Below are 72089 nucleotides of genomic sequence, written 5' to 3' on the forward strand. Positions count from 1 at the left end.
AATCGCAACCTTAGCCAAACACCCCCACACTTTAAGATATTTCAAATTAGGCATTGTGCCTTTCCATTTCTCATAAGGAGTTCGTTATGTCTTTTTGTGAGGTACTCTATTTAAGATAAAATTCACCGTCAAAACAGCTTCCCCCCACAAATTTTGTGGTAAACCGGAACTATTCAACAATGCATTCATTGTTTCCTTTAAGGACTGATTTTTCCTTTCCGCCACTCCATTTGCTTGTGGCGCATAAGGAGGGGTGATTTGGTGAATGATATCGGACTCATAATAGATTTCCTCAAAAGGAAACATATTCAACTCCTCTATCACTTTTGATCATTTTAATTTTCTTATTTTCTTGAGTTTCAACTTCAGACTTATAAGTTCTAAAAGCATTTCTGGTCTCATCTTTGCTACTAAGCAAATAAACATAACAATACCTCAAACAGTCATCTATAAATGTGATAAAATATTTCTTACCATCCCTTGACGGTATTGCTTTCATATCACATATGTTAGTATGTATTAAATCTAAAGGTTACGTGATTCTATTATCTACGGAATGAAAGTAAGGCTCGGAAAAGTTAGATTCAACACACACTTGGCACTTTTTACTTGGACAGTCAAACTTTAGCAATAACCCCATATTCATTAATTTTTTTATTGAATTATAATTAACATGTCCTAATCTAGCACGTCACATATTAGGAGACTTAAGCACATAAACAGAAACAACTTTATTAATATCATCATTAGATACAACGGTCATTACATTCATCTCGAAAAGACCATCACTAAGATAACCCTTTCCTACATACATCTCATTTTTTGAGAGTACGAACTTATCGGATACAAACACCAACTTGAAACCATTTTTGCTAAGGAGAGATCCGGACACTAAATTCTTGCGTATGTCCGGCACATGTAGCACATTGTTTAGTGTCACTATTTTTCCAAATGTCATTTTCAGAGCAATCTTTCCAACACCTTCAACCTTAGAGGTTGATGAATTACCCATGTAGAGTTTTCCATCACCTCCCACAAGCGTGTAAGATGAGAACATCGACTTGTTGGCGCAGATATGGCGAGTTGCTCCAGTATCAATCCACCATTCCTTGGGGTTTCCCACCATGTTGCATTTAGATATCATAGCAGTAAGATTGATATCATCAATGCTATTGGAAATTTGTTCCACTACATTTGCACGAGTCTTTTGTCTTTTCTTGGCTCTATAATCTTTGGCACGATGTCCAGACTTTTCACAATTGTAGCATTTGCCAAAGAACATTTTTAGGCCTTGGGTGGGTCCCTCTCCGTACTTTTTCCTCTTCTTGTTGGGTTTTGAACCTCCTTCAACAACGGTGGCCTTTGAGACCTCTAGGTTTTTGCCAACTTTCTTTTCAAAAAGTCTATTGTCTTCCTCTATCCTCAATCGAACAATTAAGTTTTCAAGTGATAACTTTTTTCTCTCATATTTGAGATAATTCTTGAAATCTTTTCAAGACGGTGGTAACTTTTCAATGAAAGCAGCCATCTTGAAGACGGTGGTAACATTAGCATGAATGTCATGCATGATCACTTGAAGTTCCTGAACTTGACTTAAAAGGGTTTTATGATCTACCATCTTGAAGTCCAAAAATTTGTCGACAATGAATTTCTTCAACCCAGCATCTTTTGTTTTGTACTTCTTGTCAAGACTTTTCCATAGTTCCTCAGCCATTTTCAGTGGACTATAAACATTGTAGAGGGAATTGTCGAGACCGTTAAGGATATAGTTGCGAAACAGGAAGTCGGAATGCTTCTATGCATTTCTTGCAGCAAACCTTTCCTTGTCTACCCCTCCTTCATCCAACTTAGGAGCATCCTCGTTGAGGAACCTTGCCAGATTCAAAGTCGTGAGATAGAACAACATCTTCTGTTGCCATCTCTTGAAATAAGTTCCATTGAACTTTTCTGGCTTTTCTCCATAAGTCGGAACCGACGGAATAGGCATAGGCATTATCGATGTTGATGCCATTTCTAATACGAAAGCAGAATTTATTCAAAAGAAAGCAACTATACGAACGAAGCAACTAATACCGAGAATAGAAACGAAATTTGTCTTAAGATTGTTGTTGCCTATAGATGTTCGTATATGCAGAATAACGTTAATTAACAAACTTGAATCCAAACACAAATGAGTAATCTGAATGTAGAGGAATGATCTGAGCCCAACGAAATGACGTTGTGTCCTTAAGACAAATTTATCCCCTCAATCGGTATCCAAGGTTCTTGGATAATTGCCTATCAAGATAGAACCGATCACCTTTTCCTCTGAAGCGGTACTTCTTCAAAGGAAACCTTCGAACGCACTTTGTAGAATAATCGCACAATTGATGAATAATGAAGTATGAATGACGAAAATGGCAGTTATTTCTAATGCGATGGTCAATGCTCTATTTATAGACAATGATGCGAAGAGTCACGAACGAAAGGTTAAGAATGAAGAGTCACTAATCCGAATAGTTCTCTTTCAAACGAATGAAGAGTTACGAAACCGAATGGACATCTTCCAATAGAATGAAGAGTCACGAAATCGAAAAAACATCTTCCAATAAAATGAATAGTCACGAAATCGAATAGACATCTTCTAATAGAACATGTTTGTTCAAAGAAAAAATCAGACAAACATGTTTGTTCGGATTTTGCTTCATCCTTCACTTCTCATTTATCTTCTTATGGGATTTGGAGACCAAAGTCCCAACATGTTTTCTGCGGTAAAGCTTATTGCAGCATTTCCATGTCGGTAAGAATCCATATCAGTACGGCGACGTGAAAAATTATCTCCAAAACGAAATAATTCTTTGATATGAAAATTAGGGAAATTTTTTCGTTGTTCAAAACAATCACCAACTTATAATCTAGTGTTCTTTACCCAAAAAAAAAAAAGACTTATAATCTAGTGTGAAATCTGTCTTCGTTTCTTCTGCATCTAAAAAGTGCTATTAGTTGTTCGACGTGAAAAATTATCTCTCAAAAGGAAACCGTTCTTTGATATAAGCATAGGACATTAGGGACAACTAATGACAATTTTTGGATAGAGAGTCAACGGATATTTGGGACTAATCATAAAGTTGGTTTTTTTAGACAAAAAAGAAGTTCAGAAAAAATTCAGGACTAGACCTAGAGTTTTGATCTTCTATAAAATAATAGAAGTCCGGAACAAATTTGGACCTAGACCTAAAATTGGGCTTGTGGTAAGAAAAATAAATCGTGTCAAATTTGGGATTGAACTTAAAGTTGAGGATTTGTTTTGGGAATTAGGTTATTCATATAAGAGGTTAAAAATGGCAACCCAACTAAAAAAAAAAAAAGAACTTCAATTTTGTTAGTTAATTAGTATGAATAAGTCCACGACATATGAATTTTATTGTTGGCTTTGGCATTCACATGCCAAACAAACGTAACCAAACGCCAATTTCCAAATTACGCTTTCCAATTATTGTTCAGCATTAAGGCAACAGCATGGATACACGGCATATTTCATTGGTACTTAAATGCTCCCGGGGGAGCAATAGCGCGCACATAGAAAGTAATCAATTTCCTTATTCCTCTCCTCTCCTCTCCTCTCCCTAGCCTCGTCTTTGCCGCGGCAACACAACCTCGCCGCCCCCACGAACCCACCTTGCCGCCAGTTGCTGGGCCTTGAGCACAGTCGCTCCTTTCTCTGCCCAGACAACTAGGCGCTCCATCGACAATTTGAGAAAAGAGTTTCAAATGATTCTTAATCATTTGTTGATGACCTTATGGCCAAGCACCAAGAAGTGGCATGTGAGAGCTAAATTTGGTTAAAATTGGCGCATAAAGCTGAAAAAAGGAGGGGGCGAAAATTTGATAGTTTCCCTTGGCCTTATTATTTTATCTTATTTTTTGCTCTGCTAGTTATGTAGCACGGACACTCCTCTCACAGCATTTTTTGCATGTCTGACACGTGCCGGATACGTCCCGACATGCTCGGACACATGGTCAACACATGTCCGAGCTTCGACACGCAGTCAACAGAACGGACACGCGAGGGACTCGCGTGTCCCGAGATAAGGTGGGAAACTTCTAATTTTTTAAGAGCAAAAACGTCACCGACCTTCTGTCTATCTCTCGTCGCCACCTCTCCTCTTTGTAATGTGGAGCAATGGGTCGGTACACGTTGAGGTGATGGTCAGGGTGGGCGGACGGGAACCTGGGGCTAGGATTGAAAAAGGGAGACGAAGGGAAGAATGGGAAATATTGGACACAGCAAACAGGGCAGATGTTACCTTGACCTGGTACGGGACGGAGCAAACGAGGCAGATCCTGATCCATCGTCGCGGTAGAGTGTGGGTATTTGCCTAGACTTCTTCTTCTTGAGAGAGAGAGACCGCGCTTAGTGTTTCTGAGAGAAGCCGAAGAGCGAAGAAGACCGGGCTTTCTGGCCTGGCGAGGACGACGAAGGAGCACTTCGGCTGTTGAGAGAAAAAGAAAACTGCCGTAACGCGTCAGTTCTTGAACACTCTTCCCGTCCACTTCGGTCCTCGCACACGCGCGCGCACGCCTTTCCTCCACACTTTCCCATCCCTCCTTTTGTCCTCATTAGTTGCCCACTTTCCGAGCAATACTTCCGTGGATAGAATTCACGCGAGCCCAACAAATCTCGACCGGGAGATGACGTGGGTCCCATTAGCTGGTCAACGGATGAGATCGGGGTGGGCTCGCGTGTGAATGAAGCACGGTACAATCTCTTTCCCACTCTCTTGCCTCCCTCTATCCGAATTCAAGTCACGTGGAAAAACATCATCTGAGTAAGACAGAAGGGAGAAGAAACAGAGCATTGACCCAATCCCACCGTGGAAATTGGCAACCAGAGGCCGACAGATCTTGACCGTCGAATGACATTACTTTTGGCAAGACAACACTTAAATGTCTATTCGAAATGCAGTTGGTGTTTTAAAATTCGAAATGTTGATATTAATAAATAGTGAATCATTATTTTCAGTGTAAATTCATTCGAGAGCTCTTTTTTATTATTTACTTATCTATAAAATCATAAAAATAATAATTTATCATGAATATATAAAAATATATATTTAATATGCAACGTATCCCATCGTATCGAAATTTTCTATTTTTTGAGAAATCACGTGTCAACGTGTTGTGTCGTGTCGAGTCCCGTGTCTTGTATTGTGTCGGTGCTACACAGCCCACCAGTTTGACCAGTTGAACCTGGTGAACTATAGGTTTGACCACTTCTGGACCTCCAATGCTAAAGAGCACTGGACCGGAGGGCCCTTGCTTTTCTTTGAAAAGCTCTCGATCCCTTAATCATAGGCAGCAACTAGGGAAGAACCACAAATTCGAGAAATTGTTAACGAGATTAAAAAAAATTGTTTTTAAACTTCGCCGCCCTTTTTACCGACAAAAGAATTGAAATTATTGTCTAGGACACCATTTATTTTGCAAAAAATAAACAATTTAAAAATTATTTTCTTAAAAATGATCGATTATATCCCTTATAAAAATTATTATGTCCAATAAAAATATTTTCGTTGGCTAATTATTTAAGCGAAAACTAATGATCATTTTGAGCAAAATGTTGTCCAATTGACTTCTTTTTTTTTTTTTTTCGAAACAAGCAGAGCCTAGCTACCTATTTCTAATTACATAGACCTATAAAACTTGCTCTAATTCTCTCAATTAGTGACAGGAGACTAAAGTCTCTTTTCGAGCGAGCTAGCCCTAAATGCTATTAGCACGTAAGTACAAAGAAATGTAGTAAGGCTTTGTTTGTTTCGTGAAAAGTAAATAATTTAAACAATATCTTATTATAGTCATCGTTTATATTGCTTAAAAAAAATAAATGAACGAAAAATATTTGCATCGTTCAGGAAAATGTTAGGACATATATTGCTGACGGTAAAATAATATTTCAAGCAATAGAAGTGATCATTTCTAAAAAAATATTTTTCAAATCATTTATTTTTTGCGAAATAAATGGAGCTTAAACATATATTCTCATAATCCTAAATATTAAAACTTTCAAACTCTTCAACTTTTTATTAGTCAACATCAATACTTAAGTTTACAGTTAAAAAAAATAATAATTAACCTATAACTATTCAATAATAATAATTAATTACTAATGACCCAGCTTTTATTATCTTACATGAATCAGTTTAAGTATACCTTTTTTAGAAACATAATTTTTTGCTCAATTAATGCGAAACAAGCTTTTTCAACTATGGCAGGCTGAGAGGTCATCATGATTTTGTGCTACTTCTCCTGGGAGATTACCTTCCGAACAACATTCAATGTTGCAGTACTTCAGCTTCTTCAAATTGGATAGATCAGGTGAGCCTTGCCAGGAACTGCAGCCTCCAATGTTGATTGATTGCAGTGATTCCAGTCTGTCGAGACCTTGAATCTCGACCAGTTTCCGACAGCTCCACAGGAAAAGGTCCTTCAGACATTTTAAGTCAGATAAGTTGGGCAACGTATGGAGGAGGGGGCAACAATCAATCGACAACACCTGTAGCTTCTCTAGCCTTTCAAGCCCACCGAGCTCGCTCAACTCACAGCAGGACAGTTTCAGGCACTGTAATGATCTTAAACCTTCAAGCCCTTGAATATTAGAAATCCCAAAACTGAGACTTAACTCCAGCAATTTCTGCAAGTTGGAAAGATCTATACTTTGTAGAACATTGCAGTGGGAAACTGTAAGTTTCCTCAAACTAGAGGGAAGCAGTCCAATGTGCTGCAGATTCCTACAGCGGACGAGTAGAAGTTCTTTCAGGCAACAAAGGTGATCCAAATTTGATGGTATGCTGGTGATGCTTGGAAGTTCCAATCTTAAGTACTCCAGTCTCAATAGTTTCCCAATCCACCATAGGTTGTAAGTTATATCCATTTCCAAACCTGAGGTGCAGGTTGAGGTTGGAAAGCTCAATTTGAAATTTCTGACATTCGACATGTCCGGAACTTCTGCTGTTGAAGAGAGATGTAGACTTATCAAACTTGAGGGAAGCTCTGGTACTTTCTTCACACGAGTTCCTGTTAATTTTAGTATTTTCAAGAAAGAGAGTCCTGCAACATCACTGGGCATCATCTGTAATGCCGAACAATCCTCTCCGTGAATCTCTTCCAGTTCCTCCCACATCCCAATTGCTGCTGGTAGCTCTGTTATGCAACTTCTGTCCATCTTCAAGACTTTCAACTTCTTTAGGTGAACAATCGAGCTAGGAAACTCTGTAATTCCTGTGTCTGAGATATTCAATTCGACTAAAGACTTCAGCAACCCAATTGATTCTGGAAGTCCTGTTAGCCTTGAAGCTCCACAAATGGACAAGCACTTGAGATTCACAAGTGCTCCGATTGAGCTTGACAGCCTAATGCCTTTTTTTTTTCGTTCATGCCACATGCTATTTTGTCCTACAGGTGACCAATTGCTTCCGACACTTTTTCGTAACAACACTCTATCCATGAGCAGCTCAGTCAAAGCTTTTAGAGAACCTAAGTAAGGAAATTTCCGGAGAGAACAACATCCATTTAGATTCAAGTGCTTCAGACACCTTAGTTTACATATGGATGGATCAATCAGCAGCAAATTCTCGCACTCCTCAAGAATTAGTATTTCTAAGAATAAATGTGCTGACAGATCTCCAATTTCGGTCAACATGTGGCAATATGAGAGATTAAGGACCTTCAATCTCGAAGGCATCTGTCAAAACATAATTTTTAAGAAGTCACATTAGTAGAAATTTGCAGGACGTAACCAAATATAAACTTACTCCATCAATGTAACCATAATCATACTTTACATTTTTTCCTTGGGTTATGTCTCTTTATGCGACAAAATTTAATGAATTTTACAATGGAGTTGAGCCGATCGATATTGTTACTCCTTATATTCTCCATTTAGTAAAAGAAATTGCCAAAGCACATCGATTGGATTCTATCCGTAGTAATTGGTTTGTTAATCCCCCCAAAACTCTTTGTTAGCCACTAATTGTGATAAATACAAGAAAAATTGCTTCAAAAGTGTTAAATTTTCTCTATTTGGATGTTTAGCAAATGATTTTAGAGCACTCATTAACAAAAACCTTTTAGATTTTCTTAAGATAGCATATAAGGAAGAGGAGGAAAATATTTTCTTGAGAGTTCAAAAAAGTTACTATGATTAGTATAAAAGATGTTAAATTAGATGATTATCCTCCTTTATGTGTCATTTAAGACGTAATTAACGTACTTAAGGGGAGGAGAGAAAATGTCACTGAAAAATAGAAACCTCCCTTCTCATCTTTTTATACAAGAATTTGTGCACGTGTAAAACTGCCCGTCATTCCAATTTTGGATATACTGCGTACAATTGATTCTGAGAGTGTTTAATTATACATAAATATTTAGTAATAACACGAAAGGGAACTGAGAATGCAGAGTTGTTAAAAAGGAAAAATAGTGAAGAGGGAAGTAGGAAGGTGGCATCAATGAAGTACAATAGATTTGTCAAACTTTACACGTGACTATTTTATTTCATCTTATTTAAACGTACGCATTTGTCGTCAGAAACTATTTCCTATTTTTACACACACATCAGTGTGCTTTGCTTTTCTTTGATATACTAGAATTCATCCACACACGTTGTGTCAAGAAAAATGAAACTTTAAGAAAATATCTCATTTATACTAGAATTCATCCTCTTGAATATCTATTTTGTAACGCGAAAAAGACTGTCAATGAAAATTAAGAGTAGATTAATTTAGATGTCATTTGCTTGGACTATATTTTTGCAATATATAACAAAAGGGTTCATAAATGATAATTAATTTTGTCTTTGTAAGATATAGTTTCTAAGAGCACATGAGAAAAACTAAATGATTAAATTGTAAGAAATAGGAGGAGCTCTTCCCATTATCAAACAAATATCATATTCTAATCTCCAATGACATTGCTAATTTTGTAAGGGAGATCACAATCAAAAGTATTTCTATTACCGCCCAATGCAGCCAATTACAATATAACACATGAAAATAAAGCTAATCTCCATACTGCAATATTCATTGGTATAAGGAAGTTAAGTTTGAGTCTTTGTAATAGTACAGAATAATGATATTAAATTTTAGAGAACACCTCTTTTATTGAAATGATATTAACGATTTAAAATTTAAGATAATCATAATTTTGAAGATTGCCGATCATCAAAAAATTTACATGGGGGACAATTTCATCACAATTTTTAAAAAAAAAAAAATTAACAGAAATAGTCAATGCACATTATGACATTATATGTTATGAGCTTTTATGACTTCCTTTAGTATGAGATTAGCACGCACAATCAAGTTTAAAAACGGATTGATTCAAAAGTCGAAACACTGCAAATTAAATATGGATTACCATCTTAGACATTCTTCAAGTGCTATATTTATTCTTTCAGTTGAGTCACTAAAAATTAAATAGAAATTAAAAAAAAATCAGTAAATGACAATCTACAACCGTGCGACACTCGAACTGGTATTACTGCAAGAAAATATAACATGTTGCTCCTTAAAATTGTCTCATACCTTAGGTCGAGACAAGTCACCACCAAAAAAGCTTATTCGGCTCCATGATAGGTCGAGGATGACTAGATTTTTTGGGCAAGAGCTGGTTGCAAGCCAATTTGAAGGACCATAGTTCCATGATAGCCATCTCAATTCTGGAAAGAGATTCCCACAGTATCCAGAGAGGTCTGCGCCAACCATTTTAAGAAATCTAATGCTTGGCATTTTCATAAATTCATCTGATGTCAAAACAGGGGCTGGTATAATCCCGTAAAAGTTCATGCAGATTGCCGCAACAGTTTCGGTCCCCTAAAATGAGGAAAACAGTTAGTTAAATGTGAGTTCCAAGGCAGATTTCTGCAATGAGCAAAGTAGAGGAGGGTGCACTTAGACTTATACCTTCTTTCTCTCGAATATATCAAGAGCTTCTTCGTGGTTCCACACCCGTGAACGTTTTCCTGGGTCTTCGCAATTTTCTTGGAACACAATGCTTCGGCCTAAGTCTTTAGCTTGATCATGCATACATAATTGATTCCTTTCTCCAATTTTCATTAAGGACATTGAAAGTAGTACTTCAATCCCCTCTTCTGGAAAATATCCACACGCATCCCACATGTAACTTGCATGACTCTTATTTTCTCCGACTAGAAAGCAAGCAATATCAAGAAATATTTGTCGTTGCTGATGATCTAACGCCTCATAACTTAACATTAATGTTTCCTTCACATCCTTATAAGGATAATGCTCCATCTTTTTCAATGTATCTTCCCACACCGCTTTCCCCTTTCCGCATAAAAATGAGCCCATCACTTCGATGGCCAAAGGAAGCCCTCCGGTTTTTGCAATAACTTTCTCAAATAGACTCATCAATGCATTTGGAGGAGAGATGCTTCTAAAGGCATGCTTGCTAAAAAGTTGAAGAGCTTCAAGATTGTTGAGTTCCTTAGCTTCATAAATCAAACAATGCTCCAATTGATCTTGGAATCCACATAAAACACTTCTGTCTCTTGTTGTAACAATTATTCTACTTCCTAGACCAAACCATTCTTTCTTTGCAGCTAATGCGATAAGTTGGCTCCTATGATTTACATCATCAAGGAAAATAAGAACTTTCTTTCTACTAAATCGTTCTTTAATCAGATTTTTTCCTTGATCGACGCTAGAAACCTCAATTGTTTTATCCCCAAGGATATCATGCACTAGTTGCCTTTGCAGATTTAGAAAACCAGAATTTTTTGATGCTTGTCGAATATCCGGCAGAAAGCAACAACTTTCAAAATTAGCAGACAGTTTTTGGTAAATGAGCTTGGCAAGAGTTGTCTTGCCTATACCACCTATTCCACATATTCCAACGAGCCTTACGTCCTTAGATTCAACACTCAACAAATCTATTACTTCATCCACTGATTGGTCGATCCCGACCAAATAATCGGGTAGATATACTGAAGACACTTTAAGCTTAACCAAGACTTTACGAGCTATTAGCCGTGTGAGTTCTCCATGGCTGTATGTCAGTAGAGAGAGTATAATGAAGTTACTATCCGTTTGATTATAAACATGTATATACAAGATCATTTACTGATATGAGTTACCCACAAAATGCGGGAAGTATAGAGGAAAAATATGCATGACTTTCCGAATTGACTCAATCATATAATAGGATACAATAGATGTTTAATGAAGGTGATGACCAAGATCATGAAGTGCAAGATGTTTCCTTCCAATATATATCACACAGACTACTAGAAGTGAGCATGGTTTGACTGGTCCAATTCAAAACTCGAAACTAGTAGGTGAACCAGGGAACTGTTCCAGGTTTTTTGGAATTGGTAACCGAACTAGTCCACCCTACAACAGGTTTGAAACCGATCCGGACCCCGATTTTTTTGTTTTGTATTTTTTGTTCAATTCCTTATTTAAATAAACTTGTAATTTACAATTTACAGTGTGTTAAAGTGAAAAGTTCAAATAAAAAAAAATCTGGCTCGTAAAAGAAACGGAGAAAAGGGAAGAAGGAGTGGAGTGAGTTAACACACCCAGCGTTCTTGGTGTCCCATCCCTTGATTTTAGTAACTTCCTTTAGCGCCTCCTCCCAGCCCTGCACAGTCTCAGGCCCGCGTTCTTTTCTATGCTGAGTTAGCGCATCCCTATATACTTCGGTTTCAAGCTTCACATCAGAAGGTTCCACGTCATAAAAGATGGGCATAACCTCCAGTTCCTCGGTTTTCCTACGCTCCATCATGTATTCCAGCTCGCGCAGGCACCAGCTACTGGAGGCATAGCCTCTGGAGAAGATCGGAATGCAGATTTTCGAGTCATCAATGGCCTGGTAAATCTCAGGGCCAATCTCTTCACCCACGTCAATCCCCTTCTTGTCTATGAAAACATGAATACCCTTATCTAGCAAGGCGTGATAGAGGAAATCTGTGAAGTTAGTGCGAGTATCTGGTCCTCGAAAGCTCAAGAACACATCGTACAGAGCTCCTGATGAGCCATGCCTCGTGCGTCGAGTTTCTGGTGAACAGCTCCATTTCCTTTTCATCTTTGCTTCGTCTGCTAAAATTCTGAAGGCAAATCACAAAACATTTGACTTGCTTTTCTCGTCAAAGTACATGTTGAAACCGCACAACATTTTATAGCGATTTTTCTAAGACTTGGAAGATGGAAAACGCGGTGTTACGCAATTCAAGAAAATTGCAAGGACTCCGTTTGGAACAGGGGTGGAAAAATAATGATTATAGAAGTGGTCTTCATTGGAGGAGATGGGAGGTGCTCAAAACTAGAAAAGATAAAAGGGGAAATGGGCGAAAATGCTCTTCCTACAGCAGAAAATTCATATCGGCGAAAAATCCTACCTCGGCCGGCATGCCAAATCTGTGATCAAGAGGTGGAATCAATGGAACATCTATTCTTGCTTTGCCTATGGACTAACTCAGTTTGGTCAGATCCTGAAGTACAAATCCCAGTCCTCCTGTGGTTCATTTGGAAAGCAAGGAATGATTTTGCATTCCGAAGGTCGCCCCCAAATTCGAAAACCATAATCTACTCGGCAAGAGCATCACTCAGGAATTTCAGCATGTGAAACCGGCAAAGTTTGAAACTTGGCCTTTGATCGAAGCTCTGAAATTTTTTCGGTCGAAGAGACGGAGGGAACGATGCAGGTCGAGTCCGCCTGCCTTACACACCCCACCCCCCAAACAAAATCAGACGGTGGCGACAAAGAGCTTCGACCGTCGGATGCCTTACACACACCCCCCTCAAACAAAATCAGACGGTCCAAGACGCCGTGCTGCGCGGGAAGGACGGTTATTGCACGCGTAATTTTCCGCGGCATTATGCGGAAAGCGCGTGGTCGTCTTCTTCTTGACTTGACTTTGCTTTTCCTATTACTAGAAACGCCGACCGACATCTACTCCGTTGCTCCGAGTCGCCAACTAATGTGATAAAAAAGCAGATTGATATAACGCCTTCTCTCTCTCTCTCTCTCTCTCTCTGCAGGGTCAATGCCCGATCCGTCACGCATTTTAGCGCCTGACGAGCGCGGCCCGGGTGGTTGTTGGTGGGTGGGTTGGGGTGGGGGGCTGCTGTCTTTAACGGAAAAGGCCAGAAAACTGTTGGCCCATTATAAGCACACTTCCTTGGATTGCAAAGGCCCAACAGAGGAATACCTGTCCTCATCTTGGGTGGCCCGTCCCTCTCGTCCCTTATGGGAACAGCCATGTTTGGATGCCGGTTATCAGATTTTACCCTAACGACCACTCTTTTTGTTTGGAAAAAAGAAGTGGAGGGTTGGAATCTCCATCTTCGAGGGGAAGTGGGGTGGGAACTCGTGAGGAAGGAGCACATTTCCCAACCTTCAGTGTATAGTAGTATAGAATAAAATAGAACCGGACACAAAAAAAAATTATACTAACGTTGCTTTCTCGACCAAAAGAAAAATCAATATTTATTTGATTTTCTCAATTTATTAACTTTTCCATTGAGCTAGTCAATATGTAAAAAAATGGGGAAGTCACCAACTATTTTTTTTTTTTTTTGGGTAATTTTCTATATAATTGGTAATGTTGATAACTAAAACTAAAATTTGCCAACTACTAAGAAAATTGGTTTATCAATCATAAAAGAATTGATAACTAAGGGTCCATTTGTTTGGCGAAAAATGTAGCATTTTTGAAAATTATTTTTCAAAAAGTCATTTTCCTAGAAAATATTCAGATTCGGATCTCGCCGGATCTAAGATTGACAGGACAAGCACTTCCGGAACTTGTCAACTTATAGGAAATATGCTTATTTCACAGTATTCCAAAAAGCAAAGCACGGTTGCTCTCGATGCAGTAGAAGCAGAATATGTATCTCTAGGAAGTTATTATGCTTAGATTTTATGGTTAAAACAACAAGCGAGAGATTATGGAGTTAAAGATTCTAATGTGGAGATCATATGCAACAACACAAGCGCTATTAATCTAACCAAGAATCCCATTATGCATTTAAGGGCGAAACACGTCGAGATTAAACATCATTTCATTCGTGAACATGTCCAGAATGGAGATGTCCACATTTAGTATATTGATTCGAAAAATCAACTCGTACATATATTTACTAAACCTCTTGATAAAAAGACTTTTAATTTTATTCGAAACAAATTAGCTATTACTAATCTTTTATCTTGAGAAATATTAAGAGCAGGTTCTCTGCCAAAGTTTAGAAGCAAAGTTCAGATGCAAATTGCAGAACATTTGTTCAAAAGCACAGCTCATAGAATGTTGATCAGAAGCAGAGGTCATTTATTTCATTATTGTCTATGAATTGATATTGATGATTTAAGGTAAGTTCTCTCACAATCTTATCATATATTGCTGATTGGTATCAAATATGCGAATTTTTTTTATATCTTTTGAATTTTATTTGAAATTGATTTTATTTCCATAATTAACCACCTTACAGTTTTCTTTTCAAATTTCATGGACCATATCCTTCCATGAAAAATCGCTATTTATGTCTGAAACCCTCTCTATCACTTTTACGAGCCCTAAAACACTCAAATCATCTAATTTCAGAACACTCACCTTCTCTCAAATCTCTTCTTCGTTCTTCTCAAAGAAACAAACCTTTTCTTCCATGCCTCTGAAATCATCCTCCTTTGTGAAGAAAGTTGCAAAGGAAAGTGTTGGACAACGAAGAAAATCGTCAAGGTTAACGAAGGGTAACAAAACTCGCAACACTGATCTAATCGATGTCTCCGGATCGAAACTCAAAGACGAGAGAGAGATTGCTCAAAGGAAATCATGTTTGTCTGAGATCGAATTTAATGAAAGAGTAGCTCTGGCTCTCTCAATCAAACCCTTATATCATTCTCTTAAAGATCAAGGGCCAAGTGATGATATGGTCAAGTTGTTGACGGATATACATAAATTCGCCAATGAGGAAGATTTTCTTGCAATCCTAGAACTAGCATTACAAATTGTGACACCTATTGCTATGGTTGTACCTGAAAGTGTGTCTAGAAGGGGAAAAAAGTTGTGTTATTTGGTGCAACGAGACCTAAGAAGACCCCAACTAAGGGAATTGTCATTGAGGAAAGGGTATAAGAGGAAAGTGAAATCGAGACCAAAGGAAGAACTGAGGATGGTGATGCTGAAAGATTTTAAGAGGATTAGAGGTGCTGTCAAGGACAAGAGCTTTAAGGATAAACTGCTTCTTAGTCAGAAACATCTTGACAAGTATGAGACAATGAAGAAAAGAGGTGTTATGCCTCACAGGGTATTTGACATGAAGTACTTTGATAGGGTTAGTATCCCTATAAGGAAACATCTAGAGCAGATGAAGTTAAGAGACTTTGCAACTGCCAAAAGGACAATCTTTCATGATTTGATGGTATACTTTTATTTAACTCTGGGTTTTAATGATTCAATTCTATGTATTAACATATTAGAGATGATAGATATCATTTGCATGATGTTGAACTTGCCAACTTGATGGGTGTCAATAAAAGGGACTTTGTGCCCATTGATATACAACCTGATGTCGCCTATAGTTTCCTAATAAAAAAGAAAGTTATTCTAGATATTCAAAGACACATAGTGCTTACAATGACTTCCCATTGAAGTACATTATAATGCACAAGGTTGTAATCGAATGTCTGTGACCAAAGACTGCATCAAAGACAGACATTTCCAAGTATGAAGCTAAGTTGATGTGGGGTCTACTAACTTGGCATAAATTCTCTCTAGCTCACACTATCCTTCTCCAAATGTATAGAACTATACAGAAATCAAAGGGACAATTGCCTTACATAGGGTTAGCTTCTTGGATTCTGTTCTTTCACAATGTCACTATCCCAAATGAGCTTGGCAAAAAAAGAGTCAAGTCATGCTTACCATAGAATCTATGATTTAGAAAATGGGATTTAAACTAACTGCTGGAGGACGGCTGAACAAAAACGAAGAAGTTGTTCAGGTTGAACTAAAAGAGAAGAATGATGAGGCAGAAAGATCTGCAAAGAGAAGAAAGACTGCTGCAAGCATGGGAAAGAAAGTTGTTGAATCCTCAAAGGAAGAGGATCCAGAGGGAGAAGAAGAAAAGGCTGAAGAATTTGACATTGAAAGCACTCCATCAATTTCATCTATAGATATCCATGATGCTCATACGAATGATGCTAATCTTACTAATAAGAGAGAAGCAGATGTTACTGGAGATACTGAGAAAACACATGAGCAGGAGGATCCTGATGACAAAGAAGAAGACCTTCATAAGACTCATGTTAGTGAAGAAGACAAGGAGATAGCAGAAAGAGCAACTTCTGCAGAGAAAAGATAGGAAGAGCATGATCGAGGACAGCATGATGAGTTATGGGATGCTCAGAGAAATGAGTTTGAACATGCAACAAGTGTTGATGAGCCTATCCCAAGTCCAAAGCATATGAAGATGACATGTAGGTTGACAAAGCTGATGAGTTTTTGATTGTTGACATAGAAATTGCTACTATGATTCCTGTTCAATTAGTAGAGATTCAATGAGAGAAGAAAGATGAATTTGAAGCCTCGATTTCTATTCAGAGGTAGACTAAATCTATTGCTCAGCTGGAGCAAACTGCTGATCAAAGTATGCAACCTAGTGAAGGTAATGCAAATATTCGGGGGGAGCAAACTTTACTGAAGGAATTTGTTGTCAATGCTGGAGAAGAAATTTCAAAGGAGAAAGAATCTGTTGTAGAAGAACCTGGAAAAGAGCCTTTAGATGCAGACACTACTCAGATTCAAGGGGAGATTGATCTACAAAGAATTCTGGATTTCTTTGCCAAAGGCAAGGCACTAGCAGTGGAAAAAGGCACAAATACAACTCCCAGAAGAAAATTGATACCAGGAGAAACTTTGGATGCTTTTATCAGAGAACTATTAAACACAAGATCTTCTCAGATTGTGGTTCAGAAGGATACAGAGAAACTTCAGACAGAAGTGCTGCAGTGAATGGATGCATTCGAGAGCATGGTATTAAAGAAGATGAACACATTCCAGAATATGCTCGATCAATATTTCCGCTTCTTCTGCTTAGAGATGGCAAGCCTGAGAACTTATGTGTTGATTCGAGATGATATGATCACTCAAAAGTTCTCATATCTGCAGGCCCTTCGAGATTATATTCTTACAGTTGCCAAGGATCATGAAGATTGGCCTAAAGAAGGTGCCTAGGAGGGTAATAAAGAGCAATGGATGTTCCTTCTTCTTCAACTAAACAACCTCCACCATCGTCTGTTTGAAGCTGCTTTTCAAAAAGCTTGTGTTTGATTTGTTTTTGTTTTGTATTGAACATCTCTTGCTGATCGTTATGACTGACTCTATTACGTCCTTACTATGGGCTGATAGTTCTACTTAAATAAAGTTTGGTTTGTATGCTATTCCTTCGTTTATCCCTCCTGCTGATGATAAAAAGGGGGAGAAGTAGCTAGCCTCCTTAATTTTATTGCAGCATTGTAGGTTCATACCGTTCATATGAAATCCTTTATTACCATTTTGAAGAAGCTTACGCAATGGTGAAGTGGTGAAGTATCTTACACAAATTCACTCGAAGAATTGTCATTGATACTCACAAATATGGATAGATGTAAACCTATCCCAATGCATGTTGTATCTCAAAAACTTGGCCAAAGTGATGGACCTCCACTATCGTATCCCACTCTTTATCAGATCCTTGTTGGAACACTGTTACATTGACATGATCTAACATTTCTTTTTCCGTCAATCAAGTGTGCCAGTTCCTAAAGTCTCCCGTGCGACTATGCAATACCGACACGATACGCGACACATGACGAGATGACATGCCAATACGTGATTTCTAAAAAAAAATATAGAATTCTGACATGTCGGGACACGTTATATATTAAGTGTGTGTGTGTGTGTGTGTGTGTGTATATGTTAAATTAACATGTATATATAAAAATATCGGCAATGAGTTTCTTCTTTTTCTATTAGGTTCACGATTAGGTTTGTTTTTTGAGTTGGCTAGGTATATTAATTTTGGGGTGGCTAGGTGTATGACGTAAATGCATATGTTTTTGATGGATTTATATTTTGACTCTTAATTTATTGAAAGTGCTCAAAATTGACATCATAATTGTCGAAAAGGTGTGTCGGAATGCTAGATTCACGTGTCGCTAGCGTGTACGTGTTGAAGCGTGTCCGAGTGTGTCGGAGTATCAAAAAGTGTCGGACACGATACAGAGACCTCCGGAGAGTGTCGGTGCTACATAGCCCACCGAGGATCATTTGGTGGCGGTTAAATGAATTTTGCATTATTTGAAAGGTATAATCACTCACAATCTTCACTTTCGTCCAGGCTAATACCAGCTCACTGCCTACAATGACGCTAACTGGACAGGCTACCCCTTTAATCGAAGCTCTAATCGTGGATTATGTGCTTTCTTCGGTGCCAACCCCATTTCTTAGAGTGCTAAGAAATAGGCCATGGTGGCACATTCTTCATCTGAAGTTGGGTACCGGTGTCTAGCTCTCATTGCAAGCTAAATTAATTTGGCTTTGCTCCCTATAACGTGAACTACATTGCCCACTCCTTACACCACCCACCTTCTAGTGTGATAATGTTTTTGCAATCTCTCTCGCCTACAATCCAGTTTTTCATTCAAGAACGAAACATGTCGCAATTGATGTTCATTATGTCAAGGAATTAGTTGGGCGTAAGATTCTCATTGTTCAAATTATTCCCAGCAAAGATCAAATTGCAGATCTGTTCAAAAAAGGTCTATGTTCTAATTGCATCATATTTTTGCAGAACAAGCTTCACCTTCAATCAACCGTGCTAGTTTGCGAGGAATGATAATATATCGTCACAAAACCAATCTTAAGGATACTTCCCTCAATTTGAAGTTTTTGTATTTAAAAGTCTTTCCTCGATTTGAGTAAATCCCTCGATTTGAGGAATTATTCTTTCCTTTATTTGAGGAATCACTTTCGTCCTCATCTATAACTATGTACCTATTTAAACTCATTCTGTACGTTAATAAAAAGATAAGGAAAATCAAATTTCAATGTTTCTTTTACTTTCTTTAAAAATTGAATCGCTCAATACTTTTGTGAATGTGTTTTCCCTTTTAATGTCGTCATAAATCGGCACTGTTCTGCCAAAATAAGGTGATTTCGACCGATGACAATTTACTTCTTGGTGTCAGTGTTTAGTATGAAAATCTTGTGCATACTCGTAGCCGCAATCATACTCAGTGACCTTGAGTGATGTATACGGATGAGGCAAAAGAAAACAGGAGACTGAGAACGTTAAAGCCCAGCCCCAATAACAAGATGATCAAACTCATTCCAAATCCCCATCACCAAAAAAGAACACGATTAAAGTACTTTCAGTGATTGGACCAAAAAAAAAAAAAAGTACTTTCAGTGCAAACCCTAGAGCTGACAATGTAAAATCCAACTTACGTCGAATAGCTTAGTGCAATCAATAAAGAAATGAACTGTCTTATAAGAAATTGCACGGGTTTAACAATTTGAAACTACCTAATTTATAACTCATCATATTTTCAATTTCAACTATAAAATCTTTTAGAAATATTTATTCTTGATTTTACAGTCCATGTATTTACTGTTACTTTTGAAATTCATTGATCTTAGGCTTCTAATGTTTATTTAAACACCGGAAATATCAAGATAGCGTTGAGATTTAGCTTAACCGTTGAAAAAGATTAAACAAATTACTTTTAAAGATTATAGCCCTAAACTTTAAAAAAAATAGTGGTAATAGCTTTCGAAGTTCTATTTTCTAGTTTTTGTCTCAGAGATTCATTTGAATTTTTTACAATCTTTTTCTACTTTATGCACTCGATGGATAACAACACCAAATAACACACACACACACACAAACACAACTGTGACTGACAAAAAATCAGGGGCACACCGACATGCACTCACAAAGCACAGGCTATGTAACTAGTAGTCAAAGAATGTTCATTTTGTCTTTCCTATCTCTAACTTGTAAAGCTGGGTAAAATTTACATTTGTCTTTCCTATCTCTAAAACTCAAGTTTACCGACATATGTACCCGCAAAGCTAGGTAATGCTAAGACGGAAAGTCTCGCAGAGCACAGGCTATGCAAAGCACGGTTTTGAGTTTTATCATTTCCGGAATGTTAATGCTTGTTTTCCTTGTAACTTTGTCATCGGTAAACTTGCCAATTTTACCATAACTATTTTCGATCCACGCGGCGTCGCTGGCAAGCCCATATCTGACCATCAGGGAGCTGACCTGGACGTCTCGCACTCTCCCATGGAGCGCGATCGTTGAATCCGATTCCTGGAAAAATGGAGATGTTAGCGGAAATTGGAAAGTGAACTTTTGACTAACCAGAGGAGAGTAAAAATTGAAGAGGGAGCTCCTCGTTATTTTTTGTTTGCTATAAGAAGAGAGTGAGGCACTCGCGAGCAACTCAAGTTATAAACTATATGCACAAACAAAAAAACAAAAAAAAAGATTTACAAACTAATTCGTATATGTTCGATTTTTATTGAAGTTTGACATATAATTGAACTCTCGAATTATTCTTTAGTAAGCACGTTTAATCAATTTCTCATAGGCACTCGTTAACAGGAATCATATTAACATATAGAGAAAAGAGAAGAATAATTAAAATTAACAAATTAACATCATCACCTTATATGAGAAAAAGAGGAAGACTAGTTCCGGACATAAAGCATATCGGAACTGGTAATCTCAAAGAGGCAACATATATATAAATCTTCAACATTTGGTAAGAATTTATATTTTTTTTCCTAAATAAATCAAGACACACTTTCTCCTGTTTAAATTTTTTTACCCATTACTTATTATGAGCCTTTATTTTTCTACTAAAGACAATGATAACCTTTATAATATACTACCTTCTCTTATTGATTCTTTTATCTTTTCCATCATATTTTATATTCATTTTTTAATTGAAAATTTTTTCATTGCATAAGAGTCCATCCGATTCCACTTGATTTTTTTTTAATTGTATTGAATATTGTATTCAATCAGGGGAAAAAAAGGTGTAGAAACAAAACCTCTATTTGTATCTCGGTTCCTTTGATTGTTCGTATGCACCAACTAATTATGAAATTGTATTGGTTGCCTCGACTCTAAAAAGTAATACCTAAATCTTCATCATCTTGCAACAATTTCAATTCATAGAAATTGTCCAATCAGCCATAACCTATTTTATGGATGTCAACTCAATCGTAAACTTTTCAAATTTGCCAATTTAGTCTTCAAACTTTTCTCGAAATTCTAATATAGTTATTTTGGTCAATTTTTCACTGGGAATTGTTGACGTGGCGGCATGCCACGTAATATGGTCGAGGATGACTAAACCGTCACGTCAACGATTTTCTAGGAGAATTGACCATAATTACTATTAAAGATCTAGGGCTAAATGTCACGCCCCGAACCCGTCGAGCTCGTGAACATCCCATCTAGCCGTTTCGTTTCGGATTGGCTTCCGAGGATCGATCGGCCCACAATTTCACAAATCCATAAAACAGGTGGAAGCGGGTAAACATCTCCATACATCAATTCAAATGAATGACTTAGGACAAAAGTGGTATACATCATATATCTGTATATTACACTTCAATCGATAGAGCGGTCAAATACCAATGGTTCAATCTTAATCCATAAAATCCAACATAATCCATAAGGTCACAAAATATCTTATATTCATTCGACCCACATATTTCTCGAATGTTAATCCTTAGTAGACTTGATGTTCCATCGCTCGATACCTGAAAAATAGGTCCCACGACGGGATGAGATTTACATCTCACCAAGCTCACCCTAAACCTAGACTAGGCCGTTAGTACCTCCAAACAACTTCTCAAATCAAAGACGTCCGAAGACGTCCATAAAACCAGTGTAAACGGGATGCAGGCGCAAGCATAGGCATTGGCAATCAAACAATTACAACAACCAGGCATTCAATATTTCAAACCAAGCTCCACATACTAGCACAATAATCTCATTTCTCGATACGAGGCCCGCGTAATAACGCATCAGGCTATATTATAACATTCCACGTTACTCCACCGGCATCATACAAGTTCATAACAATGAGCCTCGGACCTTTATAGAATACGGCTCTATATATATACCGGGGTCTCAGACACAAAGGAATACGACCCACAAATCTCGGTCTCGGACACATAGGAACACGACCGGATTAAGTCTCGGACAATTAGTCGAACACGACTCACTTTGGTCTCGGACGACTTAATTGAACACGACTTTCATACTTCTCGGTCTCGGACAATCAGACGAATACGGCTCACTTTGGCATCGGACGACTTGATTGAATACGACCCATAAATCTCGGTCTCGGACACATAGGAACATGACCGGATTAAGTCTCGGACAATTAGTCGAACACGACTCACTTTGGTCTCGGACGACTTAATTGAACACGACTTTCATACTTCTCGGTCTCGGACAATCGGACGAATACAGCTCACTTTGGCCTCGGACGACTTGATTGAATACGACCCTCATACCGAACCCCGCGTAATAACGCCTCGGGGTATAACACAGTCTCTTATACACATTGACCCCGCGTCATAACGCTTCAGGGTATAATTGCCATTCTCGGACCCGCGTTAATACGCCTCGGGTCATTTAAAATCACATGGCACTCTAGCCATTCAAAATCACATGACACAACATGGCAGATTATCAAGTCAGTCAATCTCGTGCCAATACAAGTATAAATCATGCACAATGGCTAATCGAGACCCACACAATCACATAGTCAATCGAGGCTACATATACGTCGAATATCCATACCACAATTGCAGCCACATAAGTCATAAATTCATCTCAATTCAGCCAAGCATAAACTCGATTCCTACGATCACAATCGACGTTACTTCATATAAACACGATTTGACTAGCAAAAATCATCATTTGAAGCTTAAACTTGTCTCTTAGTACCCTAACTTCCTAGTAAAGGTTTAGAGGTCACTTACCTATCCAAACAAGCTAGCCACAACCTTCAATTCAAGCGTCCAAGTTTCGAATCAAATCTGTCCAAAACAGGGCAGATTACCATTTAGGCTCAATCACGCCGTTTAGCCACAAAATTACCTCTAATCATCAATCCATTTCACACACTCCTCCATAACACATCAATATATGTCATAGCATGTCTAAAAGGCAAATTCAAGACAAGGCGACACCCAATTCAGCCTTGAACAGAGCAGGTCAGTGTAGTCCACAAGCAGGGCAAAATCGGTTCTGCTCTATTCCATACCAATCAGTCCATAGCTTTACTCTAAGATTCAATTTAATGCAAAACCAACTGCCACAGCCTTATTCTATATGTCTAATATGTTCACCGAAAATTTGAAGCCAATATAACACCTCTAAGACCCCCAATCAATCCAATTCCCTCAGGTGCACAGGCGGTCAGAATCTGCCTCCCTGAATCACCTCAAATCAGCCATGAATACTCCTCTAATTTCATATAAAATTACAACCCTAACTCATCCATCTCAAGTACTATGAGTCAAGAGAGTCTCACCAAAATTTTGGAGCCATTTGAAGTCTTGAAGCCCACGAAACAGCTCCTCCCCCAAAACCGGTCAGATTCTGCCTCAATCTGACCTTTTCCCATTCAAACAGACCTACCGAAAAATATACCTGGCCAAATCGAGCTTATAATATGTTCCTGGAAAGCTAAGACAATAAGCTTTTATATGGAGGTGACCTTACCTCAAAGAGACGTCGGACGAAGGAGATATGGCCGGAACAGTGAAGGGCATCGGGCTGGTCGGGCGAGCAGGTTCTGTTCGTGAAGAAAAAGGAAGAAGGGGAAGAAGGAAACGTGGAGAGGGAGAGAGAAAGTGGTCAGCTGATCCAAGGAGAGAGAGAGACTTGTCCTCCAATTTTGCTTGGTCAAGAAGTGAATAGTGGTCAAATGGGTCAAAGATGATAATTATCCAAAAATTAATATTGGCCTTATCTCCAAAAATATCTTCTAAATCATTGACCTCCATTGACCAACTTCTCCTCACATTTTCAGCAGCCATGGAGGAGAGCTAAATGACCAAAATCCCCTTTTAAATAACTTAAGGTAAGGTTAAGGCTTGAGGGGCAAAATGGTAATTTTACATTTTTTGTTCGAAATTTCGATTTTCTTTCCAAATCAAATTACCATTGATGAGACGACGTCCAATTCATATCCAATGTTAGAATTTTTCATTTCCATGCTTCTAATTTCGAGATTCCATTGCAAGTCAATAATCTCAGGGGGTCGGAATTCAGAATATCACACTAAATTAGCAAAATTAAAAATTTTATGGATTGAATTGACGTTCATACAATAAATTTAGAACTGATTGGTTAATTTTCCCAATTAAATTCATTTCAAACAACACTTTCTCTTTCTTTATTGATCTATTAAGGATACCCAAATTGCTTATATTTGCAAGAAATCAACGAAGATACCCAGAATAAGTTGTTGTCCTGGATCCATGACAACAACTTATTCTGGGTATCTTCATTGATTTCTTGCAAATACAGGTAATTTGCCCTGACGAATATATAGTTGCAAATCCACGTAATTTTTCTTATCCATAGTAGCTCAATAATGATGAGTCAATATGGCATGCTCTAACAGTCAAAACACCTCAATAATTCATCATTTCTTGCCTGAATTGCATACCCCATAATTTCCTAAAGCACAAAATGACAATGGCTAATGGATATATCGCCTAACACAGAGAGGCACGAACGACTATATAACCTCATAATCACTACCAGCCCTGCATGTATCAACTGCACGTACTGAAGATTGCACGGCTTCCGCAGAATATTTTTCAGAAGATCCAGAAGATGAAGAGCTTCAGCATGTCTTTCCTGGTCTTGTTCCTCTTATTAAGCTTTGGTAAATCAAGTTCACTCAGAAGAAAGTGTGTTTTTTCTTTTTTTCTTCATGTCGTGTCTCTTAAATTTCACTACATTGGTAACATATTTTTTTTGTATAATTCTGTGGAGATATAACATATTTTTTTGTTTTCGAGTGGTGTCTCTGAAATTTGACTTCTGCGGTCTCTCTTTTTTTTTTTTTTAATTGGATGCAGGCAATGAGGTGACGATGGTCAGAGCAAACTTTTGCATATATTCGGATCAGTTGGGGCATGCGTGCGATTTGATGCAGTGCGTTGTTATGTGCAAGCGGATGTTTGGACCAGAGGCAACTGGACACTGCATAGGTCTGACATATTGTAATTGTACTTACCCTTGTTAATACGACGCCGGCATCGTTATGCCCAAAATAATGTGATTTCGTCCCCGATGACGATTTGCTTCTTGGTGTCCTCACTGATTGTATGAAAGTCTCGTGCGAAAGAAGATATAGGGGATCAGCGACAGCAAAGCCCCGCCCCAAGAACAAAATGATCAAACCCATTCCGGATTCCTATTATTAAGAGGCGGTCAATTTTGCCGCAAATCTTTCAATTATATTAATTTAGTTCTAAATCATTTGGAAAATTATCAATTAGGTCTTAAACCTTTCAATTGTGTTAGTCTAGCCGTATAACTTAACAAGATTTGCCAATCTAGTCCTTAACATTTTGAAGATTTGCCAATTTATTCCTTCAAGCTAATTTTGGTCAAGAATCGGCGATGTAGCAAGACAACCAACATTGAGCATCCTTCATCGGACGATTGGTGCTGACATGGAAATTTTTTGTGATTTTTTAGAAATTTCTTGATTTTTTCCTTTCCTTTTTATTTCTTTTTTTATTTTCTTTTTATTTTTTTCTTTCCTTTCTTTTTTTTTTTTAAATTTTTTCCTTATTTCTCTTTGTCGGTCGATGACCTTAGCGATGGCTAGCAGAGGTTGCCAACCACCGGCAAGGGAACCCTCACATTGCTGGCCTTTGGCAATAGCGAGGGGGCAGCCATCGCCGAGGGCGACGACAACCAATGGAGGAAAATAAGAAAAAATAGATATAAAAAAAAGGGAAGAAAAAAAGAAAAAGGAAAGGAAAAAAGGAAAAAAATCAAAATTTTAAAAGAATTTACAAAAAAATCGTTAACATTAGCATCAATCATATCACATAGGACAACCGATCCCGACTAGATCGCCATGTCCACAATTTTCGGCCAAAATTTACCGATAAATTGACAAATTATCAAAAAATTTAGGACTAAATTGACAAATTGTGTAAAGTTTTAGAACTAAATTGGCACCATTTAATGGTTTAGGACTGAATCGATTGCCGTATAATAAGTTTAAGCCCTTTTTTTTTTTTTAAATTTTCTCCCAAATAATCCACAAAAACGAAATCATGACAAGCGAAAGAGACGTGGTTTTAATAAATAATATGTTGACAATGTAAAATGTAACTTCTAGCGAATAGCTTAATACAATCAATAAAGAAATAGACTATCTCAAAACAAATCGCAAGATTTGACAAATTGAAACTTCTTAATTTATAACTCATACTATTTCCGATTTCTATTATCAATATAAACTCATACTATTTCCGATTTCTATTATCAATATACTTACACAATATTACCTTTAAATAAATTTATACATTTCATTCTACAGTCCATGTGTCCGCTGTTACTTTTGAAACTCATTGATGTTAAGCTTGTAGTTTTTATTCAAATACCAGAAAGATCAAGATAACATTGAGATTTAGCTTAACCATTGAAAAAGTTGAAGGAAATTACTTTAAACGAATATAGCACTAAACCAAATAAAATAGTGGTAATAGCTTTCAAACTTCTATTTTTCTAATTTTTCTATCATAGGTTCGTTGGAACTTGCAAAGCGCGGACTATGTAACTAGTAGTTAATGAAAGTTGACTCGGCACTCATTAATTAAGGCGATAATGAGAGGATTGTTATCTTTTTTTTTTTTTTGTGCACACCTTACAATCAGCCAAATTACCATTGCTAATGAGCAAATTCTCGTATGGATGTACATCTGTTATTTTCAAAGATAAATACAGCGTTACACTTAAAAGAACCGCCAACTAGTCACTATGATACATCCTACATATCTCAACTAGCCTTCTTTTCCACTATATACGATCAAGTTTGTGCCAATTCTGCCGAGCTTTGGCCTGAAGAAAGAGTTTCCCAAGCCGACTAGGAAAGACTTAAATCAACATGACATGCACGAAGATCTTTGTCACTTGGGTTTTTACATTTAGAAACCGACGGTTAATAAATTGTTCGAAGCATTACATGTCCAAATAAGGATTGAGACCTAACTACTGATCAAAGGGATTGGTTTGGCGGTAGGTGAAGTTCAATTGTACCTACAATGTGCGGTTTCATCTTTGTTTTCGCGTGTGTAGGCGATGAAGGAGCTGCGAGAGATGGGAGTAGAGAGCATGATCGTGGGAGTGACTTCGAGGGACGCTGAGGCCAACAAGGAAGCCTCGCCATGACCATTGCCAGCAGCCGCGGGCAAGGCCGCCTTTGCCCAAGGTTGGCTAGGCCATGGCAAGGCTGGGTGAGCTCCGGTGACCCTCGTTGGCCACGGTGGAAAAAAAAAAAAAAAGAAGGAAAAGAGAAGAAAAGAAAATTTAAAAAAAATCAAAAACGATATTTAAAAAAAAATAATTGCCCATATCATCAGCAGTCATGCCACGTAAGACGGCTGGTATTCACATCAGCAACTTCAGGCCTAAATTGGCCGAATGGATTCAATTGATATCAATGCAAATATGTTTTACCTTAAATTGATCCAATTTAAAGGTTTAGACTGAATTAATATCAATACAATAGGTCTAGGACTTTTTCAATACTTTTCCCTGCAAAATACAGAGTTATAGGGACCATGTAGTTAATTCGAGCTTATAGATCTATGAGTGAGCACGGTAACACAAGTTCTGTAATCATGCAAGTCGTGCTGATTATTTCTAGTGCTTATTAATTAAAGGGAAGTCATGAAAATTTGGCTGACGAAAAATATCAACGTGACTTTTTTTATCGTAGTAAGAAAAGCAAACCAATTCACTTCAGCGAGCCGATCCATAAAGTCCTCAATATTCAAACTTCGATCACAGATAGGAATGTCTATATTCAATTCTAGTATGCGGCACATTTCATATAGCTTTCTCATTCTTATGTACATGCTCTCGAGGGTATTGGGTCACGAACTGAATGAAAGATAGATCAATGAAAAACAAACGCTACCAAGGAGGTGGCTCAAAAGGTCATACATTCAATCATTGTTATGACAGGTAACTCGTAAATGTCATAAACCATTCCCGTCCACATTGAGTTATTTTCCTTAGGCCTTCTGCGTCACAGTCTGTAAATAAGGTAAATCCAAAGAATACTTTTTGAATCTTAAAAAGTTTCTACTGCAAAGTTTCAATAGAACCCAACCTGATATAAGAAGAATATACGGTATGTCGACACATTACTAAGGCTCAGTTAGTTTCGCAAAAAATAAATAATTTTGGAAAATATTTTTTTAAAAATAATGGTGTGTGTCACTTGAAATAATTAATTAAGAAAAATATTTTCATTACCAACAACAATTTGTGACTAAATATTTGCATAGACGATAAAAATATTATCCATTAATTCATTTTTGTAAGCTATATAAGAGACCATTTTCTACAAAAATGTTTTCCTATTACTCACTTTCCACGAAATAAACGAACCATAAAGCATATCCAAAGTGGTAATCTAAAAGAGGCAATATAATGCATATATGCGCATATATCTTTTACACATTGTTGTCTTAAATTAAATCTTCATCGTTTGCAGGAATTTCATTTTTTTTTTCTCCTAATTAACTCGAGAGACTTTCTCTCTTTTTTTCCAAAAATAAAAAAAACTTTTTTCTGCATAAACCTGGTATATTTTTCGCATTTTATTTTCTATTAATAACAATGACAAGTAAATCTTCATCATCTTGGCAACAAATCCAGTTCATTTCGAGCAACACTTTCTCTTTCTTTATGGAATTTCCTTTTCTTGTTTTGATTTCTTGCAATTATAAGCAACATGACATGACCAATATAAAGTTGCGAAATACAAATACCTTCTTGTATATAGCAACTCAGTAATAATGACTTGAAACGAAATGCGATAACGTTGTAAAACATCTAAAGTAAGGAATGACCACTAATTCAAGATTTGCTTACCTAAGTTGCACAACCCATGATTTCCTAAATCACAAATTGACAATGCCTAATAGATATATTGCCTTACATAGTGAGAATGAATTGTCTATATAAACTCAGAAAAGCCCACTAGCCGATCATGTATCGCTGCACTGCACAGGCTTGAAACTTGCGGCATCCACAGTACCCATCAGAAGATCCAAACGATGAAGAGCTTCAGCATATCTTTCCTCTTCATCTTCCTCTTAATTAGCTTTGGTAAATCAGAATCGCTCAAAAAGAAAAAATTTTCTTCTGTCAGATCTCTTGATTTCCCCTAGATGAAGTTTGACTTGTGTGTCTTCTCCATCTGTTTCTTGGGATGCAGGCAATGAGGTGACGATGGTGAGGGCAAAATCATGCACAAAAGAGGTTGGTCTTGGTCCTGTGCAGCCGGAGTGCACCCAGTTAGAGTGCAACTACCAGTGCACTCAGAAGTACGGCAAAAGTGCCACTGGATACTGCAAAAGTCTGGCGATTTGCAATTGCATTTTCCCGTGTTAATTTCGTCTTTTGCGTCGGCATCATTCTACCTGAAATAATGTGATTTCGTCCCCCGATGACGATTCGCTTCTCAGTGTCGTTTTATCAATAAGAAAATCTTACAAATACTCACGGCCTTATCAGTGATTATGTGCTATGTTAGACTTAATGAGGCAAAAGAAAAGCGGGGATCAAAGATGTCAAAGACCAGCCCCAATTACAAGATCATCAAACCAATTCCAAATCACTATATTACTATGAAGTTGTGTCTGTGTAGAAGAATGAACTGTTTGATAACCAGCCCACACAAGCCATACTCACCACCAAGAACACAATCATAATACTTCCAGTGCAAACTCCAGAGTCTGGATGAAATAGGACAGTTCTTTGTGATGTTGATTAGCAAGCTTCTCAAAGCACTTGACTAATCCTGTCCATTCACAGCAGTCATTCCCATCCCAACGGAATAGAGTAATTATAGGGGTGACCCTGTGATATCGTTTCCGTACAGGTTCTTAACCAATTAGGCGTCCCTTGAAGTTCAAGCCTGTCGCACGGCAAAAAGAGCCATTGAAACCAGAATGTCAATGGACTTTTTCCCTATTGAAAATGGACTTGACTACAATTATTCTAGATCTAGAATATATATTACGAGACATTCTGATATCCATATGAACTCTCAAAGAGTAAACCTGCAGTACCTGGATCAAAAGGCAGATGCTAAACAGATCGACAAGCTCTTTCAAGATACATATTACGGTCAGAAGGGCATAAAATCGCTTTCAGCAAACAGCGATAAGAACTAATCACGTATAACATTTTTGCAAGTGATGGTTAATGAAGCACAATTAACCGATCGACCTTGTGCAGTACAATTTCCCACTCCAGTGGAAATATTATAAAGTACCAGCAGAGAAATGGACCGACACGTCCAGATGACACCAACCGAGTGCTTCTACAGTGTGTTTACCAATTGGGTCACTAGAGAGGTGTAAAAAGCAATTGATATAGGCCATCATAACATCTTGCGACAATATTTAAGGATGTGAAAGCTAAGACCTTTCGACCACCAGCATGCTGAAATACACTTACGTCAAGAACGCGAAATTGTCAGATCCCACGCTGCCGACTTTGTACGGCAAAACGTGGATTCCTTAATCATTGCTACCCTGTCATATTTCAGTTGATACGATCAAATTATAACTAACAGACAAATGCGGACATGTCTCTCCTCGTGCGGTGTAACCTTTTTCGTGTCCAGCCACCGAATAGTGAGAAGTACAGGTGCGCAATCTTTGGAGATTTCACGCTCGGCTCTTTCCAAAATACCAATGATGGGAGCGTGCGGTATGTGTCATTGACTGCTAGCATCATCCATTTACCAGGGAATCTTAAAACAATTGCTGCCTTTGTTTTTCTTTTCTTCATATAATTGACATCAACACCTGGAAAAACCAGATTACTTAAGTGGCAACCAATGCCAATAACGATGCACAAAGGCAACAAGACTGGTTGGGAAGATGAAGGCAAGCTTCTCTGCAGGATTTGCGGTGAATGTGAATTCAGATGCACCGAGTAGGGCCGCTCCTGCCTTGAGCTATGGGGCCTGGACAAAATGTTAAAGTATTTTTTGGGAAAAATCTGTAAGTATAGATCATCTGGTCAATGCACCGAAGTACCAAGCATTCGTCAAAACAAACCCTAGAAGAATGTGGAGTGCATTGTTATCACAGATGTCGGAACCTTCAAGCCATCCACGAGACAAGAAGAGGTCACTTAAGCATTTTATTTCTTGACAATTGGACCTTGAGAAGAATCCCTGTCTTTCTTTCCAATAATTCCTTCAAAAGAAATTCCAAAATGCAGACTCTTTGCACCTGATGACCGCCGAAAATTGCACTTGGCCAGAAGTGATTGCTTAAATCTAGAGAAGTGTGTATTGCCACCTAGCCTTGAATTTTGCTAAAATCGAGATAAGTGAGTTATTCCGCATAAGCCCAAAATTTACTCGGTGCAAACAATTAACGAAGAGAGCAAAGGATCAGAGGCTCCAGTTATCAGCGCTCCATCTTTCTTAACCTGCATCAAATAGTCCAAAGCTCGCTCTGTAATGATCTCTCCAGGGATCAGTAGAGGAATTCCTGGTGGATATGGACATATCAACTCTCCACAGATTTTTCCAGGACACTCTTCAATGCTTGCTTTCCTTTTGTTCATAAAGAAAGCGTCTCTAGGACTGATTGCCATCTCTATGTCAATGAAGGGACCCAAATCTCCTTTATTCACTGTACCTTCAATGCTCTTGGCAGCTGATGCTACAGATAGACGCTTTATTCCAGAGACTAGCCTCTGAATATGCTCTTTGTGGGTTCCAAGATTTAGAGCAAGAGTGATATATCGGGACCCAACAAGTTCACAGACAATCCCATGATCCCTATCTAGAATCTCATCTGCTTCATAACCGGACAGACCCAGCTGCCAGAAACCAAGTGTAAGGCGCAGAGGGTCCATGGTGCTACAGTTGGAGAAGCTTGAAGAGTCAAGTAGAGTAACACCCGGCACTTCTTCTATCAATTCCTTTGCAATAACCGACAAATCAATTGATCTGCTGAATATGGCTCCTGGGTTTTCACTCAACTGAGCTCTAGCAGCATCCAAGGATGCCAAAAGCAAATAACTAGGACTGGTGCTCATAAGTGTCTGAAGACATTTACATATTCTCTCTCTATCTACGATATTCCCCGACATGTGCAACATGGATGACTGAGTGAGGGAGCATAAAACTTTGTGTGTGGACTGAACAGCAATATCGGCTCCTTGCTGGAGGGCTGAAGCCGGCAGGTGACTATGAAATCCAAGATGTGCACCATGAGCCTCATCGACAATCAGCGGAATTCCATGAGAGTGACTCAGCCGGGAAAGCTCGTATATGTTGCTGCATACACCCTGGTAAGTAGGGGAAGTGACAAAAACTGCCGCAGCTTTTCTACCTTCATTTTCCAAATCACTCAATGCTTTCTCTACCTGCAAGAAGAAGCATTTTAAATTACTTAAAGAAAGGCCAGAAATTTTGCAGGCGAATTGACAAATTCCTCTTATGGAAGCTAATGGAAGTTCATTTGCACTTGCCTGTAAATAGAGGTCTCGCACTTCAAATTGACAAGAAATGACAATGGAGAAATAATACATACTAAAGCATGATAAGAATGGGGAGGAAGCATAAACTTGTCTGAACTTTGCTTGCCTGTGCAACGTCGATGCTGCCGGCAATGCCCCACTCAGAATTATATTCAGGCATGATGTATTTCGGTACTACACCAGATAGCACCATGGCAGAAGTTGCTGACAAATGAGAATTTCGAGGGAGAATGAGAGTGTCACCAGGGGAACAAGTAGCCATGATTGAAGCGTGGATGCCACATGTAGTACCCCCGACAAGAAACCATGTTTCTGATGATCCGAACAGCTCGGCTGCTTGCTTCTGTGCATCCAAGATGGGGCCCTCTGGAGAGAAGAGGTTGTCCAGCTCAGGAAGCTCAGGTAAATCATGACGAAAAGGGTCCATGCCGATAACCCCAGCCAAAGAAGATGGAGCGGCACGACCTCTGTTATGTCCAGGAAAATGAAAGCTTGCGACGTTCTGTTTGGCCGCAGCCTTCAGCGCGCTAACCAGCGGAGGGTGAGGGGGATCATCGTCTCCCTCAAGCCTCAAAGAGCTCAAAACGAGGGGATCATCTGTAGCAAGATTATCAACAACCCCGATCCTAACTTTGGTTTTCTTGGGTTCTATACCACTTCTTTCCTGTAATTTGTGTTGAAAAGGATCAACTTGATGTAGATTGGTGACAATTTGGCACCTAGGCAACAACGAAGAGGCAGCATCGGACGTATGAACTTTAAGTAATGTGTGATAAAACCTAATGAATCAGAGGATAAGGGGAAGAGAGACCTAGAATTGCAGGCAGAGTCTGTAATGAACCAGATCAGATGTCCTAATGTCATTCAAGAAACCAGGTTCTCACAATTTTCTTGTAAGAATCATGTTAATACTGCTGAGAATTGAAGGGTTCGATTGGACGGCAAGTGAGATAAATACAATCCGAACAGTCTTCGTGCTTAGAAGTTTTACAGGGGGAAAAAAAAAACAGAATAGGACCTCAATCAATGTCAAACAAGAATCAATGACAAGACTCTGGTCCAATCACTACTGGACCGAGCTGAGATGGCAATGTGAGCATGAACCCAATCAGTTGCAGGACAATTCAGGACACGCGAGATGATTGCGAGAAAAGAGGAGCAGGAAGCACAAGTAATAAGTGAGGCAGACGCAGAAGAAGCAGAGAGAGAAGGGAGGAGGAATTAAGACAAACACTTACGGGGCAAGTGGGGAAGAAGAGCGGCCGAGAAAGAAGCTGTGCTCGGAGGGGCGAGGCTGGGTGCTGCGAGATACACGAGATGTTGGTCTTGCAGTGCCGAGGATGGAAGTGGATGAAGAAGAGAATGACAGCGCCATGCCCTTGAACATGCAGCGAGGAAGACGCGGAGGAGGAGTGGGGCTTTAGTTATGGAAACGCCACGAGAGCGATATTTGACTGTACAGTATCATCATGCAAATGGACAACTCATGCGTAAATATTTATGTACGGTGTTATTTACAGTGTTTACTTTAATATTAATATTTTTTAGATCAATTACGTGTTAATTTTTTTAAAAAATAATTATTTAAGTGCTAACTTCAGTGAAATCGCCGAAATTCTCACTGTTGACACTAAATTGATTGTTTTTTCTTCGATTTGACACTTAAATAATCCAAAAAAAATATATTAACGATAAAGTGAATACCGTACACAAATATTGACACTTGATATTTGCTTATACTGAGTCCATCACAAAGACCATATATAGACTTGTTTTTCAGCCTATTCTTTGTACTTGGACCCTCGAACGGATGGATTGAGTCAAAAATAATACAACGCAAACTAATTTATTTAATCCGTTTTGATTTATTTTTATACAATACAAGCCTAATTACTCATATCTGACCCGACATATTGTTAAAACTCTTACATATTTAACTCAATATAAAAAAATCCGTATCCAAATTGAGGTAAAAGCACGGAATGAGAGAGCACAAGAGAGAGTGAACGAAAGTTATAAAGGTGAGTTGGGTTTAAATCGGTTGTGAACTCATTTCACACTCATATTATTTTAGGCTTTAGCATTTTAAACACATTTGCGATCTATTTACTAAATATAACCAACTCATTTAACAACCTAGCCCTTGGTATATAGATTAAGAAACGGGTCCATGACCTAGTATTTTATTATCTTTATGTAGCTGAGAGCATGACAAGGTCAGATTCAAAAAAGATAATTTCTTGAAAAACCAGGGTAAATTGTGCAAGTTCTTTTTGAGTTACTCCCACGGTTCTGAGGTGAAGTGCACCTCCGAGGCATTTCGCAAACTAGGACGCACAGCATATGGAAGAAGATGTTGAGCGAAGTAGGGGTGAAGAAAAAGAACTGAGCGGACCGAAAGCCAGACGGCTGGGTTTACTTCCGTGGGACGCCGGTCCGATCCCCGGAACAAAGGGTATGCCCACTCGAATTGCCCGAATAGGACCGATCATTTTTAAATTTTTAATTTATATTTAAATTTTTTTTAAAGAAATCATTTAAACTCTTAATTTTTATCGATATTTCTACTGTTTGTCGTGGAATGAAAGTGACTAAGCAAGCGTGGCCGTGCTCACACAATTTTGGAAGCCTCTTTTAAAGCAATTTGACTTTTTTGCAAGTAAAGAGAAGTGGCATCCAACCTTGCCTTAATTGACAATATTCTTGTGATACGAAAAAGTGCATCCACTTTAATTGCAGCATAATATGGAAAATGTGTGAAAATGTGTTTCAAACACATGTAACCGATTTTACTGGATCGTCAAGGAACCTAACCGGATCGGTCCGGTATGTCCAATCCGGTCCGATTCCGGGCACCTTCAGTTTGATTCCCGATTTCGAGGTGAAAAACGAATAGCCAAGAAATCGATCTTCCCTAAAGCTGATGTAAATCGTTGCGGAAGTTGATCGTTCTACGAAGATCTAGGAGTTGCGAATTTGCTAACCTCAACTCCCAATCGAACCCGTGATTGGTAATCTCGGTATGAACGCGACCTGTTGACGAACCTGTGTCAACCAATCAACGTTATAACGCCACGAACAAGAGAATTCGCGATCTTGCTCGATAAGTTGAATTCGATCGCCACGAGGAAACCTTGATAAGATCTAGTCCTCAAGAGAACTCAAAGAAGAAAACGTCTACGTATAATATTTTGAATCAAAGTTGCGTTATCAGAAACCTATAAGCTCCCTTATATAGGGTGCTAACCCTAATAAGGCAAAATTACAAAAATATCCTTAATTAATGAAAATTCGCCTAAAAATAGAAAAAGGAGTAAAAGTCCATCTAAATGATTCCGAAACGCTAAAAAACGTCGTCAATCACTACTAAAGCAGTGAGTATTGATCGGTGGCTCGTTTCCAAGCGTCCCGAAGTCATTATAACCAAAAAAGTGATATTGTTGCGCCAAGGAGCTTCAGAATTTTTAAGTCTCGAATCATTATTGTCTCTATTTCAAAGATCTTGAACCATGACGCCGACAGCTTGTTTGAATTCCTTTGCTCTGGCTCGAGTGATGGGGCCTAGCGGATAGGATAATGGATCCCTAGCACCTCCTCCTAGATAGGGCTCGATGTCCACATCATTCCCTCCCCCGTGCAAAGGATTTGCCCTCAAATCATCGCTTGCATAAAAAAGAGTCAAGTCAGAAACATTGAAAGTAGCACTAATACCATACTCACTTGAAAGATCAAGCTTGTAGGCATTATCGTTGACTCTTTCCAATACCATGAATGGTCCATCCCCTCGCGGTAACAACTTAGAATGTCGTTGTTCGGGAAAACACTCTGTGCGCATATGAACCCGGACCCAATCACCGAGCTCAAACACTACCTTCTTGCGCCCTTTGTTGGCTTGCTTTGCATATTGCTCTGTCTTGTGCTCAATATTCAGCCGCGTCTTTTCACGCAAAGTCTTCACAAATTCAGCTTTCTTAGCACCATCTAAATCCACACGCTCATCAACAAGCAAATGGGTTAAATCTAACGGAGTTAATGGGTTAAAACCATAGACAATCTCAAACGGTGTGAATTTAGTAGCAGAATGCACGCTCCCGTTATAAGCAAACTCAACATGAGGTAAACAGTCTTCCCAAGACTTAATATTCTTTTTAATGATAGCACGCAATAAAGTCCCTAAAGTCCTATTAACTACTTCAGTTTGACCATCGGTTTGTGGATGACAAGTAGTAGAAAATAAAAGTTGTGTACCTAACTTCTTCCACAATGTCTTCCAAAAGTAGCTAAGAAATTTAGTATCTCGATCAGAAACAATGGACCTAGGCATGCCATGCAAACGCACAACCTCACGAAAGAATAAATCAGCAATATGTGATGCATCATCGGATTTATGACAAAGTATAAAATGAGCCATTTTCGAAAATCGATCTACAACCACATAAATAGAATCCCTACCATGCTTAGACCTAGGCAATCCTAACACAAAATCCATAGAAATATCAACCCAAGGATGCGTCGGGATAGGCAAAGGAGTATACAAGCCATGTGGTTTAATTGTAGACTTAGCTTGTTTACAAGCAATGCATCTCTCACAAACACGTGTGACATCTCGTTTCATGTGTGGCCAATAAAAATGTTCATGCAGTATTTCATAAGTTTTATTTATGCCAAAATGTCCCATTAAAGCGCCACTATGCGCCTCTCGCACTAACAACTCTCGCAAAGAGCATCTAGGCAAACATAACTTGCTTTCACGAAAGAGGTATCCATCATGCCTATAGGATTTTTCAAACGCAGCATGCTCACAAGCTTCAAACACTCTTCCAAAGTCATCATCATCAGTATATAATACTTTGATATGCTCAAATCCTAGACACTTTGCTCCTAAAGTAGTTAGAATTGCGAACCTTCGGGAAAGTGCATCGGCTACCACAGTTTCCTTACCTTTCTTATACTTGATTACATATGGAAAAGTCTCGATGAACTCCATCCATTTGGCATGTCTTTTGTTCAACTTTTGCTGCCCCCTCAAGTACTTCAAAGTCTCGTAATCGGTGTGGATCACGAACTCTTTTGGCCACAGATAGTGTTGCCAAGTCTCCAAAGCTCGCACCAAAACATACATCTCTTTATCGTAAGTTGAATAATTCAATGTTGCTCCGCTTAATTTCTCGCTGAAATAAGCTATAGAACGTCCTCCTTGCATCAACACGGCTCCAATTCCTGTACCGGAAGCATCACATTCTATTTCAAAAGTAGCACTGAAATTTGGTAAAGACAACAAAGGAGCATTAGTTAGCTTATCCTTTAACAGATTGAATGCTCTCTCTTGCTCTTCTCCCCACATGAAACCCACGTTCTTCTTGATAACCTCGGTTAAAGGTGCGGCGATGGTGCTGAAATCCTTCACAAATCTGCGATAAAAACCGGCTAAGCCATGAAAACCGCACACCTCTCATACTGTTTTAGGTGTTCGCCATTCACGAATTGCTTTCACCTTTTCTTCATCAACCTGTATTCCATCAGCACCAACAACAAATCCTAGAAATACTAATTTGTTAGTCACAAAAGAGCACTTCTTTAGGTTAGCATATAGTTGTTCGTCCCTTAAAACCTGAAAAATAGCTCGCACATGCTCAATATGGTCATCAAGGCTTCGAGTATATATCAAGATATCATCAAAATAGACAACCACAAATCGGCCAATAAAAGCACGTAGAACATGATTCATAAGTTGCATGAAAGTACTAGGTGCATTCGTTAAACCAAATGGCATGACTAACCACTCATACAACCCATATTTAGTCTTAAATGCGGTTTTCCATTCATCCCCTTCTTTCATTCTAATCTGATGATAACCACTTTTCGGATCAATTTTAGTAAAAATGCAAGCTCCATGCAATTCATCCAACATATTATCTAGTCTAGGAATAGGATATCGATACTTTACCGTAATGTTATTGATTGCTCGGCAATCAATACACATGCGCCAAGACCCATCCTTCTTCGGTACCAACAAAACAGGAACATCACATGGGCTAAGACTCTCTCGCACATATCCTCGCTCCAGTAATTCGCTAACTTGCCGCTGAAGTTCCTTTGTCTCCTCGGGATTGCTTCGATATGCGGGTCGGTTAGGTAATGGCGCACCAGGAATCAAATCAATTTGATGCTCTATGCCTCGAATCGGTGGTAGACCTCTAGGAATCTCATCGGGAAAGACATCTTCAAATTCCCGCAATAAAGACACGACAGAACTAGACAAACTTGGGTCAAGTTCATTAGTAGTAAACAGTGCCTCCTTGTACAAAAGTACAAGCATCGGTCGATCCAGAAGTCAAGCTCTCCTCACTTCACTCGATTTTGCAAAGAAATTCTTTTCCTTTTTTTTTCTTTCCTTTCTCCTTTTCCCTCGGCTTTTACCACTCCACTCTTCTCAACCATTGCTTTTCCTTGCTTCTCAGAATTTTCTTTTCTCTCCCTCTCGACTTTACGTTGTAGTTTCAGTTGATCTTCATACACCTCGGTAGATGTCATCGGTACCAAAGTGTAAGTCTTCTGATTCATTACCAACGAATATCGGTTGGTGTACTCGTCATGATGTACTTTTCGATCATACTACCATTGCCTACCAAGTAAAAGATGGCCTGCTTGCATAGGTACAACATCACACATCACATCATCTTTATATCTCCCTATCTCAAATGGGACTCGAACTTGCTTTGACACCTTCACTTCTCCACTATCATTCAACCACTGCAATCTATATGGTCTAGGGTGTTTTTCAGTCCTTAATCCAAGCTTCTCTACCATGGTACAACTTGCTACATTCGTGCAACTACCCCCATCAACAATCAAACTACAAATCTTACCATTCACCAAGCATCTTGTATGGAACAGATTTTCTCGTTGTTGGTGATGCTCCTCCTCCTTAACTTGAACACTCAAAGAACGCCTAACCACTATCAATTCACCTTTGACTGGCATCTCAACATCGCTACAATCCTCTAACGGTGGCATCTCAACATCATCTTCCTCCTTGTCACTTTCAGATTGAACATCTCCAGGTCCAGTTATTATCATCACCCTCCTATTAGGACACCGATTTGCGATATGACCCCTGCCTAAACACTTGAAACATTTAATTTCACGAGTTCTAGTGTTAGGATTTTCAGTTTTACCCGAAGTCGGATTCGAACCAACTCTGACGTCCTTCTCCTTCTCCTTTGAAGTTTCAGCCTTAGAGTTGTTTGCCTTCCAATTCGGCTTCTCATCCCTCTTCCAATTGGGCTTCCAATTCGAACTTGATCCTCCACCGCTCTTGTAATTTCGGTCCATCTTCAATTGACTCTCGACTTTGATAGCTTTATCCACCAATTCTTCCAACTCAACATAATGTTGCAGCTCTACCACCCTTGCTATATCTCGGCTCAAACCACTCAAGAATCGTGACATTGTAGCCTCACGATCCTTTACCACATTAGCACAGATCATGGTAATCTCCATGTTTTTATGATACTCTTCCATGCTCCTATTGCCTTATGTGAGATTTTGCAGCTTGTGGAACAAGTCTCGGTGGTAATGACTTGGTATAAAGCGCCTCCTCATCACCGCTTTCATCTCATCCCACGTTTCTATCGGCGCATCACCATTACGTCTCCTACTAGTCACAAGTTGATCCCACCATATTATAGCATAATCAGTGAATTCAACAGCTGCAATTTTTACCTTCTTGAGCTCCGAATATCGTTGGCGATCAAATACCATCTCCATTCGTTTTTCCCAATCTAGATATGCATCGGGATCATTCTTTCCTTGGAAAGATGGAATCTTCATCTTGATGTTACCAAGTTCATTATCTTCTCGATTTCTAAACCCTCGGCGTCTGTTCCTCTTCCCAAACCTGCCATCTCGATCATCTTTTGTATCGGACACATATTCATCTTCAAATTGCCGCTGCCATCTAGGTTGTTCCCTAGGCTCATCTCGCTGATTTTGTGGCCTCCCTCGTGGTGGCTCTCGATCACCATCGAGCTTCGTCTCACACCTCACAACTCGATTGCTAAGTGCTTCAAGTTGTAAGCTCAACTGTTGGATGCCCGCTAAAATCGTCTCATCCCTTTGTTTGGAACCATCCTCATTCCGGTTCACGCTTTCTTGATCACCCGCCATAACTTAAACCCGCAAGAAAACGTTAGAGATAAAGAAACCTCACCAAACACTTCCTCATGTGTTTCGCTGAAAGTGTTTGTCACTCCCCTTGTGTTTAACTCAATTTCGGCTTTTTCTTCCCTCAATTAAGCTCACACACTCTTACCTTTTACCTCTCGTTTCTTTCTCACAAGCTCTTTATCGGACTAGATCCAGTTTTTCAAGCTCCTCACAATAGTCGACTAAACCACCAAGCAAGATCATAAATCAATCCGGCAATATACCGCTCAATTCAGCAATCCAACAACTTTCGCTAATTTTCAAATCTCAAACTCAATTTCTCTCGCTGAAATTTCAATTCCGTCCAACTAACAAACGAGTCGCCTTCTTGATTTTTTTTTTTTGCCTTTCTTTTTTTCTTTTACCGAAACTTTTTTTTTTGTTCAGCCTTGCTTTTTTTTTTTTTTGGCCGAAATTTTTTTTTTTGCGAACTCAAATACAATATGAAACCTTATGACCGAAAACCCTAATTCAAAAAAAATTGAAAATGCAGAAAGAATAGATTCAAAACTCTGATTCGATTAACAACGAATCCCTAATTCTATAAACCCTAATTCTATAAACCCTAGTTTGTTGAACGAAAAGCAGTAAAAGTAAGATAACTTGACCTTGTAGAACCTAGCTACGATACCAAATGATGTAAATCGTTGCGGAAGTTGATCGTTCTACGAAGATCTAGGAGTTGCGAATTTGCTAACCTCAACCCCCAATCGAACCCGTGATTGGTAATCTCGGTATGAACGCGACCTGTTGACGAATCTGTGTCAACCAATCAACGTTATAATGCCACGAACAAGAGAATTCGCGATCTTGCTCGATAAGTTGAATTCGATCGCCACGAGGAAACCTTGATAAGATCTTGTCCTCAAGAGAACTCAAAGAGGAAAACCTCTATGTATAATATTCTGAATCAAAGTTGCGTTATCAGAAACCTATAAGCTCCCTTATATAGGGTGTTAACCCTAATAAGGCAAAATTACAAAAATATCCTTAATTAATGAAAATTCACCTAAAAATAGAAAAAAGGCCTAAAAGTCCATCTAAATGATTCCGAAACGCTAAAAAACGTCGTCAATCACTACTAAAGTAGTGAGTATTGATCAGTGGCTCGTTTACAAGCGTCCCGAAGTCATTGTAACCAAAAAAGTGATATTGTTGCGCCAAGGAGCTTCAGAATTTTTAAGTCTCGAATCATTATTGTCTCTATTTCAAAGATCTTGAACCATGACGCCGACAGCTTGTTTGAATTCCTTTGCTCTGGCTCGAGTGATGGGGCCTAGCGGATAGGATAATGGATCCCTAGCACCTCCTCCTCGATAGGGCTCGATGTCCAAATCAAAAGCCAAGTACATCATCCTCCATAATCGATGAGGACGACGCGATCTCCCACCATCTCGATGTTTACCCGAACACGAGACGCTCGATTTCGTCGTGCACAAGGGTTACTGCCTTAGGCACATGCCCGCTCAAGCTTGTGTGGCGGGTAGGGGAGGTGATGTGAATCGTTGCGGAAGTTGATCGTTCTACGAAGATCTATGAGTTGCGAATTTGCTAACCTCAACCCCCAATTGAACCCGTGATTGGTAATCTCGGTATGAACACGACCTGTTGACGAACCTGTGTCAACCAATCAACGCTATAACGCCACGAACAAGAGAATTCGCGATCTTGCTCGATAAGTTGAATTCGATCGCCACAAGGAAACCTTGATAAGATCTAGTCTTCAAGAGAACTCAAAGAAGAAAAAATCTCTGTATAATATTCTGAATAAAAAGTTGCGTTATCAGAAACTTATAAGCTTCCTTATATAGGGTGCTAACCCTAATAAGGCAAAATTACAAAAATATCCTTAATTAATGAAAATTCGCCTAAAAATAGAAAAAGGCCTAAAAGTCCATCTAAATGATTCCGAAACGCTAAAAAACGTCGTCAATCACTACTAAAGTAATGTGTATTGATCGGTGGCTCGTTTCCAAGCGTCCCGAAGTCATTGTAACCAAAAAGTGATATTGTTGCGCCAAGGAGCTTCAAAATCTTTAAGTCTCGAATCCATATTTTCTCTATTCCAAAGATCTTGAACCATGACGCCGACAGCTTGCTTGAATTCCTTTGCTCTGGCTCGAGTGATGGGGCCTAGCGGATAGGATAATGGGTCCCTAGCACCTCCTCCTCGATAGGGCTCGATGTCCACATCATTCCCTCCCCCGTGCAAAGGATTTGCCCTCAAATCATCGCCTGCATCAAAAAGAGTCAAGTCAGAAACATTAAAAGTAGCACTAATACCATACTCACCTGGAAGATCAAGCTTGTAGGCATTATCGTTGACTCTCTCCAACACCATGAATGGTCCATCCCCTCGCGGTAACAACTTAGAACGTCGTTGTTCGGGAAAACGCTCTGTGCGCATATGAACCCGGACCCAATCACCGGGCTCAAACACTACCTTCTTGCGCCCTTTGTTGGCTTGCTTTGCATATTGCTCTGTCTTGTGCTCAATATTCAGTCGCGTCTTTTCATGCAAAGTCTTCACAAATTCAGCTTTCTTAGCACCATCGAAATCCACACGCTCATCAACAGGCAAAGGGGTTAAATCTAACGGAGTTAATGGGTTAAAACCATAGACAACCTCAAACGGTGTGAATTTAGTAGCAGAATGCACGCTCCCGTTATAAGCAAACTCAACATGAGGTAAACAGTCTTCCCAAGACTTAATATTCTTTTTAATGATAGCACGCAATAAAGTCCCTAAAGTCCTATTAACTACTTCGGTTTGACCATCGGTTTGTGGATGACAAGTAGTCGAAAATAAAAGCTGTGTACCTAACTTCTTCCACAATGTCTTCCAAAAGTAGCTAATAAATTTAGTATCTCGATCAGAAACAATGGACCTAGGCATGCCATGCAAACGCACAACCTCACGAAAGAACAAATCAGCAATATGCGATGCATCGTCAGATTTATGACAAGGTATAAAATGAGCCATTTTCGAAAATCGATCTACAACCACATAAATAGAATCCCTACCATGCTTAGACCTAGGCAATCCTAACACAAAATCCATAGAAATATCAACCCAAGGATGCGTCGGGATAGGCAAAGGAGTATACAAGCCATGTGGTTTAGTTGTAGACTTAGCCTGTTTACAAGCAATGCATCTCTCACAAACACGTGTGACATCTCGTTTCATGTGTGGCCAATAAAAATGTTCATGCAGTATTTCATAAGTTTTATTTATGCCAAAATGTCCCATTAAAGCGCCACTATGCGCCTCTCGCACTAACAACTCTCGCAAAGAGCATCTAGGCAAACACAACTTGTTTTCACGAAAGAGATATCCATCATGCCTATAGAATTTTTCAAACGCAGCATGCTCACAAGCTTCAAACACTCTTCCAAAGTCATCATCATCAGTATATAATTCTTTGATATGCTCAAATCCTAGACACTTTGCTCCTAAAGTAGTTAGAATTGCGAACCTTCGGGAAAGTGCATCGGCTACCACATTTTCCTTACCTTTCTTGTACTTGATTACTTATGGAAAAGTCTCAATGAACTCCATCCATTTGGCATGTCTTTTGTTCAACTTTTGCTGCCCCCTCAAGTACTTCAAAGTCTCGTGGTCGGTGTGGATCACGAACTCTTTTGGCCATAGATAGTGTTGCCAAGTCTCCAAAGCTCGCACCAAAGCATACATCTCTTTATCGTAAGTTGGATAATTCAATGTTGCTCCGCTTAATTTCTCGCTGAAATAAGCTATGGGGCGTCCTCCTTGCATCAACACGGCTCCAATTCCCGTACCAGAAGCATCACATTCTATTTCAAAAGTAGCACTGAAATTTGGTAAAGACAACAAAGGAGCATTAGTTAGCTTATCCTTTAACAGATTGAATGCTCTCTCTTGCTCTTCTCCCCACATGAAACCCACGTTTTTCTTGATAACATCGGTTAAAGGTGCAGCGATGGTGCTGAAATCCTTCACAAATCTGCGATAAAAACCGGCTAAGCCATGAAAGCTGCGCACCTCTCCTACTGTCTTAGGTGTTGTCCATTCACGAATTGCTTTCACCTTTTCTTCATCAACCTGTATTCCATCAGCACCAACAACAAACCCTAGAAATACTAATTTGTTAGTCACAAAAGAGCACTTCTTTAAGTCTCGAATCCATATTCATGATGTGGACATCGAGCCCTATCGAGGAGGAGGTGCTAGGGACCCATTATCCTATCCGCTAGGCCCCATCACTCGAGCCAGAGCAAAGGAATTCAAGCAAGCTGTCGGCGTCATGGTTCAAGATCTTTGGAATAGAGAAAATATGGATTCGAGACTTAAAGATTTTGAAGCTCCTTGGCGCAACAATATCACTTTTTGGTTACAATGACTTCGGGACGCTTGGAAACGAGCCACTGATCAATACTCACTACTTTAGTAGTGATTGACGACGTTTTTTAGCGTTTCGGAATCATTTAGATGGACTTTTAGGCCTTTTTCTATTTTTAGGCGAATTTTCATTAATTAAGGATATTTTTGTAATTTTGCCTTATTAGGGTTAGCACCCTATATAAGGAAGCTTATAAGTTTCTGATAACGCAACTTTTTATTCAGAATATTATACAGAGAGGTTTTCTTCTTTGAGTTCTCTTGAAGACTAGATCTTATCAAGGTTTCCTTGTGGCGATCGAATTCAACTTATCGAGCAAGATCGCGAATTCTCTTGTTTGTGGCATTATAGCGTTGATTGGTTGACACGGGTTCGTCAACAGGTCGTGTTCATACCGAGATTACCAATCACAGGTTCGATTGGGGGTTGAGGTTAGCAAATTCGCAACTCATAGATCTTCGTAGAACGATCAACTTCCGCAACGATTCACATCAGGAGGGCTTCGAGAAATCGCAATTGATGCAGACAATCTTGACCCAAAGATGCGTGCTTTTCTCCATCCATGTACCCGACCAGTTGCGATTACCGCTGCATTGATAAGGCAAAACAAAGGGATGAAGATCATAAGCCCCAACTGCAGAAACATGAAACTAGTTCATCTCAATCACCCTAGAGTTGCCTCTGTACAGATGATTATGTATTGATTTTTTTACTCTCAATGACAAATAGTCTGCAGGAGCTACTCATGACCCCAACAGGAACATAACTGAAATACTCCTTCGCGATTTGGGGCGTCGGCCATTTTGACGAATGCGACTAATCCTATCGAATGGTGAAAGTATGCTCATCCCGCCGCTGAGTAATTACCGGGGTGATCTCATGACAATGCTTCTCCATAGGATCTTGACCAAATCGACAACTCTCAAAGGTTACTTACAAAGAACTTGAGTGCAACTATTCTAGGTTCACCAGTACTAGCAACCACTGAAAAATCTGAGTAACTGGTACATGTTCATCTACATGAATTCTCAAAGCACTAATTAAACCAGGCACCTGCAAAAACATAGACACTAAAGTCACGAAACAACAAGTACAACATTCTTAGAGATAATCGCGGACTCGTTATGCTTTCACAATGTAGCTAACAATGTTTCTATGTCACATCAAGGGATTACAAGATGTAAAACTTCTTTCAGCTAACACAAGTGAGAGTTAACAAAGCATAATTAACTGATCACAAGCAGAGAGATGGACTACCACGTCATCTCAATAAAATTACCAGATCTGCTGACTGCCTGAACTAAACTAGAGACGAAACTATAGCAGCACATATATGTTTCTTAATACCTAGAGCTTGCCAGCATTGGAATCTTCTTGGACAGAAGATGGCAAGGGATGAGGAGCTTCTGTATTAGAAATGTTTCTACATCTCTCTTCCTATAGAGTACTTGCCATTGGGTCGCTAGAGGAGATGTAAGACTCATTGACCTAGGCTACTCTAATGTCTTGAAACAATCTCTAAGGATGTGAAAGTTAACTGTCTCTCAACACCGGCATGTTGAAATACACTTCCGTCGAGAACTCAAAATTGTTCAATCATGTTACTCATGGACTTTGCAAAAGAAAACCAAAATTCATAAATCATCCCTATCCAGATCGTGCTTTAGTACATAAAATCAATGATAAACAGTAGACAATTGAATATATGGACTTATGGACTTCACATTAGACTACTCATCCATACTTGGAGTGGTCCAAAGTCCAACTGATTCCAGATTAGCAAAGGTTGAAGCATCAGATTTCATCCAGCACCATCGCCTCATTCGTCGAGTCAAACCCATTATCCATTCCAATGCTAGCATATCTCTCCTCATGATATAACCTTTCATCACCAGCCAAGCATTGGCAGAGAGCAGCATAACCTTTATTCTTGTGCACCCAAATAGTGAGAAGTCCATTTGTGCAATCTCCGGAGATTTGTCATGTCCGGCGCTTTCCCCACAGGTAGGTTTAACGGCTATTACCAGAGTATACTCATAAACCAGTTATCAGGCCGAACGGAAATTCAGAGAGCTCCCATGCAGCTGAAGGATACAGCATAAGCAGGGACAAGTGATTGGATCCAGCAATGAAGTACTTGGTTACTACTGTGTACTACCGAATTGATTTGATTCAGTGCCTTTCGAATGTAACCCATCTCTCACCGTCACTGAGCTTCTTCCGAGTGCTTGAGCAAACATCCTCTTTGCAGCTCCTAGATGCTCTTTTTTCAAGTACTCCTTGTTGGCAACATGTTCACCTCTCCCACTCTGAGATGAGGGGACATTTGCATATTCCTGTACAGATTCTTTAGGTACCTTCCTCCCAGTAAGAGTTGCAGAGACATCGTGCTTCTCACCCTTTGCCTTATCGGACAGATTTAGGCCTGATCCCTGAGTATAATTAGCTTCTTCATTAGCTTCTAAGCTTGAATTGGGGTGGAACTTATCATCTTCTGGCACATTGAATCCGTTAGTGCCTACGTCATTCCCTTCACTATCCTTTATGCTAGCATCATGGTCGGTAGCACCTATCTTTTGGCCAAGGGCATGTGCAATCATACGACGAGCCACTACAGGAACATTTCGTGGTCGCTGCGTCACGGGTTCTCTTCTCTCTTCCGCATCAAAGGCAAAAATTCGTTCACGAGCAGCAAGATAAGCAGCTTCTCTGTCCTTGAATGTATCTTGAGAAGATGGGACATCTGTTATCAACACTGTAAAAGGAAAAGAAGAAGTCATCACTTGGCATTCAAGTCTATGCCATCAGGCATGATGTAAAAAAGGGAAACAAGCAATGAACTTTCAACGGTATGTTTTTTTGAATCTCCAATTTGTACCTTATCGCAATGTCTAATTCTCTGTCTCCTAGGAAACAGAAAGTTACGACATTTTGATGAGATTGGACTTCGCCTGTCATCTTAATGTAATTTGAAATGGTACTCTTGTAGTTCATCAAAGAAACAATGTGGAATGAGGTGCAAGTGTGCTTTGTCGCAATTCCAAATTTTCATGGAAAATGAGACGGCATATGAGAGATCTTCCAGTTACACGGAAACTCTCCTTCAAGGCCAATGAGCGTAAAAGCAGAGTGACCACCTCTCATTAATGATAATTCACTTTCTTACCCTCTCTAAAACTTGCAACCACTCCCTTTCATTCTCCTCAGTTAATCACTAGTGTCCTTTCATTATGAGGTCACATCGTGTTACATAACACTTGAGCATACTCCAAGCACAAATATCCAAAATTCCATACCAGTTGGAGCATCTTTTCTCCTCAGTATCTGGTACGATGATGGCAGAGGTTGAGGTTCATCACACTGCCATAAGATATCACTAACAAGAATGGAAGGTCTGCCATCAAAAAGGACATATTATCCTGCGTGAGATCATAAGCATTGGAATAATGTAAGAACACATAATTTATATCCACAATGCCAAGTCTGAACCAGTATGTGCAATCTTTCCACATACATTGATGTTTCAGGGCAACGCTCCAAGATCAAATGCCGGTCATCTCCTTCACCCACGGATTCATGGGCAAACCTAATCAAGTAATAGTTGGTAAAAGACAACAAGACAGGCAAATGACTTGTGAAATAAAGAGGCAGTGACTCATATTTTCACATAATTGAAACCAAGTGGTAACAGAGAAAAAAACTTTGACGCCAAAAAGCGTATCAAGAATGATACCCAAATATATCAGCCAGCCGATGAAGAAGAAGACGGTTGTAGGAGTTCATCGGTTCCAATTCCAGAATCTCATCTCCACTGCAAAGACAATAATCTAAGAAATTTTTCCCACAATCCACACACAAGGACTTCACATAAAGATTCATATTACAAAAGGACTACAGGATCAAGAAAAAGAACCTTCTGTACCATACCATCAATAGGAATTATCGTAGGGATTCCCATCAACAGAAAAATAAGATATAGCAATGAGGAGAAAGTGGACAAGATGTCTTCCCTGCTCTTAGAGGTGTGGGGTACATGTTGAAGAAAGTCCCCCATTCTGGCCTAGATGTATCCGTTGCAACTACTACTATGGTAGTACATTCAATATAGCTTAAATATAATAAAAAATTTCTAGTTCCCCAACCAGTGATTTAAGAAGCGCATTCGTCAAGCAGGATTAAATAATGCAACCGGGAAAAGGCTCCATACTTACATTCATTCATCTCGTGGACTTGGAGATAGTACATGCACTGAAACACCTGATTGACCTTGTCAACTCTAGTTTGACAGAGTCTAAAAGTATATTTCAAACTCAAAATACTTGGGAAATGTCATGCAAAGAAAACATAAAGGGGGGAAAGGTAGGGTAAAAAAGTTAAAACCGCTAATGACTGAAGAGTACATATCAATAAGAACCAAACACATAAACAACTCATCTTGTAAAAACTATGCCCGTGAAGTGCCCCATAACTGAACTTGGTCAATTCATGAAAGATTCTGCTTACACACGTGCCAAGAGATATTCACTAAATCTCACGGAATTTTCGTGGCATTGACTCAAGATTTGACCCTCGAAGTTGGATGTAAATTACATATCAAGTGACTCTCAGATCAATCCATCCTCAAGAATTCATTATTTAGTCAGGAAATGGGAAAGCTCAGACTCCACCATCTATTTCTTGTTTCAAACTTATCTTGAATGGATCTGGAAAATTCCATATCAGCAGAAGCATTACATAAGGGAAATAGCATTGGAATTGCTATATCCTTCATAGCCATTGGAAGAATACTTTGGTTCCTCACAGAAAATTTCCTAACTTATCAAATTACTACCTTGCACCTTCCCTAATACAGATTCGTGCATGTTTTCTTTAATGGGTCGCCTCGTCTTTTCCGTTAACCAACTAATCATCCCTGGGGCTGCCACATAACCTAGATATTCCTTAGCTAAGGGCACAGAAAACGTCATTGACCAATTTTAACAATTGCTGGAGAAAGGGAAAAAATTGCAAGCAAAGCATAGATTGGGGAACCAACTCCTCCTCTGCTCTGTCATCACCCCTAGCTGCAGAAACAATGACTAAAAGTGTACGTGTTGCAGTTTTCTTTGGGTAAAAGTGTAAGAAGAGAACTTGCTGTGAATCAGCAGTCTTCATTTTCTATGAAAAAGTTAACATCTCCTAGCTTTACAGAAAAGCAGGTCACTTCTCGAACCTAATTACATGTTAAAAGCGACTGCAGGGAGGGATTGATGATTTTTCTTAGTGCGAATGGTTCTCAAGAAGCTGGATGAAAGGTTCAAGCTCCTCTGCAGCAATGCATGTCTCCTCTAATCCACCTAGACTTTTAACTTGACGAAGTTCACATACCCTTTCTTCTCCCATCAATGACAATTCTCTGCTAACGTTGGCTAAAATTTACTTCTTCCAGGTTCCTATTCTGTACTCCGACCACGAAAGATATCTTTCTCTCCTTTTCAACTTCCCACTCCAGTACATCAGACCAAAGGGAATTTTTTTTTTTTTAACCGACAAAGATATGAGAAAAGTACTCACCAATCTGATTCTGACTTCACGAAGTGCAAAAGAAGCAATGCAAAGTTTGCACTCGCAATCAATCAAAGGACATAGAAGTCAGAATCGCGAGATACCTGGAGTCATCCTGAAGGAAATTCACCAAAGCCTCCTCCACAGAGAGGACAAGATGCTTGCAGGGAAGGTTGTCCTTCACCAGGAAAGCCAATTCCTCCACCTGTCACGAGTCACGTCGAGTCATTGGAACTTCAAAGCTCAAAGACTCTCTTCGGCTAGTAGAGAAGTCAAAAAAAGTTTGGAAATTGAGCGCATAATCGGCTGCTCAAGCTCAAGTTGTCCCCAACCCAGTTCGAGCAACGATCGACGATTCATAATCTCGATCGCACTCGAACAAAAGGAAATCAAACTAGACCGACCCAAAAGGATTAAACAGAGAATCAAATCAGAGAACCCAAAATGACAACGAAAGAGAGAGATCTCACCATAGCGAATTGGTTGATGCTCATTTTGAAGAAGACGAGCAGAAACCCAAAATTTGGGAAAGCGACCCCGCGAGAGAGAGAGAGAGAGAGAGAAGAAGGCACTGGAATGAAGATGGTTGGTGGCCCTTCGCAGTTTTGCTGTCTGAACTCGGAATTCCAGTTTTCTGCACAAAACAAAACCGATCGTGGACAGAACAATTTCCCGAGCTCACCTTCGATCGGCGTTGGTTTTTTCTCTTTTTATTGTTCTTTGTTCCCATTTGGCATTTTTAATTATGAGACATCGATTTATTTTCCTTTTTTTTTAAAAAAAAAATGATTGAGCCGTCTTGTTGCCAATGGGATACCGAAAAGTTTAAACTGAAAATTTAAAATGCTTTTATTCGCTCCAGAGATATATTCACTAGAAATCTTAAAATTTATCACCAAAATACAATTAAGTCCTAAAACTTTCAAAAAATTCAATTAAGTTCTAAAATTTGGTAAATTATTTCAATCGAGTCATTCCTTTAAGGGAAAATTCTAATTAAGGGCCTCAAGTGGCCTGATTTTTTCAAAAAAGGGCCTAAAGTGGACTTTGTTTCAAATAAGGGCCTGAAGTGCTCTTTTTGTTTCAAAGAAAGGCCTGGACGAAGGGTATTTCTGTCTTTTACTCTTTTTTACAATTTTATCTTTTTTTTTCTGCTTTCCTTTTCTTTTCATTTTTCCTTTTCATTTTTTCTTTTTCCCCTCCCCTACCCTCGCCCAGCCACGGTCCACCATTGACGTCCACTTGCAATCCTCCCAAAAAGAAGAGCATGGCTCGAGACAACACCCTCCCTCGGGGAAGGGACCGTGCCGGGGCCTTTGAAGATATCCCGACAAGCGAGGAACAGATCCTAGAGGGCCATCGGGAACGGCACAACGCGGTGTCGCTTGATCCTCCCGGTGCACCTCTTCCTCCCGATAACCCCATTGATATACCCAACCCCGCTATGATTCACGTGCCCGACCAACGTCCCGTATGCCCCGATCCACCAACCTTGCCCCTATCCTCATTCGAAACTCGTTTCCAATCACTACCTACCTCTCTCAGAAGCAATGTCACGAGCTGGTCAAGAGCAATCGCGAGAGGTTCTAGAAACCTCGATTTTCATCTCGATGCTTCAGCTCAAGCCGAGATTTTTCCCGCGTCGATCGCCTACAGAAGACTATTACGAATTGTTCAACGATATAAGGGACTAAAGAACCGTGTTGAGTCGAACCAAAAACCAAAGTGATAACTTCGTTAAAACACGTGGACCCACAACGTTGAAGATGACCCGGTTGCTCGGACGAACGTACGTGGAGCCTTGTCTCGTGACGACGATCAATGGGTAGGCGACGAATCGGATGGAGGAGGAAAGAGTAAGCGAAAAAAAAAAAAAATAAAAGGAAAGCTTTGAGATGAGATGGAAGTTGGGGGACAGAGAGAGAGGTGGTGGGAAGTAAACAAGAAGAGGAATAAGATAGATATACAAGCGCTGCAGGGGAGAGGAAAACCAGGGGCCATCTCGGGTGGGCGCGTAGTCCTCCGCACGCGACGATCACCTTCCCCCTCCACCCTCCCATGTGTGCGTCGTCCTCCTACTCCCCCTGCTCCTCCCGGTTCGGCGCTTTGAGCAGGCATGCGAGGCCCCTGCGAGATCGGGTAGTACACCACCAGCATCGACAGCACCATGACCATGCGCACGAGCACGAGCATGGCCATCACGATGCCGAGGAGCAGCTTCTCCAGCCGCGTGAGCTCGTTGTGGCCCATGCTGTCATAGTTGTTGCGGTGGATGTACGCAGCGAACCGCTTCTTGAGCTCGGCCGGGTTCTTCGGCGTCGGCCTCCTGCTCCGGCTTGAGGAGGGGGCGATCGTCCTTGTCGGCAAGGCGGTGGGGGAGAGGTCTTTGAGCTCGCTTTTCATGGCGGAGGGGAAATTTCGCCGACGCGGCGGGGGGCGTTTCCATGGAATCGGAGCACCGGTGGCGGCAGTGCGCTGTGGAGGAGGAAGAGAGGAGTGCTTCGTCAATGGTGGACCGTGGCTGGGAGAGTGGAGGGGAGGGGAAAAAGAAAAAAAGGAAAGGAAAAAATGAAAAGAAAACGAAAGCAGAAAAAAAAAGATAAAATTTTAAAAAAGAGTAAAAGACAGAAATACCCTTTGGCCAGGCCTTTTTTGAAACAAAAAGAGCACTTTAGGCCCTTATTCGAAACAAAGTCCACTTTGAGCCCTTTTTGAAAAAAATCAGGCCATTTGAGGCCCTTAATTGGAATTTTCCCTTCCTTTAATTCCATCCAATTCAGCTAACGAAAAATACCGACCTGATATTTTCTAAAACTTTCTCTCTCCTACTTTACGCCGATCAAGTGGCTAAAAAAAGAAAGGAATATATTCACTAAGAGTCCTAAAACTTATAATGAAAGTATAATTGAGTTTTTAAAACTTACAAAAAGTGCAATCAAGTCCTAAAACTTGTTAAATTGATTCAATCGAGAGACCTCCTGTTAATACCAACAATTTGTCTTACAAAAAATGCTGATGTGACATTTTAAAAGTAATTTACTTATCCTACGTGGCATCTTTAATTATTTTGTTTTTAAAATTTTTATTTAAATTAAATTAAAAACTGGAAAAAAGCTAAAATATTATTAGAAAACAAAAACAAAATTGGGAAAAGAGGGAAGGGCCTCGCCGATGAGGCCATGCAGCCGCTACCCATTGCTGGAGGGGCCGGCGGAGGTCGCTAGCCCTCGGCCACGGTGGCCAGCGAGGTGAGGGCCGGCAAGGCCATGTGCAGATATGAAGCAACACCCCCTTTTTTTTCTCTCTCTCTATATGGCATCAGAATTCAAAAGCAATTTGGCACAAGGCTTGATCAAACTTGCTGAGAACGAGAGACATGGCGATTAAAGCGCCGCCAATCACCGGGTTGAGCATGGCCTCGCTGCGTCCTGCTTCTTCGTCTTCCAGAAACAAGCCTTGCGCGCTCTGTGTACCGCAGCTCAAGTCCTCTTTCCTCGCGCAATCATGGGGATGGAGGTAACCCTCTCTCGTTTTGTACCTCGTACCTCTCTGGTTCTGTCTCAATTTCGAATTTTGATTTGAGTTTTGAGTCTATGCAGTTTGCTTCCTTTAGGAATGCAAGAGAAGGAAAAGAGAGCGTTCTGTACTTGTTTTCATTTGCAATTTTCCAACGCATGTCGATTGTGGAATCGGCGTGCTGCTTTCACTGTCATGGGACTTTGTCCGATTCATATAAATTTTTAGCTTTCTTCAGTTTTCAATTTAATTTAAATAAGATTTCAAACAATAAAATAATTAAAAAAAATGCTATGTAGGATAGGGAAATTAATTTAAATAAGCCAAATTAACATTTTCTGTTAGACAAATTGACGGTGTTAATAGAAGGACTCAATTGAATCAATTTAACAAGTTTTAAAATTCGATTGCACTTTTTGTAAGTTTTAGGACTCAATTACACTTTCGTGACAAGTTTTGAGATTTCTAATAAACATATCCCTATAAATTTATACTCTAGTAAGTATTAAAAAGTTTGAAAATACTGAGACTTAAAAATACTAAGACTAGTTAAAACTAGCAAAAAGACACTTAAAATGTCAATATTTGTGTAGGACGCTCACTTTAGAGCTAATTTTTTTTTTAAACGGTTATTTCATTGCCAACTCCAAGCAAGCTTCGCGTAAATCATACATGGCATCTACGTGCCTCGTCGGAGAATCCAATCAGCAATAAAAAAAAAACATAAAAGTCAATAAAAAAACCCACATCAATTAAAAAAACCTTTAAAAAAAGAAAAATAAGCCAAAAAAAAAAGTGCATCGGCAAGGGTTTGAGATGGCTGGCGATGGTGGGGCGGCGTTGCACTTCTTTCTTCTTCTTTTTTTGATTTTTTATCTTATTTTTCTATCTAATTTTAGTTTTTAAAAATTTTCATTTTTTTTATGTATAAAAGTCCACATGGCCTTTTTTTTCCTTAAATTTTCATGTAATTTTTAAAAAATAAAAAATGAAAGGCATCTAATTAGTTGGCCAGAATTTCTCGCCGTTGTCATTAAAGTGATCATTTTTTTTGCGATTTGACACTTAAGTAATCTAAAAAAATATTTTACACTAAAGTGAGTGCCGTACATAAATATTGACACTTTAGGTGTTCTTTTACCGATTAAAAATTGTATAATTAGGAGGAAAATAAGAAAGCTATCATTTGTCATGATAAATGTCATATATCCTCTATCTTTCCAAATCCTAACCTAGCGGCCACTACCTACGATTGTACAATAACAAGTTGGATGACTAGTAGAAATCTAACAATGCTTAAAAGTTCGGTTGGATTGAGTGATTGGCCGAATTAGCTTATTGGAGGCTACATTTTCTTGAATTCTGCCATTTGTTTGCTTGCTTTAAATTTGCAAATTGTATCGGATCAAAAAGGTCTTTTTTATCTTAAAATTTCCAAAACCACGAAAATTTAAGGATTAGTATTTTTTTTTTTTTTTTTGAGAAATCAAATGGATTCGGCCTTATACATATGCAAAGAAAGTAAAAAAATAAAAAATGAGTTCTTCTTTCTTTTATCATTAGAAGCCATGCGAGATGAAAGTCTCATGCACAGTTTTGAATGAGAGAAAAAAGTGAGGAATCCTCCTTTCGACTCATCCTGGCTCAATCCTAGACACTCTAAGATATTAGATGTCTCGTCTTTTTTTAAAAAGTAACTCGTGTTGCAACCAGCAAAAATGAAACTTGCCACATGTAGGAACGAATAAAGTGTGGGATATTATCAATTACGTCGACATAGGTCCCTAATCTTTACTCTCTTGCTAGGAATACCATGTCTCGGTTAAGAGATTTTCAAAGCACGCTGAGCCGAGGATAATCCAAGAGGACTGGGAGATCCTTGAAGCTTCTAAATTCCTAAGATTTCTCTCTAGAATTTTCAGGAAAAAAATATTAAAATATTGTTAAAATATTATTTAAAAATGTCTACATTAGTGCCAAGAGTGCCACATCAGCATCGGTCTACCAAATGGATTGAATTAGTGCAAACATAAAAGGTGTAAGACTGAATTGGCACAATTGCAATAGATTTAAGACTTTTTTTTAGTAATTCTACTCAAATAGTCTTTCCGGTAATATAGTTCAATTAATTTGTGAGTAATGTAAAAGTAGCTGGAATTATGCTATAAATCGATCATTGCTATGTGTTCATGTAATTAGACTTACTTGATTGGATTATCATGTTAGATTTTGTTTCTTTCTTTTTGAGGTTTAGATCAATTAATCAAGGTACGCTTATTTTTTCAAATAAGAAATAAGAAAATGCGAAAAAAAAGGTGCGGTCGCTTTACGTAACTAAACATGACCACGAAAGTTCCGAGACGACATTACATATTGGAGTAAAGTTTAGGCCCATATTCAAAATTTAAAAAAATAATAAGGATGAAATTTCATATGATCTTAAAATTTAAAGACTATTTACGTAATTTAGCCTCTTTTAAGTATACGCCAGCTTCCCTCCCTTTTTTCACATTTTTCCTTTTGCGCTCCGATGTCTTTGTTCTTCATTTTTCCTTTCCTCTCGGAGTTCCCCGTCCCATTTTGTCCCAAGCGGAATGTCTTTTCCTTCATCTTGCCGGTCTTGAAACTCGCAGCCAGCGGCATCGTACCATCCCACCAGTAGGGGCAACAACGCTGCTGTCACGGGTAACTATTTCTCAGTAGTTGCCGAAAATTTGTGCCAGCAAGGATGCTTGAGCAGTTTACTACTCACTCCGTCAAGTGCCACAACCAACGTCGGGTGGCTCCGGCTCCTGCTCCCGTGCCAAGGTATGTTATGCTTCCTTTTTTCACCTTTTATTACTAAACACGGCAATCAAGAAAACCGCCAACAATCAAGATTCTTCTGCTGATTTTTCTGCCTCTTCCTAATCATCAAGGGAATATTATTGTTGTATCGGCAGCAGACTAATAATGGTATGTCTACTCACATAGCCATAATATTGATTTTGAATATTTGTGTTGCTGGTTGCGCATTTGCTTTACTTTGATACATGATTGATGGTTGAATAGATAACTAAGGGAGAAATAGAGTCCGGAACAAGGAGCGGGATCCCTCGTCCCCCTCACTACCGCCGTAGGGAAAGGAGAGAGGCGGCGGTGATAGACAAAGAGGTTGGCAAGGAGGTGGTGGCAGCTAGAGTGGGGAGAGTGGAAGAGTGAGGGCGCAGTTAGGGGTGGTGTATTTCCTGAAAAATATTCGCAGCTGTTAGAGAGGAGGGAGAGACAAATATAAAAAATATAATTTTTAATAATTTAAAAATATCACCCGCTTGCACAAATGAGATTTAATTGATAAAAAAAAATATTTATGATTGAATGGATACTTTATTTTTTTTTTTTTTTTTTGATAATTTTCCCTAGACGTTTAACACAAACCAACAACTTTATAACGGTTAAAGTGCCTCATCACTCATTCTCCTCCTCTTCCCCCCTCTCTCTCAAACAAAGCATGGCTGTTTATGACTACAAATGTAACGCCTTGTCCAATATATTGAGCACAAAAAGTGATGCTAGATGATTCTAAATAATCACAAGTTAACATGTATAGGTTACATATAGCACCACATGTCTCCATTGCAAGAGCTGGTAAGTGTAGACTTGACATTTGTACAATCCTCAAAATTACCTCTTTGCAGCTATGGGACCTGTTCAACCAATAATGAACCAGAGGTGACAGGTGGGGCCGTCGTTCCCTCACCACATGGTGCTCAATGTAAAATATTATAAGTTTGTTTTGCCAGAATTGAATCCCGCAACGAATCTTTTTCACTGAAAGTCCTTTTTTTAATTTTTAAGAAGAAGAGACAGATTCTACAATGATACAAAACATTATATATCACTGGAGCATAAGAAAACCGATAAATATACTAATTAATGTCAAAGTACACAACGCATTATTGAAATTTAATCGACCAACCAAACCATGACGATAGAAATATAAAATATCATAATTTGATCGATGATAAATATCTGAAAGTTATGACTAAGATACACGCCGAAATTTAATCAACGTCGAGATATCTAGAAACTACAGTTAAAACACAAGAATTGAAGGATAACATATGTTTGTTTGTTTGGAGTGATATGAATTTAAACCTCGATGATATGTCTACAAGATTATGGCTCGGTTTCATTTTTCTAATTCATTTAGTAGAAGAGACTATGTCTGGGGACATATATATGACATGAATTTATAATCTGGTAAGTATTAAAAGGTTTGAAAATACTCAAAGATTTAAGAATACCGAGACCCATCAAAACCTGTAAAATTAGGAGGAAAATAAGAAAGCTAGCATTTTTAACAACATCCATTTATTTCGTGAAAAGCATTTTTACAAAAAAGATTTCCCTCATTTCGGGCTTTAGATTGCTACAGAAAATGTTTTCATAATCAACTAAAAATATTTTCCTACTAAAGCTTAAATTCGATAAAATAATTTCATCTTTAAAAAATCGAAAATCATTTTCGAAAATTTGACTAGGTATTAGCGCTTGAACAAAAAACTCCACGCTTAGGCACGGGAACCTTAACGCTCGTTCTTGGGCTTAGCAACGGGGTCGGGTTTCCGGTGTTTGGCATGTGAAGCCAAAATATTTCATTAAGGGCTTTTTGATCTTTCGTCCTTTTTTGCTCCTAGGTTAAAAGCTATACATCTTATATTAGCGATGTAAAGGTAGTAGCCGTCATAAGAGCCAAAAAGAGAGAGAGAGAGAGAGAAGCGCAAAGTAGAGAATAGATAGAAAAAGAAAAGAGAGGCCGTCATGACATTCTTGAGTGTTCTTGATTTCTTTTTGCTCTGATCTTGTGAGAAAATTATCAATTGTATTCCTACTTTTCTCAAATACTAGTGGATTCGCAGAGTGCCTTTGCGTGGAAACGTAGCCCAAATTTGAGTGAACTTCGATAACAAATTCTCTAGTGTGTTTTTTTTATTGGATATTTTATTATTATATTCTGCTAGTGTGGATTGTTTGATTGGGTTATTTTTCCGGAATCGGTGTGCGATTCCTAACATCTAGCACCCAGGCCTAGGTCCATCGAGGGCCGAGAACTCCAGCACCTCGGTTCGAGTCTATCTAGGCCATGCTTAAGACTTCAGCCGCCACGCCCGGGACACCGATGTATGTGACCGAGACGCTAGGCTCGATGAATTGAGGTTGAGCCATGTCCTCGATGTTTGTACCCGTGTCCATTGAGGCCAAAATTTTTAAGAAGAAAAAAATATTCAATATTTTTTTCTTTCTTTTTCCTTCTTCCTCCGCCAGCCACCAAGCCTCCTTGACCATTCACAAATGCGAAATGGTGAGGCCGGGGCCTTAGGTGAGGCTCGACCTCCTCTCTAGATCCTGGGGAGGCCGAGCTCGCTACCCTCAGGCGAGGCTCCAGCGAGGTCGAGCCTTCCCAAGGCTAGCAAGGCTCGTGCTCGTTAGCCTCGGGCAAGCTTTGACCTCGCCATATCCCAACAAGATTGAGACTTAACCCGAGGCCCGATGACAACCGGAGAAAGAAGGAAAATGAACACGAAAGGAAAACAATAGAATTATTAAAATGGTTAGTACTATGAAAAATCCTAAACTGGTATATTTGTGATAAATTTATCCCAAACTATTTTGTTGACCTTAAGAAACCCCAAACTAGTACATTTGTGACAAATTTACCCTAAATAATTTTTTTTACCATAAAAAATCTCAAACAGGTACACCTATGATAAATTTACCCCAAACCGATCACTTGTGACAAATTTGCCTTTCATTAGTTTTCGTTAAATTTTATCGTCAAATTGCTAAGTTAGATGATACGTGATAGTTGATGGGTGTACCCATTTGGCCTTTTTACCCCTTGTTTTTCACAGATGTATCAATTTAGGATTTTTTGTGATACTACATCAATTTAACGGAAACTAGAGAAGGGTAAATTTATCACAAGTGTATTTATTACAGGTGTACTAGTTTAGGATTTTTTATGGTAAAAAAATAATATGTGGTAAATTTATCATAGATGTACCAATTTGGTGTTTTACGTGATAAAAAAAAAAGTTTGAGGTAATTTGTCATAGATTACTAGTTTGAGATTTTTCATGATATTAACCCTTATAAAAAAGACTGATTTTGTAAAAAAAATTAAAAAAAATTGTTCATGTCGGTGCGGTTGTGCCACCTAGAACAATCGATGTCCACGCCAGCAACTTTCTACTAAATGAGATTTTCCTTACTAAACAACGGAAAATATTTTTTCAATTCATTTTCAGGTCTCAACCAAATATAAAAAAAATTATTATGATTTTCCTGAAAAATGAATTTTCAAAAAACATTTTCCAAGAAACAAATGGAGCCTAAGCTATTGATTTGACTACAAAATCATTTGCATTCTGTTGCTTCAACCAAAATTTGTTGTGCATCAATTTATGAGAAAGAGTTCATCATATAAGCTCTCCCGTATAGACCATCGTATATGTTCTACTCCCAAAAATTTAAAAAAAAAAATCTATTTCCACCATATAAGCTCTCCCGCATATGTGAATTTACGTGTCAATATTTGAGTAGCATGAAGTCTAGGAAGTTTCTGATTGAAATAAATCGAATCTGAGAATCGTAAGATTTAGATTAAAAAACACCAACACTTAAAATTCAATCCGGACAGGCTGCAGATTTTAACTTAAATTATTTGTAAACTTTTTATAAGATCTAGTTACTAGCTAGTTTTAAATTACTAACCTTAATCGATTCACTTACTAATGGTTATTTGTTTGTTGGAAAATGATCACATTTTTCAATGATTTACCAACATTGACGCAACTTAGCAACGTTCTAAATTTATTAACTCTTATAGAAAATTGCCAACATTTAGTCCATTCACTTACCAATTTTATCAAGTAACTAGATCTTATATGAAATTACTAATGTGCATTTGTTTTTGGCAAAATTACGATTTTTTCCCAACAAATAATGAACTTTGATTTGTGTATTACTGACATTTAATCTTACCAACTCTTATATGTTAATTAGAGTTATTTGCCGACAATTTTCCAATTAATTCATCAATTAATTTTAGTTTACAAAATTGTATTGAATTGACTTATCTATATTTACTTGTTTGTTTGGGAAATTACCAAGGTCTAAGTACTGAATGATAAAAATGCAAATTGAAGTCGTTTAATAATAAGTGAGAATAAGGCCAGGCCAATCATATAGGAGTAGGAGTGAAACCTCAAAAGGAGTCCAAATAAGAGCGGGAATTGATCCAGCAACATTAATCTATTAATTCATGTATCATGAGTTCACCTGTATGCTTCATGTGCTTCGCGAAAAATAATTATTTAGATTATTTCTATATATTTTGAATGATTGTCTGTCTTGTTTAAGATAGATAGTCAATGATAAGCGTTTTAATTACCAACTACAATTTATGTTTAGACATTTTCATGTATGCGTTGGAGATTGGATTTGATTCTCTCTTTTAGATTAATTGAATCAATCAATCCATGATTGTATAAATCTTGAATTAATGGATTGATTGATTCAATCATATTGGAAATTAAATCCGTAGAATAGGAAAATATTGTTTCCTACTTTGCATTCCATTGTACTATATGTATCTCCCGTGTACATGTAAGAAAAGATAAGAAATACGATTTACTATTTCCAAATTCTTCTTCTCATTCCGTGTCATGATATTAGAGCCTTCGTTCCTTGGCCTTGCTTTCGCGAAATTTTCCTGATTGCCTTCGGTCCGTCTTCTATCCAAGTTACTACGAGAAAACAATAACTTGCAAAACAAGGTTAGCACTCCGGATAGGAATCTATAAACTGTTTTTTTTTTTATTGATACCATGCTGAAAAATCAAAGTTCAACCTCTAGAGAAAGCCATGATCTAGACGCACCTGTCTTGGAAGAAGTCTCCGACTCACCTCGGAATCAAGCTTCAAATCAAATTGATCCAATTCAAAGAGAACGGGTTTTCGTAACGACCCAGAAACTATATCCCGTTATTCTACCTCCGAACTAATTAGTTTATTATTTTCTACCAACGTTTATTCTCCATTTGCGAAAATATTAGTAGCCAACCGAATTTAACAAACATAGCAATTTCCAAGATATTTATAAACCTACTTAGATTTTATATATGCATCAAGTATATCTTACAATGTTCACTACCTTCCCTTAAAAATGTACAATCAACATTTAGGAAGGTCGTCCTAATTATTGGTATTCGGCATCTCCTTACTCTCATTAGACTATTAGAACCTCTTCCTCATCCCGACTCGGGTACTATGCTAGGTATCACTCCGCCTTGAAAACTTGACGGCCCATCGAAATTGTTCGGAAGACCCATAAGCATTCCTCCATCTACTCTTCAACACCGGTTTCTACATGCACGACTTCTTGCTGGGAATATTCCATATGAGTCAGCAATCCAAACAATGAGGATGCGGAGAGGCCATCTCAATTCCTTGAAAAATGAAGGGATGAGTACATAGCATAGTAGGAAAAGCATTTCCGAGATAGAGTAGAAGTTATAACACCGGATGTCGTAAACCACAAAGTTATCTTGTGATCCATTACTCAAATTCATCAAACACGACATTAGTAATAGTATCAATTATACACTTAATGAATGCCATAAACTTTTCTTTTTACTTTCGAGTTTTCATTTCCCGAACCTTTCATTTCTCATAATAATCTTGTTCAACATCAATCATAATGTTGTGCATAATTCAATAAAAGCAATATGCATTCTTTTCTTTTCTTTTCACTTTTTGGGCTTCCTTTCCCTGAAGTTTGCAATGGGACTTTCGGTCTTGGGCAACGTCGTTACTACACGTGTACAACGGCACTTTCACTTCATATAATCACTTGATAAACGATGTCTATGCCATCGCCTCAATTAAAACTTTTAGCCGATAGCGGTACTCAATCCGTTGTTGCGAACAATGGCCATTTAAAATATGTCGTTCACCCTCGAGCCCCTACACCATAGTTTTTCAAGCCAATGGCAACACTCGTCATCTTTTAATGGCAATCACATACTTGCACACGTATGATCCGTTTATTATCTTTGATTAGGATTATCATACCATCCACACATTCCAAGAAAATCTTATACCACATGCAATAAGTACTTATATACACATGAGAATGACGTGTATTATCAATCTTCTTTTAGCAAGTTTATACACATGTTCCGGCATTCATTTCATCTCATTCATAAAGAATAACCATGCATCAACTTCAACAAGCATTAAACTAACATCCCTTTTTCAAAACTAGTAATTTCCATACCTTTTCGAAGTATAACTACCCGAGAACACATAAGAACGAGCAAGATCACGGCGGAACAAGCAAGAACACGTGAAGGAGAGGGAGCTAGGCGTGAGAGAGAAAGCGAGTGTGGACGTAAGGGAGAGTGGCGTCAAAGAGGGAGGGGGCATGAGATGGGGAGAGAAAAAGGAAGAGGGGATGGCTGGTTATGAGAATTTGAAGGAATCTTACCTCTATTTATAGTAGTTTCCCAACTTCTTCCCCAAGTTTCTTCATTAATAAACTTGCTCGTTAAGTCTTTCTACTAATGTGAATGCATTTATTAGCTCTTGACTTTTCTAACTTCTTTCCCATGTTTCATTAATAAACTTGTTTCTTATTGGTCAACTTGTTTAGACCGGGTATCTTTGGTTTCTAGAGTAGTTACTTACCCTTATTTGATTAGTCAACTTGTATGGTTAATAATGAACCTCATCTTTTCATTTAATGCTTGAAAGTGACATTGATCTTAACTTAACATTAAATGATTGAAAATGACATTAATCTTGTCCTTATTCAATTGACTTACCATTGACTTGTGCATTGACTTACTAATTGATTTATCATTGACTTGTACATTGACTTCACATTAACTTACTTTCTACCGATAACTTTATCTACGTAACAACGAAAAGGAGACGGGACCTTGGCAACATGACAGGTGGTCGGTGTAGGCCAATCGAACTAGCAACCATGGGCCGTCCGAGCTTGGAAGCCTTAGCGCCATGCGGGCCGGGTGTGACCAAACTCGATCGGGCGTACGCCCAGCACTAGACATGGCCAAAATGAACCGGGGCCTGGAACCGGTCCGTTGACCGGGCCCATGATTCTATAATTGTCGGAATCGGCTCGAAACTGCCGGTTCCAACCCGATTTAAAAAAAAAGGGGGGGGGGGAGGGGGCCCGGGCAAAAAGAGCCGTTGGACCTAGGAACCGACGGTTCCGAACCGGAACCAAAACCGGAACCGATCCGGAACAGGCGGTTCCACCTTTTTTAGGAACCGGAACCGGCCACGTCTACCTAGCACTACTATGCTTAGCCGGGCGAGGTCGGCGGTTCTCGCATCAGCCCGTCTCATTCTCGCTCGTTATCTAGACCATCCGGTTACATTTTCTTAATTTTAATATTTAGTCGATAATCCAATCTATAAACAATTTACTAATCACTAAAATTATGGATGTCATATTACTAAAGAAAGTGACATTGATCTTATCTTTTTGTCTAATGCTTGAAAATGGTATTCTTCTTATGTTGTCATTAATTACATGAAAGCTACATCATTCTTATCCTATCATTTAAACTTGAAAATGACATTATTCTTATCCTTTAGAAAGACTTAACTAACTTAGCATTGATTTTATTCTTATCCTTTAGAAAATTGACTTAGCATTGACTTATTTTTGTCCTTTAGAAAATCGACTTGCCGTTGACTCAATTGACTTATTATTGACTCTCATGTTCTATTTAATTTATAAATATATGTCTATCAATTCAAGAACTATTTCTAATGCAAATTTCACCGAAAACTTCCTAAATAAGCTAAGTAATAGCTTTCTTGAGAAATTTTAAAATAACTTTCTCGAAAAGTTACGGAATAGCCTCTTCTAAAAGTTTATTTAAGAATATGTCAAGAAGATTTATTTTACTTTCCAATTATTTCTAATGTGGGGAAAATTCGGGATGTCACGGTTTCAGCCCAACAGTTCACTTAAGGGCAACTCAACCGGGCGCAATGGCCACTAGTCCATTGGTTCCATTGGTTTCCTGTCCGGGGCCAACCTTGGACTCAGTAGAGCGCCTCCGTAGAAGATACGGTTGTTGCTTTTGGAGCCCAATTCAATGGAACCAAGCTTTACGTATTCGGGACTAACCCAAATGGTGGATCAACCTTCTCATTTCTAGTAATCGGTCTCAGCGGGTTTAGGGACGAATCCCTACTCATCCATCCAACCTAGATATCTGCCATTCTCGATTTCCACCATCGGCGACCGCTCGGAGCCTGGGAATATATTCTATACATCAACGACCGACGAGCTAGAATTGCGACTCATCAACCAGCAACTCGTCGGACCGGACAATTACTCGACTTGGTCTAGGTATTTCTGGTGAGCACTCGTGACGAAAGATAAGGACGGTTTCCTCAATGGAACCATCCCCTTTCCCATTAATGATCGACTCTAACGACATTAGTGCAAATGCAACCAACTCATATGCACATGGATTGGGAACCGTGTTGCTCCCGAGGTTGCGGCCGGACTCCCACCGAACGAGGACTCAAAAATGATGTGGGAAACATCCACGAAATGTATGGCAAACTGGATCGAGCGAATTTTTTTTCACTCACCCGGGCCTTATCAGAATTGAAGCAAAGAAATCTCTCAGTAATCGCTTGATTACTCTTGACCTTGTGGAACGAGCTTGAGGTAGCCAAGGAAAAACTTGAAGGGCCCAAAACCACCTTGAAGCAATCTTGGGCTATCAAGGAACAAGAGAAGTTAACGCAGTTCTTATTGATCTTGAATGATAGTTACTCAACTTTCCAATCACGGATCCTCGCCATGGTGCCCGTTTCGCCACTTGGCCGAATATACTAACTTACCGTCCAAGAGGAAAATCAGCGCCATGCAACCACCGAGTATGTCCAACTAGGTGAAAGTGTGACACTCATTGCTCCGACAAACCCGTCGCAACAAGCTCCGACGGGCACGAACACCCATTGTGCGGTGTTAGGCTTTCGTTGGGAAGAAGGAGAAAACCTAGTGAAGTCTCATGTGGATGGCTCGGTTCAAAAGTCACGGGTCGATGGTCATCCTTCATCCACTTAGGTGCTCGAATCCAACATGCCACATCAAGCCACTTCTGTGCCAACCTTCAAATCATCTAGTGGCTCATAGGGCGCTATATCATCGCAAAAAGGGAGTGGGTAGCATTTGGTAGGAAAAGGTAAATTCTTTGAATATTGCAAACGTCCACACCATACTGTTGATACATGCTAAAAATTGCATGGAAAACCTAGTGATAAAGGAAAGAAAGAGAGAGAGTTCTCTCGCTTATCGGTCTCGACTCAAGGGACTGAAAGGGCAAATCAGACAATTACTCATGATCAGCACCTGAATAACATGAAGGCCCCGAATCAATTAAGCATTTCTGACAAGACTACAATCTTCTCAAGTACTTCTTTTTGTTCAACGAACTCCATTCCGATTGATGCGCGGACAATTGATCCAGGGGCCAATGACCACATAATCTGCAATGAGCAATTTTTTTCCCATGTTCACAAAAAAATCCCAATCTTCCGTGTCGGCACGTCATCCAAATGGGAAGGGGTAAGTACAGTACAAGTGCCATAACTATTGTACGGCGATCACTTGAGTGCCACAACTTTTTTTTCGATCACCTAAGTACCAAATCAGAGCAAAAGGGATCACTTGAGTGCCATCTCCGGCAAAACATCCTACGTGGACTTTTTACTCAATGTTTTATTGTGACGTGGAAATTAAAAAAAGAGTTACAAGTCCACCGTGGCTCCAGCATGTCCCTCTTAAAGAGAAAACGACGCCGCACGATCAACTCTTAAACCCGCCTTCGAGATCGATAGAGAGAACGATCAAAATTGACTCAAGGAAAATTAGGGCTCCAAACCTTCCCTCTCGCAAATCGATTTCTGTCCGACGGATTCGACGCTCGCCAAATGAAATTAGGGCTCCGATCTTCATCAATCTTTAGTGTCTCAAGCAAATCGATCGAAGGCCCTACTCTATTCTTGTGATTCATGTCGGAGTCTCTGAAGGCGGAGGAAATGTTTGTCGCGTGACGAACCGGGGTCGACACAAGCAAAGGTAAGTGATTTTTTGTTTGTGTGAAGTGATTAATAAACGACACACATGTTTATTCATTTTGGACAGTGAGTGAAAGCGAAAGAAAAGGCGAGAAAGGCAATCCGTTGGAGGGAAAAATTAGGGTATCGCTAGCATAGTATAAAGGCGAGTTTCATTTTCTGAGTTGTACCTTATGTCGTTTTGTGTCCACCGGCCGACAACGAGATTGTTGTTTACCGAATGTGATGGGGTAGTGGGGACCGAGTGATGAAGTTGTCGTGTCTTTGCTTTGTTGTGGTTCTTGTCTGTCATGGAAAAAATTATTCTTTCTTTTGTGCGGTGTCGAGGGTTGTGGTCCCCATTATAAAAAAAGATTGTTTTTCTATAACCGCATTGTTAAAGATTTACGTTGTTGTGGTCCCTGTGATGGGGAAAAAACTGATTGTAATTGGCTGCAAAGGCTAGCAAAATTGTTAGCAGATGATAGAGAATGCTATAAAAATTATTTCTTTATATTGCATGTTTGTGTTGTGGTCCTTGTTATATAAAAAATATATTTTATCTTTCATGCAGTGTCAACATAGCTTGCATTGTGGTGTCTATTATAGAAATAATTATTTTCTGAATCAATAGTGTTACCATGGGCGATACGACTGCGCCGGTCAAAGTTTTCTACGATGGGAAGTTTGTAATTGGAGATAATGAGACTAAATATGTTGGTGGAGATGTGGCTTTTGTCCTCATCGGTGTGAGTCGATTGTCTTATAAAGAGTTTAAGAAGGATATAGTGCAACAGTTGCGATGCAAAATTACTAAGCTATATTATGCAATACCCGGTCAAAGTCCGAAGGATGGAATGAGATGCTTGCATGATGATAGTGGTGTTAGGGATGTTGTTTACTATTTTCTTCATGGTCAAGAGGTGTCTGTGTATGTTGATGGCAATGGAGGTGAGGAAGCAATTTTGGAAGCTCATATGGAAACCCAGGATGGGGATGCATCTGTTTTAGAAAAAAATCTACAAGCAGAGGATAATCGGGCTTTCCATACAGCTCGCGTGTTAGAGCCGTGTCAAGAACTTGAAAGAATTGGTGGCATATCTGATGATGAAGACACAGTAGCTGAAGAATCGACTCAAATAAATGTGAGCTCTTGGGAAGTTGCATTGTCCAGTGATGAAGATGAGGAAATACTGCTGCATACACAATGCCCAAGTGATGCTGATGATGTAGACATTGCACAAGCAAGAGAAGAAGTAAGAGCATTTCGACAAAGGAAAGAAGGACAAGTTGGGGTAGTTGATGAGGGTACTTCTACAGGCGGGGAAGATGGAGCTGCTGTCAATGATGCTGATGATACAGAAAATGAGGAAAGTAGTGAGAATCATTGCGGGAGCTTAGACGACAATGAAGATGGTGCGCTTTAAAGTGGGAAAAGGTCAAGTAAGTACCCTTCTTATGATTCAAATTCTGCAAGCCCTTTGTTTTGCTTATCAATGAGATTTGATAATGCAAAACAATTGAGAGAAACTATCATAAAGTATTCAATCACTCAGCAGAGGAATCTAAAGTTCATTAGAAATACGAAGAACTATATTAGGGTGAAGTGTGCACAAGATAATTGTCCATGGATGATATATGCTGCATTGGATAGAAGAACTGGCTCATTTCAAATCCGGTCACTCCAGGAAGAGCATAACCGTGGTATCGATTTTCGTAATAATAGAGTGACAAGTGTATGGTTGGCCAAGCACTTTTTCAATACCATTAAGGCCATGCCAGAGCTAAACAAGACTCGATTGAAGCAACTAGTCAGAGAGGAAGTAGGTGTGAACGTGTCTAGAAATCGGTGCAAAAGAGCTAAGCACAAGGTGATGGGTGAATTGATGGGCATGTACAAGCAAGAGTATGCACAGATTTGGAACTATGCCGGGGAGTGTCGGTTTCAAAATCCACCGAGTAGAATTCATGTCGAGGTTGAGGAGCCGTCACTAGATGAGCATGAGACACGATTTCACAGGATGTACATATGTTTTGAGACATGCAGAAGAGGGTTTTTAGCTGGCTGCAAAAGAGTGATTGGGTTAGATGGTTGTTTTTTGAAGGGTTTATGCAAAGGAGAGATATTGGCAGCAATTGGAAGAGATGGAAACAACCAAATGTTTCCAATAGCTTGGGCTGTTGTGAAGTCGGAGAACAAGGACACTTGGTCTTGGTTTTTGAAAATCTAATGGCTGATCTTGACATAACCGACGGAAGTGGTTCGGCATTTATGAGCGATCAACAAAAGGTGAGACAATGTGATTTAACCGTTGTCTTTCTAATGATACTCATTTTATGTATATTATTAATGTTTGCTGGTTTTCTAGGGGCTTATTCCAGTTGTAGCTGAATTGATGAAATATCTTGAGCATAGAATGTGTGCTCGGCACATATATGCAAATTGGGCGAAGAAGTATAGAGGCGATGAGCTACAGAAGCAATTTTGGTTGATTGCAAAAAGCATTAACATGGCAGACTTTAGAGCTCACAAGCAAGCCCTATATAAGTTGTCTGCTGAAGCCTTTGAAGCCTTGTTCCGCATCGAAGCAAAACATTGGTGTAAGGCCTTTTTTAGCGAAGAATTCAAGTGCGACATCATTGATAACAATCTTTGTGAGGCATTCAATGGCACGATTATAGGAGCCAGGTGCAAATCAATAATTAGTATGCTGGAAGACATCAGAGTGATGGTCATGACTAGGCTACATAGGCAGAGAGATGGATGTACAAAGTGCCCTACACAATGTGGGCCTAGAATTGTAAAGAAATTGGAGGAGAGTGTACGGGGTAGTAGGTTTTGTGAGCCGATTTGGAATGGGGACGATGGCTTCAAGATTAAGAATAATGGTGACAATTATGTTGTCCACTTGGAGAGGAAAAAATGCTCTTGCCGAGCATGGCAATTGATTGGAATACCATGTTCACATGCTATATGAGCCATTCAGGTGAAGAACTTCAATGCGGAGGATTATGTTGATGATTGTTATAAGAAAAATCAGTATCCGGCTGCATATCAGTTCATGATGCAGCCACTAAGGAATAGCAAATTCTGGAAGGAAACAAACCATCAACCCCCAAAACCTCTACCATTGAAGAAGCAAATTGGCAGGCCTAAAAAGAAAAGGAGATTGGAGGAAATTGAGAAAAGTGGTAAAAAAATGAGCGGGGCTGGTGGAATAATTCGATGCTCATTTTGTCATGGAGAAGGGCACAATAAGGCTGGTTGTCGAGCTAAGAAACAGCACCACCAACAACAACAATCGGATACAACACAAGCCAATTATGCGAGAGCATCGCAGGACAACACAAGCAGCCATGCGGTTCCAACTCCGGACCCAACTCGGTCCACAAGTGTACAGCAGAGAAAGAAATATCTTGTAAGCTGTTTGTTATTGTCCTTTATTTTTACTGTAAATCCTTGGAGCAATGACTTCATTACTTTCTCTTTTTTTGCAGGTTAAAAGGAGACCGGCTGAAGACATTCGTGAAACTATTGCGGGGGCACCACAGGGCGACACAAGCAGCCATGCAATTCCAACTCCATACCCAACTCGGTCCACAAGTGTACAGAAGAGGAAGAAATATCCGGTAAGCTGTTTGTTATTGTCTTTGCTTTTGACTATAAATCCTTGAGCCATTAACTTCATTGCTTTTCGCCTTTTCGCAGGTTAAAAGGAGACCGGCTGAAAATGTTCCTCAAACTTGTGCATCACAACATACAGATGGTGCAATTGCAAAAAGGACAAGACATAGGTTGACAGATATGAATCCCGGCATGACTAACTCAAGAAATTCAGAGGTCTTGATCTCCGAAGGAGGACCAACTCAAGAATCGATCGCACCGATAGAAAGAAGCCAAGAAGAGGCATTGATAAACCAACCAATGGTTACTCGAGCACAAGCGAAAAAAAAACAATCGATGCCACCTCCAAAACAAAGGGTAAAAAGGGCAGTTGCAAAAGAAGCTCCCGCCCCAAGCTTAGTTCCATGTCAGTCAAATGATCTTACAAATGTCAATGCACGGCCTGCTGTCACAGTGTCAACACAGACGGTGAGTTCAACGGGAGACAATACAAATGTACCCGAACATCCAAGCGAGGTGGCTCCTCCAAAAGATAAAACAGTGGAAAAGGAGATGGCAATGCAGCGTGTGAATATAATTCCAATTCGGAAGAGTGCTAGGATCATGCATCAAGTGAAGCCTTTGAAGAGAAAAAAAGGAAGTGATGAAGTTGTTCAGCTTGACTGATGGGAGGATTTGAGATGATGTCTGCTGTTGATGTTTCTTTTAGAAATTTGAAGTTGCTAGAATTGTGTTTGATGCTGCAACTTGATTTGATGTATGTTATGCAGCAATGTGGTTAAGTTGTGATATTGCTGCATTTTGGCTGGGCAG

At 39.2% G+C, this 72089-nt stretch overlaps 3 protein-coding genes and 1 pseudogene across 4 annotated transcripts; all 4 read right to left on the minus strand.

Moving 5' to 3' along the window:
- Positions 1-6238: 6238 nt before the first annotated feature.
- On the minus strand, positions 6239-12216 carry LOC115748844 (disease resistance protein L6-like). Its single transcript, XM_030685484.2, has 4 exons — positions 11576-12216; positions 9939-11043; positions 9561-9848; positions 6239-7720 (listed from the first exon to the last, which is right to left on the minus strand). Exons 1-4 carry the CDS (start codon positions 12079-12081, stop codon positions 6239-6241), a joined length of 3381 nt encoding a protein of 1126 aa, XP_030541344.2. The 5' UTR covers positions 12082-12216.
- A 19366-nt stretch (positions 12217-31582) lies between these two features.
- LOC115748851 (arginine decarboxylase-like) lies at positions 31583-34633 on the minus strand. The gene is made up of 4 exons (XM_030685492.2): positions 34588-34633; positions 34085-34318; positions 32953-33565; positions 31583-32732 (listed from the first exon to the last, which is right to left on the minus strand). The coding sequence occupies exons 2-4, from the start codon at positions 34231-34233 to the stop codon at positions 31713-31715; spliced, it is 1782 nt and encodes a 593-aa protein (XP_030541352.1). The 5' UTR covers positions 34234-34318; positions 34588-34633; the 3' UTR covers positions 31583-31712.
- Positions 34634-36339: 1706 nt separating this feature from the next.
- On the minus strand, positions 36340-41015 carry LOC115733099 (annotated as a pseudogene).
- Positions 41016-46872: 5857 nt separating this feature from the next.
- LOC115748849 lies at positions 46873-51652 on the minus strand. Of its 2 annotated transcripts, none has more exons than XM_030685488.2 (6): positions 51448-51652; positions 51082-51182; positions 49167-49244; positions 48948-49019; positions 48730-48827; positions 46873-48188 (listed from the first exon to the last, which is right to left on the minus strand). In XM_030685488.2, exons 1-6 carry the CDS (start codon positions 51469-51471, stop codon positions 47578-47580), a joined length of 984 nt encoding a protein of 327 aa, XP_030541348.1. In that variant the 5' UTR covers positions 51472-51652; the 3' UTR covers positions 46873-47577. The 2 variants fall into 2 exon arrangements, with proteins under 2 accessions (XP_030541348.1, XP_048133738.1); XM_048277781.1 differs by having other exon boundaries at positions 49167-49281.
- Positions 51653-72089: the final 20437 nt, after the last annotated feature.

This window comes from Rhodamnia argentea, chromosome 4, assembly GCF_020921035.1.
Source record: "Rhodamnia argentea isolate NSW1041297 chromosome 4, ASM2092103v1, whole genome shotgun sequence".
In the NCBI taxonomy this organism is placed as follows: domain Eukaryota; kingdom Viridiplantae; phylum Streptophyta; class Magnoliopsida; order Myrtales; family Myrtaceae; genus Rhodamnia; species Rhodamnia argentea.

Bases quoted from the DNA above. Each gene is read 5' to 3' on its own strand.
- LOC115748844 (XM_030685484.2), bottom strand. From the start codon at position 12,081: ATGAAAAGGAAATGGAGCTGTTCACCAGAAACTCGACGCACGAGGCAT. The intron at 11,044-11,575 runs GTGTGTTAACTC...ACTGACATACAG, and splicing joins TGGGACACCAAGAACGCTGG to CCATGGAGAACTCACACGGC. The intron at 7,721-9,560 runs GTATGAGACAAT...ATGTTTTGACAG, and splicing joins GTGACTTGTCTCGACCTAAG to ATGCCTTCGAGATTGAAGGT.
- LOC115748851 (XM_030685492.2), bottom strand. From the start codon at position 34,233: ATGTTCAAGGGCATGGCGCTGTCATTCTCTTCTTCATCCACTTCCATC. The intron at 33,566-34,084 runs GTAAGTGTTTGT...GTTGTTGCCTAG, and splicing joins TCTTCTTCCCCACTTGCCCC to GTGCCAAATTGTCACCAATC. The intron at 32,733-32,952 runs GCAAGCAAAGTT...TTCTTCTTGCAG, and splicing joins GCAGCATCGACGTTGCACAG to GTAGAGAAAGCATTGAGTGA.
- LOC115748849 (XM_030685488.2), bottom strand. From the start codon at position 51,471: ATGAGCATCAACCAATTCGCTATG. The intron at 51,183-51,447 runs GTGAGATCTCTC...GACTCGTGACAG, and splicing joins GCATCAACCAATTCGCTATG to GTGGAGGAATTGGCTTTCCT. The intron at 48,828-48,947 runs GTATGTGGAAAG...TTTTGATGGCAG, and splicing joins CGTTGCCCTGAAACATCAAT to ACCTTCCATTCTTGTTAGTG.